This window comes from Macadamia integrifolia, unplaced genomic scaffold (assembly GCF_013358625.1).
Source record: "Macadamia integrifolia cultivar HAES 741 unplaced genomic scaffold, SCU_Mint_v3 scaffold424, whole genome shotgun sequence".
NCBI lineage: Eukaryota > Viridiplantae > Streptophyta > Magnoliopsida > Proteales > Proteaceae > Macadamia > Macadamia integrifolia.
In genome coordinates this window covers 4,461-76,549 of record NW_024870275.1, presented here as the reverse complement: position 1 = coordinate 76,549, position 72,089 = coordinate 4,461, and positions in this window count along the sequence as shown.

Below are 72,089 nucleotides of genomic sequence, written 5' to 3'. Positions count from 1 at the left end.
TTGTACTTCTTCTTTATCACTTCTTTTCTTGAACATTCCCTATGTTTCCACAGAAGGGGAGAACAACTCCTTAAGGAGACAGGTCAGCTCTTATCAACATGAGAATGCCCGACAGTAGATCCAGATTGAGGATCTCATATAGAGATTGGCGAGTTTGGGATTAGCACCTATTAGCTCTCTGACCTTCCATGAGGATGACACCAAGTATGGTTCAAACGAGGATTTTTACTCCCAGGGATTTTCCTGCAGTTCCTATAAACACAAACATATGCATATCTTTTCTTTTTCTTTTTCCCTCCCCATGTTTGTTTGTTATTATTATTTTTTATTTTTCTTTTGCCAAACTTAGTACTTTATGAATGTAAACCTATCTTTAGCCACAAATAAAATCTCCTTTTTTTATGGTTTTGAAATTTTTTTTTTAGGCATAATCAATTTCACAACTTAAGTCTTCATTAGAATAATCGGGATAACACGAAAGTCCAAATATCTCTTCATTTTACTACTAGGTGAATTATATGAAAATAACTTTCCTACCATAAATAGGATAGGTAGGTAAAAATATAGGGGGACATTGCTTAGGAGGGGTAAAAGTTCACCAACTCCTTCGGGTCTTCTCCTTTCAATCCACACTGTCAGCTGATGTACGTAGGCAAGTACAAGGACGTGTGAGTCAATCCCATCAACCTCACGTAGTTGAATCTAGGGGTCTTCATTAGAAAATCCTCCTATAGCTTCCTTGGGCATCTCCATACAATATCCTTTGCCTTGTGGGTACTCTTTCCAATCAATAATGAGCTTGAATTTCGGGGCTTTCCTCCTTTCTTGGTAACAAAGAGCTTCGAGTTGACATCCATTTAATGGCCTGATCAGCTCCAGTTTCTCAAGTAGCCAAAGTTCGAAAATAGCGGGACTTCCATAATAATGATCAAGTCCAAATCTATGGCTATGGCTCATGTCATAAAGCCCTTTGAATGTCTCTACAAGGACTGCAGGAATGATATCTCCTCCTTTCTTCAGTTGCTTTACCACCACTATTAGAACAAGTGGTGCACCACGTCTAGGAGTTCGGAGAACATAGCGAGCTATCATGCATAGTAGATAAGCATCCTGTGATCTTTGCTAATGGATTCCCCCCAGTGGTAGGTACTGAATGAAGATCCTGGCCACCTTCAGAATGCCAATCTTCCTTTATCTAATGAATTGCTTCATTTCCTCCTTTTCCCATCCGAAAAAGTCCTGAATCTCCTCTGAGTGGTCTTTCTTCAAAGATGGTTGAATCAACTTGCTCTTAGGTGGAGATAGCATATAAACTCAGAATTCTTCAAGAGTTGGACAAACCTCAACCAACCCAAACCAAAATGCATAAAGATTAGCGTCCCAGTGCTGAGGCACCGGTCGAAGCAGATTGTGATGTAGTTCTATGCACCCAATCCAACTGAGCATTGATATACTCATAGATTCTAGCAGTCCCGGTGTCACTATGTTTATGTCTACAGTCCATCTCCTCAATGTCTCATCTAAAGAGTCCATGATTTTTCCTGAAACCATCATAACCAAAAAAAAGATGTGATGATTTGCCAAAGTATCACTCATTAACTGTTGACACAACCAAACCTTTACCTCTGTAGCATCAAACTCTTTTTTGTTAATTCACCAATTTTTTTTTTTTTGAGTAATGAAGGGTGGGGAATGAGCTAGCCTTGATACACTGGTGTCGGGTGGCGACGTTTGGAGGATGAAATTCTAGATAAGAATTTGGAGGATTATAGGTGAATGACAAATACCTAATGGTCTTGTATGCCAAAATGGTGATTCTTGGGGGACACAAGCTATATGATCTTTTTAGATACCTTGATTATTAATCTAGGAACCCCTTGAGATTGTTAAGACCGCACTTGCACATGTCAAGTTGCCTACGTATCCCTTGAGAGGAACCAGGTCTAGCATAGTTCAAGCCATTTGCCCTATCAGACATAATATTTCTTGAGTTGATCCATGTTGACCAATTCGGGTATTTCTTCGTTGTTGTAATCTATGAGCTTTATAGCCTCGCCTAGAAGAATTTCTTTGACAGTGAATGGGCCATTCCAATGGGGCCTGAATTTCTCTCTTGGATCATAAATTGAGGCTCTTTATTCTCGAAGAACAAGTTCACCCTGTGACGAGGCTTCACATTCTTGTTGAAGGCCCTTGCCATTCTCAGTTGATATTTCTTTAGGTTATCCATGGCCTTCATACGTCTTTCATCAAGAAATTTGAGCTCGCCATGTCTGGCCTTCACCAATTCTCCTTTAGGTAACTAACTATCAAGAAGCACCCTTAGGGATGGTACTAGGATTTCCATTGGTAGAACCGCCTCAACCCTATACACCAAAGAAAAAGGAGTTGCCCCTGTTAAGGATCGTACAGAAGTTTGATATGCCCACAAAGCAAGTGGTAACTTATTCTCCCAATCCTTATGTGTTTCGACCATTTTCTATAGGATCACCTTAATGTTCTTGTTAGCTGCTTCGACTATCCCATTTGTCTATGGCCTATAAGTGGTAGAGCGACGTCTTTTGATACCGAAATTCATGTAAATTTTGTCAATTTTACCCCTAAAATGGGATCCTTGACCCAATATCAACTCTTAAGGCACTCCATATCGAGAAATGATGTTTTCTTGGATGAATTTTGCTACCTTAGCAGATGTGATGATTGCATATGACTGAGTTTCTACCCACTTGGTGAAATAATCAATGGCTACCAAGATGAATTCGTGACCATTGGATGCTTTGGGGTTGACCTTCCCAATGATATCAATGCCCCAAGTAGAGAACAGCCAAGGAGAACTGATTGAGTGTAATTCCTTTGGCGGGATGTGTATGATATTGGCAAATATCTGACATTTATGGTATTTCTTGATAAGGCTCACACAGTCTACTTCCACTGTGTTCATCCCAGCCTGAGAATCTTCTTAGCTAGCATTTTGGTATTCATATAGGGTCCGCAAAGGCCTTGATGAATTTCCTCTATGATTGTCGCAGCTTGCTCTTCATCCACGCACAACAACTGTATTCCATCATAGGACCTCTTGTATAACAAGTCCCCTTGAAGAATAAACTAGGTGACATATCTTCTTAGAAATTTCTTTTCTCTTTCTGTGGCTTCAATCGAAAATTTCCTTTCTCTGATGAAGTCCACAATATGAGCAAACCAAGACCGACCATCTATGGTAAGAGAGTTCACCAAATTTTGATAAATGGGTCTGCTTCTTTGTTTCACTAAGAATGGTCAGACTCTAGCCAAAGGGTTACATTCTACCATGGAAGCTAAGGTTGTAAGGGCATCAGCAAACTAGTTGTTATCTCTTTGAAAGTACTCGAATGAGATCTTCTCAAAGTGTCCAATCACTTCTTCCAGATGCTCTTGATACGGCTTCAACTTCTCATCTCTAGTCTTTCACTTTCCTTGCATTTGACAAATGATAATGGACGAATCTCTGTACACTTTGATCCTTTTCACCCCAATATTCAAGGTTGTTTCCAGTCCCAATGCACAAGCTTCATATTCAGCAATATTGTTGGTACAGGGGTAATCGAGGTAGAATGATGAAGGCAAGTAAAGGCCATCAGGTGTGATGAGTAATATTCCCACACCACACCCCTTTTGATTAGTTGCTCCATCAAAGAACAACTTTCATTCATTAGCTATGTCTTCTTCTTTTATTGATTTGATCTCTTCATTTGGAAAGTCATTATCTATAGCTCTTCCATCTTTCGTGGGGTGGGCAGCCAAATGATTGGCTATAGGTTGTCCCTTGATAGAATTCTGAGCAACATAGGTGATGTCAAACTCTGATAACAATAGTAACCATCGAGCCATCCTTCCTATTAGAGATGGTCTCTCAAAGAGGTACTTGATTGGATCCATCCTTGAGATCAGACGTAAAAGATAAGCTACCATGTAGTGTCATAACCTTTTCATTGCCCAAATCAGTGCAGCACATGTTCTTTCCAAAGATGTGTACCATGTCTCATACTCCAAGAACTTCTTACTAAGGTAGTATATGGCATGTTCTACCCCCTTTTCTATCTCCTTTTGTGCTAGCAACGAGCCCATGGAATATTCTCCCACTGATAAGTACAACAGAAGTGGCTCTCCTTCCACTGGTGGTGTCAATACTAGTGGGTTCATGACGTATCCTTTGATAATATCAAAAGCTTGTTGGCATTGGTTATTCCATTCCGTGGGCTAATCCTTCTTCAGCAGCTTGAAAATTGGTTCATAGATCATAGTCAGTTGTGCTATAAACCTGCTAATATACTGGATGTGACCCAGAAATCCTCTGATCAACCTCTTAGTCCGAGGTGTGGGCATTTCTTGAATTGCCTTGATCTTGATAGGGTCAACTTCGATGCCTCTTTCACTTACTAAGATGCCCAAAAATTTTCTCATTGTTGCCCCATATACACACTTTTAAGGATTTAACTTTAGTTGATATTTCTTGATTCTTTTAAAGAATCGTCTTAGTACGGGAATATGCCTCTACCGATCTCTTGACTTCACTATCATGTCATCCACATAGACTTCCACATATTTGTTCATCATGTCATGCAATATGGCTATAGCTACACTTTGATAAGTTGTCCTAGCATTCTTTAATCCAAAAGGCATCATCTTATAACAATAGGTTTCCCATAGAGTGGTGAAGGTTGTCTTCTCACGATCCTCTGGGTGCATGCTCACTTGATTGTATCCCGAGAATCCATCCATAAATGATAATAAGGCATGCCCTGCTGTGTTGTCTACTAATACATCAATGTGAGGTAATGGGAAGTCATCTTTAGGGCTTACCTTGTTAAGATCTTAGAAGTCTATGCATATTCGTACCTTGCCATCTTTCTTTGGCACTGGTACTATGTTGGCCAACCATTAGGGGTATTTTACTACTTGTAGAAACCCCGTATTCCACTACTTTACCACTTCTTCTCTAATCTTTTCACTTGATTCTGACCACATTCTTCTGAGCTTCTGTTTCACCAGCTTTGCATAGGGTAGGTTGGCAATCAATGTTGCACAATATTGGGGTCTATACCAGGGATATCCTCATGAGACCAAGCAAAGACTTTGACAAACTCCTTCAGAAGACTAATCATATATTTTTCTTCTTCATCATCTAGGATGGTACCAAATTTACCTCTCAAAGCCATTGGTCGGTTCCTAGATTAATAACCCAAGTATCCTCATGGATGGGTTGGACTTTCTTTGGTTTGCATTGTTTCAGAAAAAGGAGGCAAGCCATACTCGGAATCTGAAATTTCATTCATGAAAGAAGGGGTAACAGACTCAACATACATGGACTCTGGACTTTCCTCGAGAGGGAAGGCCGACTCATAATCATAAATAGAAGACTCATAATCATAGCCTTGAGACACCTTAATGATACTTCCCTAGTCCCATTCCAGGAAAGTATTGCATGTTCTTCATCATTTGACTCACTGGCGTGCTCCAGATTGCTTCATAGTCAGATTTTTCTTCTAGTGCTTCCTTGGCGATGGTTGCACAAGTCACTTCTAACTCAAAACTACTAAGCCGGACTTCATGGTCTTGTTCCTCTCCCTTTTCAACATTGGCTAAGGTGTTGACCACCTCAGTATCTCTAGTTATTGTAATCACTTCCCCTCATGAATGAACTTCATTTTTTATGGAGGCTAGAAGCTACAGCCCTTGCATGATGCAGCCAAGGTCTTCTTAGGAGCATGTTGAAAGATGTTAGTATGTCAATGACTTGGAAATCAATGTCAAACTTCACTGGGCCAATTATCACGGCGAGGGTGAGGATTCCATGGACTTCTCTTTTGGTATTATCATATGCCCGTATTGTCTGGTTTGATGGCCTCATCTCTTCCATATTGATGCCAATGCTCTTGGCTGATCTTAAAGGTAGAATATTCAAAGCAGACCCATTGTCAATGAGGACTTAAGGCATGATTTTGTCAATACATTCAACTGTGATGTGCAAAGCCCTATTGTGCCTGGCTCCTTTGGGGAGTTCAGATTCTGAAAACATCAATGGCTGCACCGTATAGATTGCCCCTATTATTTATGTTAGATGTGTTGGATCTATCTCGATTGACACTTGCACATTAGTGAGGGACTTTAAGACTACTTCACGGTGTGAAGGGGAGGCCATCAATAATCCCCAAATTAAGATATTGGCCTGGGCCTTCTTAAGCTGAGCCAAGACTGGATTCTCCAGTTCTTTCTTCAAACCACTTGTTCCTGCCTCATTAGTCCTTGACTGCTCTACGGCTAGGGCCTTACCCTTGTAGTCTCTTTCTCTTTGAGTCTCCATTACACTGACAGGTTTCTTTACAATAATCTCTGTGGGTTAGCAATCTTCATCGTCGCTATTTGTTATGGTAATTATCCCTACCATAGGATCATCTTCTTCTTCGGACTCTCCTTCCCTGCTTGGGGTGGGAAGTTGAGGTCCTCCGCAAATATCCAGAGCCTTGGACTTTCTTGATTGCATTAGAAAGGTGTGTAACTGCTATGTCTATCATTTCTACAAGTGTGTCATGTCCCCTTGCTTTTTTAAGGTTTCTCAATTGCTCGGTGTAGTAGTGTTCATTGATGGCCACTTCACCTAATATTTGGTCAATTTCATCGGCCTCGAGTTTTAGCTCAACCAAACAACTATAGACAATACTCATGTGTTCTACTATAGGATTTGCTTCACCCTCAGAAGTGATCTCATACCCTTCACTATCTTTTGAATCTGATGCCGGCTCATCTCCTTCCACGTGGATCGTGAGTGCTAATTGGATTGCATCAGTAGGGTCAATCATCAGGTCATCTTTGTCGATTGCATACACAGAATACCCTCCAGGATCTCTAGGTGAATAATATCCAGACTCATTACTGTCCCAAGGTCCCTGGTAATCACTGTCATCCCAGTCCTGGTACTTATCATCACTTCGAGAATTAGAGTCATTAACATCATCCTCATCCTCACTTTCATCCTCATCGTCATCGTCATCATCCTCTTCTTCACTGATGTCCCCCTCACTTGGTTCTTCATCAGATTCCTCATGACGCTTGAATTCTCCTACATCCAAACGTTCGTAGTATTTAGAGCATATGGATCGAAAGATTTCCTTACGGCCAAACTTGACCTCATTGGCTTGAAGTCGGATCATACCAGAGTCATCATCTTCTGTATCACTCCTGATGTGGATTAAGGAGGTGTGTTCTTTGATTTGTTCCCCTATTGCCAATGCCATTACTACTCTGAGGAGGTCACCCATGACTCCTTCGATTGTCTTTGGATTGTCCTCCTAAGGTAAGGTTGTCTAAGTTAGAGAAGTGGGATAAACATCTTGATTTTATCCTAAGACATTCACTGAACCTATTGATGAGGTTATTTTTGGAGAATCCGGTCACGCAAGCATGTCTTTCCAATTGTATCTGCCTATCCATTCTTCTCTCGAGTTATCCACTGAACCTTGGGAATGGGATTGGTATGAAGGTGGTGAGGAATATGAGGTGGGGTGATATGAAGGTGATGTACTATTAGAGATAGGGTATTGTGATGAAGATAGGGGTGCTAAGATGAGGAAGTTTTTCCTTGATAGTATGGTGAAGGTTGGTAATATGGAGGAGGTTGGTGGTATGGCAAATGTTGATGGTGTGGTAAAGGTTGGTAGTATGGCGGAGGTTGAAGGTATGGTATAGTGGATCCCCTTGTTGATGATGAAGGAGGGATAGCAGATATCTGATCTTTTAGGTCTTCTTCTGAGGATTCTTCTCCTTTGGGAGTCTTCAGGGCTTTAGTTCTTTGACTCATGGCTTTCCTGTAAGCGCAGGCATTCATGTGATTCTTTCGAACTCCGGGTATGATGAATTGAGTGGGATCACTATTTGTCACTTCTTCGTCTAGGTTGTTCACATAATTATAGAACATGGGATGAGAAAAGTGCTTATTTGACTGATACATGTAAACGACCCTCCGAAAGGAGTCGTATTCCTTTTGACAAGCATCTTTAACGAAACCACTGATGTGCCCTACTAATTCTGGAGGAAGGGACAATCTTTGCACAAACAAGAACTTATTTCTCCACTCAATATGCCTCTCCTCATGGTACTTCTTAAAATCTCTAATAAAATGGTTGGATCAAAGAATCAAGGATCCCAATTTTTCCATTCATCCATCGTTGCCAGCATGTTGACGGTTACATGATCTTGGAGTGGATTGGTATTGACATTAGGAGATTGCTTGACCTTGAATTCAATAGTCTAGTTGTCTACCAAATCATGGATTGCATGTTGCAAACCTAAGATCTTTCAGTGTTGTGCCCCCTCTGAGTGTGGTAAGCACAATATTCATGGTCCCTATGCCAAGCTAGGGGAGGATTATTGATTACTCTTGGAGCCACTATCCCTAGCAATCCTTGTTTCTTTAATTTCTCATACACTGCTGTCATAGGCATTCCCAAATCAGTGAACTGCCTCCTTAGGCAGGGAGCCTTCTGAATAAGAGCATCTGATTGTATCACAAATGGTTGTGAAGAGGTGACGGGTGAGACTGACCGTTGGACTGTGCCTACCATATTGGTTTCAGGACCCTTTCTACGTCCAACCGTGGTGTTCTTTCCTACATCTTGGGAGGATCCTTGATATTGGGCATCTCTTAGGATTCAGTTTTCCACATGTGTGCTGATGGCTATCAAGGCATCAAAAGTTTACAAATATTGGTAGTAAAGAACATCATAATAAGGCTTAGACAAGTTTTCAATCAACATTTCTACTTGCTCTGCTTCTGAAGGCCGATCTTCCATCTTGGCGGCCTTATCCCTAAACCTCATTAAGAAGGTGGTGAATCCTTCTCTGGGCTGCTGTCTCAACGTCTCAAGCTCCCGACGATTCACATCTACTTCGGTATTATATGAATACTGCTTGGTGAAGGCTTTCACCACCGCTGTCCAATTCTGGGTTTGGAATGACTCCACCTATGTGAGCCACCTTAGTGCTGGTCCTGATAGGGTTAACATGAAGGTTTGCCCCATTTGGTTGTTAATAAGCTACCATGATTTGGTGATGCTGAGAAAGGCTTTGAGATGAGCCTTGGAGTCTCCTGACCCATCAAATCTGTCGGTCTACCATTTGAACTTCTCAGGAATCCTTGCCCCGAAATAGAAACTCATTTCATCAGAATCCGCCATTTGACTTTCCATACTCTTTCATGTTTGAAGCATATTTTCCAACTTTTACAACTATTCTCTAATTCTTCTTTCTCTCTTCGTCTTCAGAGGTTCTATTCGGATATGTGCCACAAATTCCTCTTCCTCATCTTCAATCACTACTTTTGGTGGAGGAACTCAAGAATAGGTTCCTCGTTGACCATTCGGACGGGTAAGTGAAACTCCTCTTTGATTGGTTGGCTTGACTTGCACTGGCTCTCCTAAGTCAACTCAGGAAGAAGTCCCTTGATGACCTATAGTTCCATTCTGATCCAACTCTCCTATAGCTTATGCTGGGTCAGCCCTAGGAGAGTTTCAGAGCATGTGCAATATCTGAGCTACACCTCTCTCGACCTCAGCCATCTTTGTCTACAAGGTCTCTACGGGGTGGACCCATGCTTGTTTGGCTGATTCAGGGTTATGTGGATCCATGTGAATTGGGTTATAATCACTTGGTAGTAGCCAATCTCAGAGAGACAATGGAGGTGATACTGGGCTTAAGTGAGTTAACCGATTACCCTGACATGTCCAAATGGACTACGGGGAATACTTGAGGTGTGGAATTGTGCCACAACCAAAAGTGGATTATTTTAGGATTCTTGTATTCCCAGTCCTTTATTCATTCATCCACTCAATTATCAACTAATGATCCATCCAAAGTTAGTCCACTTATGATAGGGAGTGGGTAGGGGTCGATGCCCCTAGTCCACTCAATGTCATAAGCAGGAGATTCACACAAATGGCTTGACTAGAATATTCTTATTAAGACATTCTCTGTCGATAAAGTCATGCTTTTATTAATCTTACCCCACTAGGTGACCTTCCTCCTGGTTTCCTCGGGTCGTTTAGATAATTTGGCATTTTGTGGGACTTTGATGGGCATCAACCCGGAGTCACACATACCAAATTATCCATATTTCATTTCTAAGGAGGAAGGACACCTTTTACCCGAAACCCACTTAGGAGAGCATTTCTTTATGACTAGAATGTATTATAGGAAGATTCCTTTTCAAGGCCTCAAACAAATTCTATAGATCAGCTTGTGTCATTCCTATCGTTCTCCATCTATTTCCTATATGATGTGAGTATGCAGTGGATGCATTAGGACCGACAAGGCTTCCTTAATAGGATCTATATATGCAAGGTACGTGATCCTTTTGATATACCCAGAGGTATGAGATCAAGGGGGTGATTTCCTTTTTCATTATTCGTGACTACACATGAGGTTAAGCAACTGGCCACAGGGTGGGGGAACCATGAGTGATTATGTGCAAAAGTGTAATACAGGAATATCTCTATTCGATCTCAGAATGTCATAAAGTGCATAAACCTCCCCAAGGGTGCTGGTACAAATATGAATATTCACGCCATTTAACAATACCCCATACACTTGTATAGGAAGCGGCTACTATTTGCTCTCAGAGTACCCTCCATGACATGCACTGACATCCCCGAGGGTGCAGGCATGATAGGGAGTCCCTCACCAAATGATTTCACTTCGAGCATAATGCATGATGCGGTTAGCGAGTACAATTACAAACATGGGGTTAGCCAAACATGTTTTCAAATAGATGTAGTGAAAAATGTTCTTGCATTTAATGGTAGCATCTAGTGTTGGAATATTGACAGTTCCCCAGTGGAGTAGCCACCGTGAGGGTAGGAGCCATAGGATTCTCTTCTTCCCCTTTGCAAGGGGGGAGAAAAAAGTGAAGTCTTCATGTATTCGACCGTCTCTCCTCTCTTTCTCTTTCTTGGGGAGAGGTGTGTCATGTGTGCTTTCTTACGGGCCTTGCACCATCGTATTTCCGCTTGGAGATATGTGGAGGCTTATTTCGCAAGAGTGTAAAGGTCGTCTTTGAGATGGGGATTTGATGATGGTCCAATACGGGGGATTGGGATCATACAACAAGTTTGGAGTCACCACTTAGGATTATGGGCCTAGGACCCGAGGATGGGCCTGATTCCTGAAGAAAGGGCCCAAAAGTTAGTATTGTCCAAAGATTTAGGGTACATATCAGGTTGTAGAATTGGGAAGGTGTTAGGCACCCAATCTACTAGGTTCAACCGGTCTTCTTACTAGATGCTTAAGAACGAAAATTTCCATAATTATTCCTATTTCACATGCATGGCTAGGTTATCACACATATATACATTAACTAAATTTAAATGATTATGTACACTAAAACAAGGCTAATATAATGTCTACATTATGCTAATTTGGGTGAGAAATTATACCTGAGCTTAACCATAGTTTCGGGGTCCCAAGTTTACTTCCCATGGGCATCGATATTTTGTACTGACCCTCTTCGTTTCTTCATGCAGTCCAAATCTCCAGGGCCGAGGCTAGGGCTACCGCAGCGGAGAGGTAAGCCCAAATAAGGGAGGCTAGGGCACGGGACGCGCAGCAGTAGCAGAGGCCAAAGAGGAAAGAGAAGAAGAAGGGGCCCTCCTCCTCCGAGGCTACCCCCCTGAAGAAAAGATCCAGAGGCGAGGGACCAAGCACCGAGGCAGTCCAGGCCCTTACTGCTCCAGGCCATAATATGCCTGCCCGAGACCCCTCCCCCGTTGTGCACTTCAGAAGCCCGAGGGTAGGGAACGTGAGGGCCGAAGTTGGATTTATCCCTCAATGGTCGGTCAAAGAAGACGACACCTTGTCAGTCGATCGTGTTGCTCGTGAGCTGGTAATGAAGGGCAGTCTTCCCTGAGATGCCACCGAAGCTCAACGACAAGGGATGGTAGCCATGATAACTATTGCCTGCATCTTCATATCCGGGGTAAGCTTTGGTCCTCCAACCTTAGTTTTTTTTTATCGCAACCTTCTGACCATCGATGTCTTATGTAGGCCCAAAACCACATGGGTCAGCTGGCGATTCGGGCCGAAGCTATGGGCTGAGACCTCGAGGCTACCGAAAGAGAGAAGTCGGTCCTGGAGAAGGAGCGTTCGGTTCTCCTCGAGAAGGTGGAGCATCTGGAAGCGGACCTCCTACTTATGCGCCAGGAATGCGATCGGAAGCTTACGGAGCTGAAGGCGCAGATGAAGGCAAGGGTTCAGGAGGCTGAGGCCCGAGGGGCCGAGAAGTATAGATCCTCTGAGGACTTTCAGGAAGAGATCAAGCATGCCATCGCCCCTGGGTTCACAATGGGTGCTATCGAGGTCCGAGACTGGGTCCTCGAGCGTTACCCAGGGGTCTCTTTCGAGGATAGCAGGCTCATCTTCGAAGAGGAGTGTATTGAGGCGGCCCCATCAGCCACCGAGGTTGTCGATGCCGACGATGGAGGCTGCAGTGAGGAAGGTGAGGTTCAGCCACAACGTGAGGTGACTTCGACTCCTGGTCACGATGGCTCCGATCGGGAGACCCACCATGTCGAGGATGAGGCCGTGAATCCGATGGACGCCCCTTGAAACCACCCTAGGTCTTAGGTCAGCCTTTAAGCTCTCCCTTTTTTTTTTTTTTTAATTTTAGCCTTCGGGCCTCTTCATGTATTCCCGGCCTTTGGGTCTTTTTATGTAATCTCGGCCTCGGGTCTTTTTATGTAATCTCGACCTTCGGGTCTTTTTAATGTAAACTCGGCCTTCGGGTCTTTTTAATGAATGTATTTCCCTTTCTTCGTATACCTCGACTTTCGCTTTTTCGTGTTCTTTCGGGTAAGGTGATCTTTAGCCCGTAGGTAGGTGCAAGAAGGCCGAAACCCATTGTTGGCCGCTAAGGATTTGCACACCTCTACTTTAGCACGAGGCTCAGTCCCGCTCCCTCAGCTCATCCGAGAGGTTTCCCGAGTTCGAGGGCTATGGAATTTTAAGGGATCTTGAACAAGTGGGGTTTTCATCAAGTGTTGTGTTCCCCCTTAGCTTCAGCCGAAGGGTCTTTTAAATTTGGTATTGATCCGAACATCCAGCCAAGGACAAATCCTTCGGTCGTCGTCACTCCCTACTCAATTGAGGACCTTCGGTCAGGTCCCCTCAGCCATTGACCTGAGCCCCGAACCGAGGTGAGGACTCTCGGTCAGGTCCACTCGGCCTTGGCCTGAACTACCAACTGAGGTGAGGATCTTTGGTCAGCTCGGCTCGACCTTTGCCTGAGCCCCCAACCGAGGTAAGGACCTTCGATCAGTTCGGCTCAGCTTTGCCCTGAACTACCAACCGAGGTGAGGACCTTTGATCAGCCCGGCTCAGCCTTTGCCTGAGCCCCGAACCGAGGTGAGGACTCTCGGTCAGGTCTGCTCGGCCCTGGCCTGAACTACTAACCGAGGTGAGGACCTTCGGTCAGTTTGGCTCGGTCTTTCCTGAGCTCCCAACAGAGGTGAGGACCTTTGGTTGTATCCGTTTGGCAGAGTTAAGGTCACCAAACAGGAGAGTTCCTCTCAATTGCCATAAACCAACTTTCGTATTTTTCATGAATAAGATCCTCCGGGTATTTTTTATGAATAAGATCCTCCGGAGTTTAGGATGAGGAATAACAACTTGAAAGTGCATAGGAGCAAAAATTGAAAATTACAAAAACAAGTGTGCTCTACTTCACTACTGATAGAATTTTCTTAAGTTCTCAGATTTCCACGATCGGGGTACCCTTTCTCCCCCCGTAGTCTCCAGGTGATAGGACCCTGGTCGTATTACCCTTGAGATTCTGTAGGGACCTTCCCAATTTGGAGCTAGCTTTCCTTAATGTCTCGAGTCTGATACTTCAGCCCTTTTGAGGATGAGGTGACCCATTCTGAACTCTTTCTTTCGAACTTTGGTGTTGTAGTGCCTCACAACCCTCTGTTGGTAAGCGGCCATCCTTTCTTGCGAGGTGTCCCTGACTTCGGCCAAGAGGTCTAAATTCACTCAGAGTCCTCCATCATTTTCCTCTTCATTGTAGTACTGAATCTGGTGGGTTACGGCCCCTATCTCCACTAGAAGTATAGCTTCAATGCCGTAAGTTAAAATGAAGGGTGTTTCTCCGGTGGCCGATCTCTCAGTTGTGCGGTAGGCCCAAAGGATGTGGTGCAACTCGTCTGCCCATAGCCCTTTGGCATCATCTAGTCTCTTCTTTATTCCTTGAAGTAGGGTACAATTGGTCACCTCTATCAGCCCGTTGGTCGGTGGATAACCAATAAAGGTTTTCCTGTGGTCAATGTCGAGGGCATCACAGAACAAGTCGAAGGTCGAGTTGGCAAACTAAGTTCCATTATCCGTTACCACAACTCGAGGGATTCCAAATCGATAGACTACCGCCCTCTGGAAGAAGTCCCTTACGTTCTTTTCGGTTATCGTCACCAGTGCTTCGGTTTCTGTCCATTTCGTGAAGTAGTCTACTGCAACCACAACAAACTTTCTTTATCTTGTGGCCAGGGGGAATAGGCCCAGGATGTCGATTCTCCAAATGGAGAATGGTATTGGGCTCGATAGAGATGAGAGCTCGGTAAAGTGCTGCCTAGGAACGGGGGCGAACATATGACACTTGACGCACTTCTTGACTAATGATTCCACGTCCTTCCTCATTATCGGCCAGTACAGGCCCTGCCTCAGCACTTTATGTGCCAAGGCCTAGGCTCCCAGGTGATGGCCGGATATCCCTTCATGCACCTCTCGGCACGGTAAACCCTATTTTGTAAAGCATCCCATCCTTCAGAAGGAAGCGCGCTAACCTCATTCGTAGCTTCCTCGCCTCATCCTTATTTTCATGGAGTGTTCCTTCTTTCAAGTATTCGGTTATGGCATCCATTCAGCTGTGGCTGTATTCATCTACGGGTAATACCTCTTGGGGTCTTTCGGTACTTGGCTATGGTAGCACTTCGAAATACACCGATCGTCCGAGGTCAGTGAAGTCGGAAGTGGCCGCACTGTCTTCAAGTACCCAACCATCCTTTGTTCCTTGGCTTCATAGTCTCCATTCACTCGTCGTACCACGAGCTGTGAATCACTATGCACCACCAGCTCTTGTACCATCAAAGCCCGAGCCAGATTAATTTCGGCTATTAACACTTCGTATTCTGCTTCATTGTTGGAGGCATCGAAGTCAAACCGTAGGGCGTACTCTATCTTGAAACCTTTGGGGATGACCAATATGATTCCTGCGCTGTTGGAAGCACCATCCACGTACAATGTCCAAGCCTTTTCTCCTCGGTCCTCGATAAACTCCTGGGGATCATCAGGGAGCGTCATCTCGGCGATGAAGTCTGTGAGGGCCTATGCTTTTATTGCGGTTCTCGGTTTGTACTGGATGTCAAATTCTCCCAACTATATGGCCCAGTTTACAAGGCGACCAGACATATCTGGCCGCTGCAGTATCTTCTTCAGGGGCTGGTCTGTGAGTACGCATACCATATGTGATTGAAAATAGGGCCTCAACTTTCTTGTCGCTATTACCAGGGCATATGCCACTTTCTCCATCTTTCTATATCTTGTTTCGGCATCTAGCAGGGTTCGGCTGACGTAGTATATTGGCCGTTGTTGCCTTCCTCTTTCCTTCGTCAGTACTACGCTTACCGCCACTGCTGATACAATAAGGTACAGCTGCAAAGTATCCCCGGTGTTTGGCTTTGTCAGCAGTGGGGGTGCGGCCAGGTACTCCTTCAGTTGTTCAAAGGACTTTTCACACTCCTCCGTCCATTCAAACTTTTTGGTCCCCTTCAAGGATTTGAAGAAGGGGAGGCACCTGTCAGCCGATCGAGACAAGAATTGCCCTAGGGCGGTGACTCGACCTGTTAGCTCCTGGACTTACTTCACATTCTGGGGTGACCTCATATCCCGAATGGCTTGTATTTTCACCGGGTTGGCTTCAATTCCCCTTTCCAAGACAATGAAGCCGAGGAACTTTCCCGAGGCTACTCCGAATGCACACTTTGCCGGGTTTAGCTTCATGCCATACCGCCTCAGCACCTGGAATGCCTTTTCTAAGTCTTGAATGTGTCGTTCTGCCTTTAGGATTTTTACGAGCATATCATCCACGTACACATCCATGGTTTTGTCGATCATCCCCTTGAAGATTTTATTCACCAACCTTTGATAGGTGGCCCCCGCGTTTTTTAGCCCGAAGGGTATGACTTCATAACAGTACAATCCTCCCTCGGTCACGAAGGATGTTTTTGGGACATCAACCTCTAACATCTTGATCTGATTGTACCCCGAGTATGCATCTATGAAGCACAGTGCCTCGTATCCTGCCGTGGCATCAATGAGGAGGTCTATTTTCGGTAGGGGGTATGTGTCCTCCGGGCAGGCCTTGTTCAGGTCGATGAAGTCGATGCAGATCCTCCACTTTCCATTTGCCTTCAGGACTATCACCACATTGGATATCCACTCTGGGTATTAGATCTCATGGATGAGATGGGCCTTCAGCATCTTCTCTACTTCTTCGTCTATTTTCTGCTGCCTTTCAGGGGCGAAAGTCCTCTTCCTCTGCTGCACCAGCTTCTTCATCGGGTTGACATATAGATGATGCTCTATTACCTCTCGATCTATTCCAGGCATGTCTGGAGCCGACCAGGCGAAGAAGTCAGAGTTGTTTTAGAGGAATGAGATGAGTTTTTCTCGTTGTTGCCTTGGAATTGTAGCCTCGATCTAGAATTGCCAGGCGTTGTCCCCCTCTTCGGCCTCAACTTGCACCAGATCCTCAGTCGGCTCCCCCCGATGATAACTGGCATCATCGCGCAGATCTTCTATTGGGAGTGCCTCGCCCATCTTATCTCTTCTCCACAGGGTAGTGGCGTAGCACCTTCTGGATGCCTCCTGATCGCCTTGACATTCCCCGACACCGTTCTTGGTTGGGAATTTCATCTTGAGATGGGGTGTGGAGACGACAACCTTTAGTAGGTTCAAACCAACCCTCCCTAGGATGGCGTTGTACGCCGAGGTAATGCCCACTACCAGGAAGTTGATCATGACTGTTACTTGGCGATCTCCGGTGTTGGCTCTTACTGGCAACTCAATCGATCCTTCCACTTTTACTGGGACGCCGGAGAATCCCTGCAATGGGTGTTCAACTTTCTTCATCTTTCCCTCGTCCAGGCCCATCTTCTGGAAAGCCTCAAGGAATAGGATATCAGCTGAACTACCGTTATCCACTAAGATCCTCTTTACTCTGCAATCCGCTATGGTCATGGTGACTACTAGGGCATCGTCGTGCGAAGTGTTGTTTCGACACTACGGAATTTGCCCGACCCAGCTAATGCCGAACAGATGGCGGCAGATGCTCAGCTTCGTCGTCCTTTTCTCAAGGCACCAGAGGCCTCTCTCCCTCCCTCTTTTCATCAACTACTTCTTCCTTCAGGCCTGTAAGGGGCTTTCGGGCTGGTACTACTTTTGCCCTAGGAAGGACCTTCGACTAGTGAGTCATTACCCAATGTCGATCCACGGGTGGAAGGAGAAATTCTTCTTCAGCACCGTCTGGGATATCCCCGACCTGAGGTCTTCCGAGGGGGTGCCCTTCGGCACTGTCTGGGATATCCCCATCCTGAGGTCGGTGAACTCCACCCCTGCCATTTTCGGGGTAGGCACGGAGTCGATGGCGATGGCGAGGCAGAAAGAAACCTGCCCTCCAGTCGAGTCCAATAGCCTTAAGTCCGACGCCATCCTGTTCAGATTCGGGCTTAGCCCGGGTGAGTTAGGCCAGCCCAAGTTTACTTCCCTCAGGCATCGGTATTTTGCACTGACCCTCTTCGTTTCTTCATGCAGTGTAAATCTCCAGGGTCGAGGCTAGGGCTGCCGCAGTAGAGGGGCGAGCCCAAATAAGGGAGGCCAGGGCACGGGACGCACAGCAGTAGCAGAGGCCGAAGAGGAAAGAGAAGAAGAAGGGGCCCTCCTCCTCCTCCGAGGCTACCCCCTGAAGAAAAGATCCAGAGGTGAGGGACCAAGCACCGAGGTAGTCCAGGCCCTTGCTGCTCCGAGCCATAACATGCCTGCCCGAGACTCCTCCCCCGTTGCAGACTTTAGAAGCCCGAGGGTAGGGAACGTGAGGGCCAAGGTTGGATTTATTCCTCAGTGGTCGGTCAAAGAAGATGACACCTTGTCAGTCGGGAGTGTTGCTTGTGAGCTGGTAATGAAGGGCAGTCTTCCCTGAGATGCCGCCAAAGCTCAATGACAAGGGACGACGGCCATGATAACTAGCGCCTGCATCTTCATGGCCGGGGTAAGCTTCGGTCCTCTATCCTTAGTTTTTTTTTTTATCGCAACCTTCTGACCATCGGTGTCTTATGTAGGCCCAAAACCAAATGGGTCAACTGGCGATTCAGGCCGAAGCTATGGGCCAAGACCTCGAGGTTACCGAACGAGAGAAGTCGGTCCTGGCGAATGAGTGTTCGGTTCTCCTCGAGAAGGTGGAGCATCTGGAAGCGGACCTCCTCCTTACGTGCCAGGAATGCGATAGAAAGCTTGCGGAGCTAAAGGAGCAGATGAAGGCAAGGGTTCAGGAGGCCGAGGCCCGAGGGGAGTAAACTTGGGCTCGCCTAACTCACCCAGGCTAAGCCTGAATCTGAACAGGATGGTGTCGGACTTAAGGCTGTTGGAATCGACTGGAGAGCAGGTTTCTTACCACCTTGCCATCGTCATCTACTCTGCATCTGCCTCGAAAAGGGTAGGGGCGGAGTTCACCGACCTCAGGTAGGGGATATCCCAGATGGTGCCGAAGGGCACCCCCTCGGATGACCTCGTGAAGAAGAATTTCTCCTTCCACCCGTGGATCGACGTCGGGTAACCACTTAGCAGTCGAAGGTCCTTTCGAGGGCAGAAGTAGTATCAGCCCGAAAGCCCCTTACAGGCCTAAAGGAAGAAGTAGTTAATGAAGAGAGGGAGGGAGAGAGGCCTCTGGTGCCTTGAGAAAAGGACGACGAAGCTGAGCATCTGCCACCATCCGTTTGGCGTCAGCTGGGTCGGGCAAATCCCATAGTGCCAAAACACTCGGGCGAAAAAAGGATGGAGGGGAAGTCGAAGGGTGGCCTTAAATGCCTCCTTGTACAAGCATAGCCCCTCGGAGTTTCGATAGCTGGCTCGATCAGACAATCTGGGCAACCGGAGATCGAAAGCATCCGAGATACCGAAGGAGGCCCTCAGTTCCTCCAGTTCCAGCTCGTCCATGGTGGAAACAATGTGGAGAGCCTCCACCTCTAAGGGGTCCTGGGTCTGGGCTCGGGAATCGAGCATCCTCTCCCTAAATCCTACAACGTTTGAGCCACCATCGGACCCAGACGGCGAGGCCGCAGATGATGAGTCACGGGCAGAGGGAAAATCGATGGAGTCCAAGGACATCCCTCGTACCTCCCCGAGACTCCGACGCCTACAGCTAGACCTTATCCTCTCGGAGGATGACAGACTGTAGCCCGACAAACAAGACATTGAACTTACTTTCGAAGTGTTGCTAAACTAAAAGAAAGTTGAGACCGAGGGTAAGCTCTCCGAAAGGAACACCGAGACCGAAGGAAGGCTCTCCGAGGGAAAAAGAAAAGTGCCCCACAAATGGACCCCCACACTATATAAATGGAAGAAAAATGATACGACTGCCCGAGCATTAATGGCACCGTCACGTCACCAATTACCAACCCTCAAGGTTTGTGCCCGAATCGATCTGACCAAAGGCCCTTACCTCGGTTGGGAGTTCAGGCTAAGGCCGAACGGACCTGACCGAAGTTCCTTATCTCGGTTGGGAGCTCAGGCCAATGCCGAATGGAGCTGACCGAAGGTCCTTACCTCGGTTGGGAGTTCAGGTCAAGGCCGAACGAACCTGACCGAAGGTCCCTGCCTCGGTTAGGAGTTCAGGCCAAGGTCGAACAGACCTGATCGAAGGTCCTTTCCTCGGTTGGGGGCTCAGGCCAAGGCCGAATGGACCTGACCGAAGGCCCTTACCTTGGCTAGGAGTTCAGGCCAAGGCCGAACGAACCTGACCGAAGGTCCCTACCTCGGTTGGGAGTTCAGGCCAAGGCCTAATGGACCTGACCGAAGGTCCTTACCTCTGTTGGGAGTTCAGGCCAATGCCGAACGAACTTAACCGAAGGTCCTTACCTCGATTGGAGTTTAGGCCAAGGCCAAACGGACCTAACCGAAGGTTCTTAGCTCGCTTGGGGGTTCAGGTCAAGGCCGAAAGGACCTGACCGAAGGTCCACCTCGGTTGGGGGCTCAGGCAAGGCCAAATAGAACTGACCGAAGGTCCTCATCTCGGTTGGGGGCTCGGGCAAGGCCGAGCTAAACTGATCGAAGGTCTTCACTTTGGCTGATCGAAGGTCTCGGTCGCAAGCAGAACTAAAGCCGAAGCCGAAGGAATAAGGCCGAAGGGACCCAAAAAAAAAAAAAAAAGGAAAAGGAAAAGATAAAAGATGACGAAAAATTTGATTACTCCCACAGGAAGAGTCTCCTGGCGGGAGTAAAGGGGCTCCTGATACGGCCAAATTGATTACCCAGTAGGGTAAGGACACGCGTCGCCCACCTGGACACATGTCACCCACTTGATAGAGGCTGTAAGGACTTTACCACGTCAACCGCGTGAAGAGAATGTTCCCCACGAAGGGGGTAGGACATATCCGAGTAGGACTCTAAAAGGAAAGGAGGTGGAACCGAGGAGGACTCCTCCAAGGAAAAGGGAAACCCTAAACCCTAAGAGCTATATCAGAGGGCCCGAGAGGAAGGGAGGTAAGCATCAAAACCCACACCATTACCCCTGTAAAAAAAATTGTGCGGTCAATCTCTAACTTGAGCGTCGGAGGACTAACCCCGAACAAAGCTCCGGGCCTTTGGCGGCTGTGCTTTTGCAGGATCAGCTCATATGGATTTTTGGCAGCAACAGATTCCTGATACGGCCAAATTGATTGCCCAGTAGGGTAAGGACACGTGTCGCCCACCTGGACACGTGTCACCCACTTGATAGAGGCTGCAAGGACTTTACCACGTCAACCGCGTGAAGAGAATATTCCCCACGAAGGGGGTATCTGAGTAGGACTCTAAAAGGAAAGGAGGTGGATCCGAGGAGGACTCCTCCAAGGAAAAGGAAAACCCTAAACCCTAAGAGCTATATAAGAGGGCTCGAGAGGAAGGGAGGTAAGCATCAAAACCCACACCATTACCCCTATAAAAAAACTATGTGGCCGATCTCTAACTTGAGCGTCGGAGGACTAACCTCGGACAAAGCTCCAAGCCTCTGCCGTCTGTGCTTGTGCAAGATCAGCTCATACGGATTTTCGGTAGCAACGAAGCCGAGGAACTTTCCTGAGGCTACTCCGAATGCACACTTTATCGGGTTCAGCTTCATGTCGTACCGCCTCAGCACCTGGAACGCCTTTTCTAAGTCATTAATGTGTTATTCCACCTCCAAGCTTTTTATGAGCATATCACCCACGTACACCTCCATGGTTTTGCCGATCATCCCCTTGAAGATTTTATTCTTCGACCTTTGATAGGTGGCCCCCGCATTTTTTAGCCTGAAGGGTATGACTTCATAACAGTACAGTCCTCCCTCGGTCACGATGGATGTTTTCGGGACATCAACCTCTAACATCTTGATCTGATTGTACCCCGAGTATGCATCTATGAAGCTCAGTGCCTTGTATCCTGCCGTGGCATCAATGAGGAGGTCTATTTTTGGCAAGGGTATGCATCCTTTAGGCAGGCCTTGTTCAGGTCGGTGAAGTCGATGTAGATCCTCCACTTTCCATTTGCCTTCGGAACCATCACCACGTTGGATATCCACTCTGGGTATTGGATCTCACGGATGAACTGGGCCTTTAGCATCTTCTCTACTTCTTCATCTATTTTCTTCTGTTGCACTGACTTCTTCGTCGGGTTAACATTCAGATGATGCTCTATTACCTCTTGATCTATTCCAGGCATGTCTAAAGCCGATTAGGCAAAGACGTAAGAGTTGTTTCAGAGGAATGAGATAAGTTTTTCTCCTTGCTACCTTGGCATTGTAGCCCCGATCTAGAATTACCGGGTGTTGTCCCCCTCTTCGGCCTCAACTTGCACCAGATCCTCAGCCGGTTCCCCCCGTTGATAACTGGCGTCATCATGCAGATCTTCTATCGGGAGTGCCTCGCCCGCATTTTCTCTTCCCCACAGGGTAGTGGCGTAGCACCTCCTGGATGCCTCCTGATCGCCTTGACATTCCCCGACACCATTCTTGGTTGGGAATTTCATTTTGAGATGGGGTGTGGAGACGACAACCTTTAGTAGGTTCAAACCAACCCTCCCTAGGATGGTCTTGTGGGCCGAGGTAATGCCCACTACCAGGAAGTTGATCATGACTGTTACTTGGCGATCTCCGGTGCCGGCTCTTACTGGAAACTCAATCTATCCTTCCACTTTTACTAGGACGTCAGAGAATCCCTACAACGGGTGTTTGACTTTCTTCAGCTTTCCCTCGTCTAGGCCCATCTTCTAGAAAGCCTCAAGGAACAGGATATCAGTTGAACTGCCGTTATCCACTAAGATCCTCTTTACTCTGCAATCTGCTATGGTCATGGTGACTACCAGGGCATCGTCGTGCAGAGTGTGGACCCCTTCCAGATCGTCGTTTGAGAAGGAAATAACCATCCCCGTCCTGGCCTTCTTGTTCGACCATTCAGCCACATGTACGCTTCTCGCATAGGCTTTTGCTTTCCTGGCTGAGACTGAGCTTTCTCCAGCGGCTAGGCCTCCACAGATGGTCGCTATAACTCTAGTTGGGCTCTTATTCTCATCCCGGAGGCAATGGTCAGCTTCCTCGGGTGTCCGGTCCCTTCGCCATTCCTGATTACCTCTACGGGCAGGCCCCCTTCTTTCATAGCGGCCTCTACCATCTCTCCGACGATTGTCCCTGAGGTTATTACCGTCTTGGGCATCCTCCTTTTCGCTGTCCACGAATCGGCCTAGATATCCTCTTCGGATCATTCCTTCTATTCCCCCTTGAGGTGCCAACCATCTTCGGTGTCGTGGCCGTGGTCCCTGTGGAAGTGGCAATATCTGTCCATATTGCATCTCTCAGGGTGCCGTCCCATCTTCCCTAGCCACTTCATGGCTCTGGCATCCGGGGAGTCCTTTATCTGCATCAGTACATCCGTTCATCTCCGGTTCAGGGGTGCGTATTTTTTGAACGTCCTTGGTGGACTGGGTGCCCGACCGCGCTCAGAATTTCATCTTTTGCCTTCTTCGGAGGGTTTGTCGTCGCCCCTTGAGATCCTTTTCCTTCCTGTCTTCCTTTCAGCTTCTTCATCGGCTTGAAGAGTTTCTTCCATCAGGATGTACTTATCACACCGAGCTCTCAGCTCGGCCAGGTTCTTTGGTGTATGCTTCGCCAAAGACCTTTTCAGCTCCTTATCCTTGATGCCTCCCAGCAGGGTTGTGAACTCTTCTTTCGGGTCCAGACCTCTGATCGTGATCTTCTCTTATTGGAAGCGCTTCATGTAGTTCCACAGTGATTCTCCTTCATGTTGCTTGACGTTGGTCAATTTCAACGTAGTCTTCTAAAGGGGTTGGCTACTGGAGAATGCCTTCACGAAGAAGTAACTTAGATCGCTGAAGCTGTGGATCGACTTCGTCGACAGATGGTTGTACCATAGCCTTGCCGCTCCTCTGAACGTCAATGGCAGGGCACGACACATAATGTTTTCTGAGACTCGATGGAACTGCATAGCGACCTTGAAGCCTTCCAGATGATCGATGGGGTCCCCAGACCCGTCGTAAGTGTCATACTTTGGCAAGCGAAAGCCGATCAGGAGTGGGTCCCTCATGATCTCATCAGCTAGAGCCGTGTCATTAGTGAGGTCTGGCTCGTGAGCCCCTGTCTGATTTTCTGCCACCTTCTTGATCTCATCTTTTAGGTCTAGGATCATCTGCTTTAACCCCGAGTCCTCGTGTCTTTGTTCATCTCTATGGCATGGTTCCCCATGTCGATCTCCGGTAGCACGCCACATCCTTCCCCTGGGTGCGGGACTTTCCCTCATTGCTCGGTTTCAAAAATTATGACTGGACCTTATCGATCCTGTACTGCTCCGGTCCTCATCTTGAGCTCTCTCGGGCTGGATATAGGGGCCTCGCGATGCTCCACCGGTCTTCTGAGAGACAGATTTGGAGACCTCCTTCATTGCCTCGGCCATTCGGTCATATTTGTCCTGGAGGGCTTTGAACTGCTCCCTTGTCACATATTCCTACGCTCCAAGAGGGGGCGGAGGATTACTATCTCCGCGCACCGAATATCCAGCCGAACGCTGGTACCTCACGGAACCTTCCCGATCATCGTTCCCCCTTTCTCGTCCAATTTCCATCGAGGGAGGGAGCCCTCCTGAAGGTTCCTCCTCCCCCATGTTCATGTTCAATGCTGCTATCATCTTCTTACAATTGTAGGTTCTCCCCACCATTACTGTCAGTTCCCATAGACGGCGCCAATCTGTTGCTATAAAAAATCTGTATGAGCTGATCCTGCACAAGCACAGACGGCAGAGGCCCAGAGCTTTGTTCAGGGTTAGTCCTCCGACGCTCAAGTTAGAGATCGGTCGCACAGTTTTTTTATTGGAGTAATGGTGTGGGTTTTGATGCTTACCTCCTTCCTTCCTCTCAGGCCCTCTTACATAGCTCTTAGGGTTTAGGGTTTCCACTTTCCTTGGAGGAGTCCTCCTCGGGTCCACCTCCTTTCCTTTTAGAGTCCTACTCGGATACGTCCTATCCCCTTCATGGGGAATATTCTCTTCATGCGGTTGACGTGGTAGAGTCCTTGCAGCCTCTATTAGGTGGGTGACATGTGTCCAAGTGGGTGATGCGTGTCCATACCCTACTGGGCAATCAATTTGGCCGTATCACAACCTATTTGAGCTAAAGGCTCATATATAAGCAAAAAAAAATAAGAGCAATTCTCATAGCGTTCTTTGTGGAATCAATGTCTTAGTATTAATACATTTTCCCCTTGACTCTCATAGCATTCTTTGTAGAAATGTTAAGGTCATAAACTGAGTAATGCAGGTGAAGAAGAACTGGAACAAAGAATAATAACTACACAAAAGTATGAACTAACAAGGAAGAACTCAGCCTTGTTAACTAGCTCTCTATAGTTGGAGAGTAACCCTAATTTAGGGGAATATATAGTAATCTGTTTCCCTTTTTATTTTTGTTCTTGTTTTTCAGTTTTTATTTTTGTATGCCACCAAGGGCTGATTCATGATGCTTCTGGCCCAAGCTGGACTTAGTACCAAGCCTTGTGTACAATAAACAAAGACTTCTTAATCATTTTTGAGGCAGATGATGATTGAATGGAAACAATAACTTTCACCATCCCTACTAATGTGAAATTGGAATATCTGCACCATAATAAAGAGATTCCTAGTTTATTTATCAGGATTGAGAAAGATGCATGTAATTTCACTTTCAACTGCCTTATAAAAGAAGGAGAATCTCATATTGGAGTTTCAAATACGTTTTTCATGAAATACAGTAACCCCAAGGGTATAATAGGTAGGCAGATCAATATGGATAGTGTTAGGATGGATGTTTTAGATCTAATAGAAACAGAAAAGAATGGGCGTTTAGGAAATTTCCCAATTTGTGCTATGGATATCCTAGGGGTTTTGAGGAAAAATTGGATGATATGCATTTTGGACATAGATATGCATGGAAAAGCTTCAACAACTTCAAAATAGAGTGGCATTAGTAACAAAACTGAGCATCAACCATCTACACAACAATCAACTACAATCCCTTTCACATACTGCACTCTTAATTAAAAATATGTCTTGACTCTCCCAAATTAAATTAGAATCACAAACTCTAAGGTTCATAAGATAGACAATTAAACAAACTTAGAAGAAACCAAAATTAAGCCAAAAAAGAAAGTTTTGGCTCTCAAAAATAGATTCCCAGACAAGTTATGAGAGTAGGACTGTAAATCACTCTCCTCAATAAGAGCTAACACAAATCTATACAAGAATAAATATACTTAACTTAGAACTACTCCAAGCAACAGTTGTATTGACTAGAACTTTTTATTTTTTTTTATAGAAATCAGCAATGGAAATTTTGTGAGAAAAGAATTAAAAAAAATAAAAAATACAGGCCAAACAAGCTAAAGATCAAATACTATGCAACCTACCAAGGAGAATTTCAATTTCCCACTAAGCTAGGATGATATCAGACTGCAACCACAACTGTACCATCAAATATTGACACCATTTATTGAATGCGGCTACCTTAGTCATGCACCTATCAACTGTATAATACAAACAGACATCAATAGATTTAAGCATACCTTCTTGCATCCAAACAAATCCTGGCAAAACCAAGCAGCAAGTCACTATCATGCTTCATGCTAATTAAAAATGAATATGAAAAACAATAGTAAAATAGAAAAATTAAGAAACATAGGTACTTGCTGTAATAAGGCCATGAGATCTCCACTAACACAGTGTTCCAATACCAACCATAAGTTGGCGGAAGTCTCATACCTAAGAGTTGCAAGAAATACTTAAACTGAAGAATTTAGCTGAAATTTCAACCAGAAAACATAGCAGTGCAAACTATAAAACCACAAATCAATCTGATGGCATATCCTAACCATCTTAAAATTGGATAAGAGGAAATCTATTAATGGATGCGCTACAAATAACTAGTATAAGCTAGATCCACAGAGAAAGACACCGAGGGAGGGCAAAAAGAAAAAAAAAAAAAAAAAAAAAAAAAAACGGCTTGTGATCTTGTCACCTAGATCTAAGCCTAGAACTATAACTTTAAAATTACAACTTCAATTGCTTAAACAATAAAAATAAAAAAACTGAATCAAATACAAAAGTGCTTGCATTAATTGAATAAAAATAACTTACAAAAGTGTTTAAAGTATAAACCTAGAACTAGAGCTAGAGAAAGAGAAAACTAGCGAAAGAGATAGAGCAACTAAAAAAAAAAAAACCTAGAAGAAGAATGAAATATCTTCCCTCCTCTTACATGAGTTATTTTTATAGGGAATGGGGAGGTAGGGCAACAAATTTCTCTTTCCTAAAAGGGAGAAACCCACAATTGATAGTGAGATCTTTTGAAACCAAAAGTGCTAAGGTGGAGGAGAGAGAAGAGAGAAATAAACTTGGAGAAATTTCCTATAATTTTTTTTTGCTTATTTTCTTTCCTTTTTTTCTTTTAATTTATTTCTCTTCTTTTTCTCCCTCCAAGGGACAATTTTCCTTCTTGCTTTGTGTGATTTGGACAATCTTTTGGTAATGATATGGAGGACAGAGAAGATTTGGCCAAGATTTATTTCTCCATTTTTTTTAAGTGAGTGAAAAGTAGGAAATCTTTGACAAAATTCTCCAAAAAAAAGACAACCATGAGATTCGAACTTGAGACCTTCTGGTGAGCAAGGGAATTTTGCACACCATAGCTCACCAACTACACTAGGTAGTTGTTGTTGGAGAGATATGACGCCTGATAATGCTTAAAGCCTTTAAAATACAAAACCTGAAAAATAGAGTAAAAACGAAGGTAGCTCCATTCTAAATATATAAAATGCATGTTTTATTACCCTAGATTTCACACATAAATGTGCTCATCATCTTTCTCACCGAATTGTTCCCTCTCTGCTCTCTCTTCAAGGCTAATGATTGTTGGTCCTAGTAAGCGAGTTTTTTTTTTTTCTCGATTAGTGCTGGAATGAACTATCTTTTGGATTCTCCTGGCTCAAGGGAAGATGGTTTGATTGCGGTAATATTTAGATAGAGTCCCGACTAGGAATGGTTACTTTAGGATTTTGAGTGCAGTATCGATTCAGTAGAGCTTCCACTAGGGATGGGCTATTTTTGAATTTTGGATAAGGTAGCACTCCAACAAAGCTTCAGCTAGGGATAGGTTATGGGAGGGCTAGGCTGAGGTGGCACTCCGACAGAGCTTCCACCGGGGATAGGCTAATTCTAAAGATTGAGGAACTTCAAAGGCCCGAAGAAAACTTTTAAGATTCGAAGGACACTTCGAATCTTATGAAGATCTCTCCGAAGACTTGAAGAACGTCAAAAGGGGGTGAGAGACTAAGGGGAAACTTTTTCTACACTAAAAATCTTACTCAAAGAAGGCAGAGGATTAAAGAATTTTGAACACTCAAAGAACACTTCGAAGATCCGAAGATCTTATGAAGATGTCTCCGAAGACTTAAAAAACCTCGAGGGGGGAGGGGAGGAGAGAGGGTAGAGCTTCTCTACAATGGATGCTCCTAGGAGGCTTGAGTGTGTAAAACCGAAGGAAGGGGGGTATTTATAGATTTTTTGAACCAATGGGGAGGAAAGAGGAATTTCCTTGGCCAATAGGGTTAAAAAGTGGTTTTTCTAAACCAATGGGGTGAAAACATGAGTTTTTGGACCAATAGGGTGAAAGGTAAATTTCTTTGGTCAATGGGGGAAAAGTAATTCTTTTTGGGTCAATAAGGTAAAAAGATACCTTTTTAGGCCAATGGGCGGTTTCAATGTAGGGTACACTAGCAGGATAGTGTAGAGTGCATAAGAAGGTGAAGAGAAAATCTCTTCACCAATCATGTCATTGGAACGTATATTTCGGCCATTAACGGTTGCACACGAGGTTGGGTGGGGGTGCACAAGGCATGTATGGTTGCACGGGGCAGGCAGGGGTGCACGCGAGGCAGGCGAGGGCATGAGAAGCAGGTGGGGTGAACGCGAGGCAAGCAAGGAGCATAGGGTAGGCGGGGTGCTCATGAGGCAGGAAAGGCGCACGGGGCATGTAGGGCTCACACACAGCACTGGTGGGGGCACATAGGGCTGGCAGGGGCAGGGGCATGGGGCACTGGGCATTAGTAGGGGAGCACGGCACTGGTAGGGGCACGGGGGCACGTAGGGCTGGCAAGGGAGTGGGGTGCTAGCAGGAGCGTGTGGGGTTGGTAGGGGCATGGGAGGCTAGCAGGGGTGCAGGAGGATGGCAGGGGTGCACGAGGCTAGCAGGGGTGTATGGGGCTGGTAGGGGTGCATGGGGTAGGTAGGGTGCATGCGAGGTAGGCCAGGGCCGTACGGGGCAGGCAGGGTGCATGTGAGGTAGGCTAGGGGCATGCAGGTAGGCAGGTTGCTTGTAAGGCAAGCAAGGATGCGCACAAATTAGTTATAGTTTTCCAGTAGTGATTGCGAGAGATCCGACAGTCCGATTTTGACGTACCATATCTTTGGAATCGTAATTCTGAATACTATGCATCCACACGGTCACCTATGACCGAATTCCTTCGTATATGAAATATCATAATTAGACCCGTCTTTTCTCTCACATGGGATTTTTGGGTTTTTTTGGGTGGGCATAAAATGTTTCTAGGTTGGATTACCTGAATCAATTATCATCTCTATCGATCGGAAGTAAGAAGTTGCATCCAAGATCCGTAACTCATCATAGCCGTAGGAGGGTGACAAAATTAGGTGTCTACAAGACCATGGTATAATAATGAAGATAATAAATCTGGGTATTATTCACCCAAAGATCCTGGAGGATATTCTATGTATGCAACCGGCAAAGATGACATGATGGTTGACCACACAGATGCTATCCAATCAGCACTCATGATCCACATGGAAGGGGATGAGCCGGTATCAGATTTAGAAGATAGTGAAGGATATGAGATCATTATTGAAGGCAAAGTAAACCCTATAGTAGAGCGCATGAGCAGCGTCTATGGGCGCTTGGTTGAGATAAAACTTGAAGTTGATGAAATGGACCAAATGTTAGGTGAAGTGGTCATCAGTGAGCACTACTACACCGAGAAAATGAGAAACCTTGAAAAAGTAGGAGGACATGAAACACTTGTAGAAATGATAGATATAGGGGTCAAACACCTTTCCAATGCAATCAAGAAATTGTGAGCTAGGGCTCTTGATATCTGTGGAGGACTTCGACTTCCCACCTCGAGCAAGGAAGGAGAATCTAAAGAAGAGGATGATCCTATGGTAGGGATAATTACCATAATAGATAGTGATGATGAGGATTGCTACCCTACACAGATTATTGTGAAGAAACTTGTTAGTGTAATGGAGACTCGAAGCGAAAAAGATTACAAGGGCAAGGCCCTAGCACTAGAACAATCAAGGACTAATGAAGCTAGAACAAGTGGCTTGAAGAATGAATCAGAGAATCTAGTCTTGGCTCAGTTCAAGAAGGCCTATGCCAATATCTCAATTTGGGGATTATTGATGGCCTCCCCTTCACACCGTGAAGTAGTCTTGAAGTCCCTCACCAATGTGCAAGTACCGATCGAGATAGATCTAATACATCTTGGACAAATAGTAGGAACAACTTATGCGGTGTAGTCATTGATGTTCTCAGACTCTGAACTCCCCAAAGGAACCAAGCACAAAAGGGCTCTACACATCACAGTAGAATGCCTTGACAAGGTCGTTCACAAGGTTCTCATTGACAACGGGTCTACTTTGAATGTTCTACCCTTGAGGTAGGCCAAGAGTATTGGTTTCAATATGGAAGAGATGAGGCCATCAAATCAAACAATACGGGCGTATGACAACACCAAAAGGGAAATCCTTGGAATCCTCACCATCACCGTAATAATTGGCCTAGTGAAGTTTGATATTGATTTCCAAGTCATTAACATAATAGCACTTTTAACATGCACTTGGAAAGGCCATGGTTACATCATGCAAAGGCTGTGTCCTTCAGTCTCCATTAGAAGATGAAATTCATTCATGAAGGGAAAGTGATTACAATAGCGATCTCGAAGTGGTTAAAACTTTAGCCAACATTGAAAATGGAGAAGGACAAGACAATGAAGTCCAACTTAACCAGTCTAGGGTATACTCCTCAAACCCCTGGACCAAGAAGTAACAATGTCGGCAAGGGGCAAAAGATACTAAAATTGACCAGGAAAATATCCACCTCTTACTACCCCACTCTCAATGGGTGTTTTGTAAGGGAAGGAGAAGATTTCCCCTTTTGTGGGAACATTGAGCCATGGTTTGATGAAACTACTGTAAAGATGTAACCAGGATTCGAAGTGTTCTTTAAGATGAGTTCGACTAGATAACTCATGAGGTAGAACAATAGTAAACCAAGGAAAGCGATTAGGACAGCTACGTCATTGGAATAACGGAAGTGTAGACACCCAATTTTGTCACCCTCCCCCTGGCTATGATGACTTATGGATCTTGAACGCAACCTTTCGCTTCTGATCAACAGAGATGATAGCTGACTGAGGTAACTATTCCCAGGAGCATTCCACACTCACCCAAAATTCTCAGAAAACCCGTGCGAGAGAAAAGAAGGGCCCAATTATGACATTTCATATATGAAGGAATCGGATCAAAGTAACCGCACAAATGTATAGTACTTGGAATTATGATTCCAATGATATATGGTACATCAAAATCGGACCATCGGATCTCCCACTATCCCCTTTCCATGTCCACAACATACGTGTGGGAAAGTGTAATTTTTTGAGGATGATTGTGGGAGATCTGCTGTCTGATTTTGATGTGCCATATATCAGGAGGAATCCCCTACCTACCCCAAACACTCTAAAATTCATCCCCTACCTACCCAGATAACCTGGAAACACTTTAGGACCCGAAACCCTGGAAATCCCTGCACAGGAGAGAAGAGGGTCCAATTTTGACTTTTTCTATACAGAGAAATCTAGTCAAGATGATTGTATGGATTGATAGCGCTCAAAAATATGATTCTAACGATATAATGCACCCAAAATCGGACCAGCAGATCTCCCGTGATTGTCACCAGAACCATGCACCCCAAGCTATGCCCAGCCTACCATGCACCCCAAGCTATGCCCAGCCTGCCACGTTATGTGCCTAGCAGACCCGCGCCCCCGTGGGCATAGACTTGTGCCAACGTGGGCATAAGCCTGGACCCCTGCCTTGCTGCCTATGTGCTAGCCAACAAGCCCACACATGCACGGCTGGCCAACAGGCCGACCCATACATGCAAGCGTTGTTTGCTACCCATGCCTGTGCCCGCCTGTGCCCACCTGTGCCATGCTACCAACCCATTTTTTGGCCACCTATGCCACATTGCCTGCACCCCCTCTATTCCCAACTTGTGCCCATCTATGTGCCCAGCTCACACCCATATGCCACTACCTGTGTGCCATGCGTCGCACACCCATGTCATTGCCCACATTGCTTGCCCTCCCATATTGACCATGCCTTGTGCACTTCGGCCCAGTCTCATGCGCCACTGCCAGTGGCCAGGATTGATATTCCCTTGACCCGATGGGTGAACAAATTCTCTCTTCACCCACTTAAGACCAAAGAACCCTTTTCTTACTAAGGATTCTCTCTACTAAAAAACCCCTTTCTACCCATTGTATAAAAGCCCTCTTCACCCATTTTGGTCCGAGAACCCCTTTTTACCCATTATATAAAAGCCCTCTTCACCCACTTTAGGCAAAATACCCCCTTTCATCCATTGGATAAAGAAGTTTCATCTTTCCCATTAGTCGAAAAAACTAATAAATACCCCCTCCTTTGGATTTGACAAACCAAACAACCCCACCTCACTCCATAGTACTGAAGTTCTGCCCTCTCTCCTCCCCTCCCCCTCTTGAGTTTCTTCAGGTCTTCGAAGCTATCTTCGTCAAGATCTGAAATCTTATTCAGATCTTTGAAGTGTTCTTCGAGACTTTAAAGATCTTCAATCCAAGTTCTTAGTCCAATCCAGTTTTTTCCAAAAGTAGAGTGTTCATCAACCCTCTTTAAGTGTTCTTGAATTTTACCAGAAATAGAAATCCTTCCCCCTTAAGGTTCTTTGGGTCTATGAAGAGATCTTTGTCAAGATCCAGAACTCTGTTCAGATCTTCAAAGTGTTCTTCGAGGCTTTAGGGATCTTCAATCCATTTTGAGGTCAATCCATTTCTTTCCAAAAATAGCAGTTCCTAGTGGAAGCCCTGTCTGAGTGACCCTGGAATCTTTCCAGAAAATAGCCATTCCCAGTAGAAGCTCTGTCGAAGTGCCACCTCAGCCTAGCCCTCCCCTAGCCTATCCCTAGCGGAAGCTCTGCCAGAGTGCCACCTCAGCCTAGCCCTCCCTAGCTTATCCCTAGCAGAAGCTCTGCTGGAGTGCCACCTCAGCCTAGCTCTCCCTACCCTATCCCTAGCGGAAGCTCTGCCAGAGTAACACCTCATCCCAAGCCCAAAAATAGCCTTCCCTAGCTGAAGCTCTGTCCGAATCCTGTCCGAATATCATCATAATCAGTATCTCTCAAGAAAAGAAGTTGGAAGTCAAGACCATCTTCCCCTGAGCCAGAAAAACATGAAAGACAGTCTGAGTTGGTACTAATTAGGGGCCCACACCTCTTGACCCGATACAGGGGTCAAATTCAGGTATAATCTCTCTCCTCATTTAAGCATTATGTAGATATCTAATAGACCTTGTTTTAATGTACATAGTAGTTTAAATTCAGTCAATGTATGTATGTGTGATAACTTAGCCATGCATATGGAATAGTAATAATTGTGGAAAATGTTCATTCATAAACATCTAGTAGGAAGACCGGTTAAACCAGGAAGATTGGGTGCCTAATACCTTCCCAACTCTGTAACGTGACACTTACCCTAAATCTCTAGACCAGACCAATTATTGGGCCCTTTTCTCTAGAATCGGGCCCACCCCTGGGTCCTAGGCCCATAATCCTAGGTGGTGACTCCAAACCCCTTTGTATGATCCTGATCCCCGTATTGGACCATCATCAAGCCCCAATCTAGAATGACAAACTTTACACTCTTGCAAAATAGGCAAGCAAAGCACACACAACACACCCCTCCCTCATTAAAAAGAGAAAGAGAGGAGAGAGGACGGAATTGATGCCCGCCTTTTTCACAAAGGGCGGAGGCATTTCCGGCTGCTACCCTCACAGTACCCAAACCTTACACATGCAAAACCCACGTGCACTCGGCCAAGCTCCGCGTGCACTCGGCCAAGCCCCGCGTGCACACGGCCAAGCCCCGCGTACACCTAACCAAGCTCCGTGCATGCCCAACCAAGCCCCGTGCATACTCGATCGAGTTCTAGCACCCATGTCAAAGTTCCCACACCCATGTCGGGGTTCCCGCACCTATGTCAGAACCCTAGCACCCATATTGGTGTCCTAGCACCCATATCAGAGTTCCCGCACCCATGTTGGGGTTCCTGCACCCATGTCAAAGCCCTAACACCCATATTGGCCAAAGCCCCAGTACGCATGCCGAAGCCCAGCACCTATAACAGAGCCCCAGGACCCCTGCGGACCTCCAGCACATCTGTTGAAACTCCCGCACCCCTGTCAAAACCTCCGACAGTCCAACCAGCGAATGGAATCCCTCTTCTGGTGACCGATTTGGGGAAGGAATTCCCTCTTCGCCCACTTGTGTACCCTACACCGCCCCACTAGTGTAGCCTACACCGCGTTCTCCCATTGGTCCAAAAAGGAATCTTTTTACATGATTGGTCCAAATCTTTCACCCATTACCTATAAAAAATTACCCTCCACCCATTGGTCCAAAATTTCTTATTTTCACTCATTGGTTTAGAAAAATTACTTTTTACTACCATTGGTTAAGGAATTTTCTCTCTCCTCCCTATTGGTCCACAAATTCTATAAATACCCCCACCCTCTAATTTTACACATAGACAAACCCCACAACAACCCATAGTAGAGAAGCTCTACCCTCTCTCCTCCCCTCCCTCTTTGAGGTTTTTCAAGTGTTCGGAGAAATCTTCATAAGTTCTGAAGTGTTCTTCGGATCTTTAAAGTGTTCTTTGGGCCTTCAAGACTTTTCAATCCTTTGCTTTCTTTGAGTGAGATTTTCAGGAAAAGTATCCTCCTAGCCCTCCCATAGCCGATCACGTACTTTGTGTAGATAGATCCTATCAAGGAAGCCTTGTCGGTCCTATTGCATCCACCGCATGCTCACATCATATAGGAAATAGATGGAGAATGCTAGGAATGCCACAAGTTGATTTGTAGAATTTGTTTACGAGCTTGAAAAGCAATTTTTCTATGATATATTCTAGTCTTAAAGAATGCTCTCCTAAGTGGGTTTCGGATAAAAAGGTGTCCTTCCTCCTTAGAAATGAAATATAGATGATTTGGCATATGCGATCCGGGCTGATTTCTGTCAAAGTCCCGTAAAATGCCAAATTATCTAAAAGACCTGAGGAAACTAGGAGGAAGGTCACCTAGTGAGATAAGATCAAGGAAAGCATGACTTTATTGGCAAAGAATGTATTAATAGGAGTATTTCGATCAAGCAATTTGTATGAATCTCCTGTTTATGGCATTAAGTGGACTAGGGGCATCGACATTACCCACTACCTACCATTAAGTAGACTAACTTTGGATGGATCATTGGTTGTTAATCTAGTGAATGTGTGAACAAGGGGTTGGAAATTTAGGAACATTAAAATAAACCATTTTTAGTTTAGGCACAATTCTACACCTCAAGTATTATCCACGGTCCATTTGGACACGTCAGGGTAGTCAGTTGAATCGATTAAGTCCAGTGTCACCTTTGTCGTCTCTCTGAGATTGTCTACTACCAAGTGATTACAACCCAGTTCACATGGATCCCCATGACCTTGAATCACCTGAGCAAGCATGGACCCACCCCGTAGAGACTTTGCAGATAGAAATGGCCGAGATTAAGAGAGGAATAGCTCAGTTACTACATGCATTCCAAAACCCTCCCAAGGCTGAACCAGCACAAGCCACAAGAGAGTTGGATCAGAATGAACCTATGGGTCATAGTGGGAATTCTTCCTGAGTTGACTCAGAAGAACCAGAGCAAGTCAGGCCAACTGGTCCGAGAGGAGCTTCACCTACTCGTCCAAATGGTCAACGAGAGGCCTATTCTAGGGTCCCTCCTCCAAGGGTAGTGATTGAAGATGAGGAAGAGGAGTTCACTGCACACGTTTGAATGGAGCCTCCAGAGACAAAGAAAGAAAGGAAACTTAGAGAGCAATTAGAGAATTCAGAAAATATGATTTGAGCGAAAAAGGCTCAGAAAGTCTAATAGTGGATTCTGATGAAATGAGTTTCTTTTCTGGGTCAAGGATTCCTGAGAAGTTCAAATGGCAGACTGACAGATTCGATGGGTCAGGGGACCCTAAGGCTCATCTCAAAGTCTTCCTTACCATAGCCAAGTCATGGCAACTTACAGACAACCAGATGGGGTAAGCCTTCATGTTAACCCTATTAGGACTAGTACTAAGGTGGCTCACACAATTGGAGTCATCCCAAAACCAGAATTGGACAACAGTGGTGAAAGCCTTCACCAAACAGTACTCATATAACACCAAAGTGGATGTGAAACGTCAGGAGCTTGAGCATTGAGACAATAGCCTAGAGAAGGATTCTACGCCTTCTTAATGAGATTTAGGGATAAGGCCGCCAAGATGGATCGGCCTTCAGAAGTAGAGCAAGTGGAAATGTTGATTGAGAACTTATCAAAGCCTTATTATGATGTCCTCTACTACCAACATCTACATACTTTTAATGCCCTAATAGCCACCGACACACATGTGGAAAATAGAATTCTAAGAGAGGCCTAGTATCAAGGATCCTCCCAAGATGCAGGCAAGAACACTAGAGTTGGACGCAGAAAGGGTTCTGAAACTAATGTGGTAGGCATGGTCCAACAGTCAGTCTCACCTATCACCTCTCATAACCATTTGTGATACAAGAAGATGTACCCTCCCAGAAGGCCCCTCATCTAAGAAGCTAGTTTTTTGATTTGGGAATGCCCATGATAGCAATGTATGAGAAGCTAAAGAAGCAAGGATTGCTAAGGACAGTGGCTCCAAGAGTAATTAGCAATCCTCCTCAAGCTTGGTATAGAGATCATGAGTATTGTGCCTACCATACTTAGAAGGGGCACACCACAGAAAGATGTATAAGTTTTCTACATGTGATCCATGATTTGGTAGACAATGCGGGACTACTGAAGTCAAGGTTAAGAAACCTCCCAATGTCAACATCAATACACTTCCCAATCATGTGAACAATCTAGATGAAAAAGCCATAGAAGGTGATCCAACTCAACTCATTGTATCCAGAGGTTAGAGGAATTACATGAATGCCCATAGGAAAATTATGAGTTAAAGGTCTAGATTCATGAGGACTCCCAAAAGAAGAGAGTCATCATAAGAAGAATCAGAAGATCAGACTCCCACCATTCATCCTTCCTCATCAACAGAAGAATCCACCATCCTATATTTCCAACCTCTACCATACCTCCCACCTTCACCCTATTACCAACCTCCACCATATAATTGACCTTCACTACATTATCAAGAAGAAGGAATTTCCTCATCTTATCACCTCCAATCTTCACATCCTACCTCTCACATTACATCACCTTCATACCATCCTGCTTCGTATCCCTCATCACCCTCATACCAATCCCATTCTCAAGGTTCAGTGTATAACCCAAAAGAAGGATGGATGGACGGGTACCATTGGAAGGATATGCTTGCACTACTAGACTCCCCAAAGATGACCTCATTAATAGGATCAGTGAATGCTTTAGGAAATGGTCAAGAAGGTGATCCCACTTCTCTGATTCAACCCACTATATCCTCAAGAGATTATCCAGAAATGATTGAAGAAGTCACAGATGACCTCCTCGGAGCAATGATAACATTATCATTGGGAGAACAAATTAAAGAGTATGCCTCCCTAATCCATCTAGGGAATGACACAGAGGATGATGACAAACACAAGAGTGAAGATGAGAAGGATGGAGATGTCTTTGATTCTTAAGGCGATGATGAGTACCAAGATTGGGATAACTACCAGGGGCTTTGGCACAATGATGATGATGATGAGTCTGGATACTATTCTCCAAGAAATCCAAGAAGATATTCAGTCTTTTCCATCGGTGAAGATGACCCAATGATTGATTCCACATATGCTATTTAGCCAGCACTCACAATTCACATGGAAGGGGAAGATCCGGCATCAGATTCAGAAGATAGTGAAGGGTATGAGATCACTATTGAAGGTGAAGAAAATCCTATAGTAGAACACATGGCTTATGTGTATAATTGTTTGGTTGATATCAAACTCGAGACTGATGAGATTGATCAAATGTTAGGTGAAGTAGCCATCAGTGAACAGCGGGACATGCCACACTTGAAAAATGTTAAACACAACAGTTGCACGGCTTTCCAATGCAGTCAAGAAAGTATGAGCCAAGGCTTTGGATATTTGTTGAGGACCTCGACCTCCTACCCCAAGCCAGGAAAAAAAATCAGAAGAAGAGGATGATCCAATGGTAGGGGTAATTATCATAACAAATAGTGATGATGAAGTTGCTATCCCACAGAGATCATTATAAAGAAACCTGCCAATGTGATGGAAAATCGAAGTGGAAGAGACTACAAGGGCAAGGCTCTAGCCGTAGAACAGTCAAAGACTAATGAGGCAGGAACCAGTGGCTTGAAGAAAGAACTAGAGAATCCAATCTTGGCTCAGCTGAAGAAGTCTCAGGCTAATATCTTAATTTAGGGATTATTGATGACCTCCCCCACACACCGTGAAACAGTCTTGAAGTCCCTCACCAATGTGCAGGTGCCGATCGAGATAGATCAGATGCATCTCTCACACATAGTTGGGACAACATATGCGGTACAGTCATTGACATTCTCCGACTCTAAACTCCCCAAAGGATCTTAGCACAACAGTGCTCTACACATCATGGTAGAATGTCTTGACAAGGTGGATCCCCAGGTTCTCATTGACAACGGGTCAGCTTTGAGTGTTCTACCCTTGAGATCAGCAAAGAGTATTGGCATCAACCTAAAAGAAATAAGGCCGACTATCCAAACCATACGGGCATATGACAATACCAAGAGGAAAATCCTTGGCATCCTCACCCTTACCGTAAAGATTGGCCCAGTGAAGTTTGATATTGATGTCCAAGTCATTGATATACTAGAATCTTTTAACATGCTCTTGGGAAGGCCTTGGTTGCATCATGCGAAGGTATTGTCCTCTAGACTCCATCAGAAAATGAAGTTTATGTATAAAGGAAAGGTGATTACAGTAGCCGGAGATCCCAAAGAACAAGACCAGGAAGTTCAATGAAGTGGTTTTGAATTAGATGTAACCTGCGCAACCATTGCCAAAGAAGTCCCAAAGGAGAAAATCCTAGCTAATTATGAGGCCGTCTGGAGTCCACCAATGAATCAGATGATGAAGAATATGGAATATTTTCTTGGCATGGGACTAGGAAAATATCATCAAGGAGTCCCAAAGCAGCCTAGTTTGGTAGTAAACAAAGGAAGGAGTGGTCTCGGGTACACTCCTCAGACCACCAAGGGGCAAAAAGTATTAAGGATGGCTAAGAAAGTCTTTGTCTCTTACTACGCTACTCTCAATGGGTACTTCGTAAGGGAAGGAGAAGATTTTCCCTTTTACGAAAATGTTGAACCATGGTTTGATGAAACCGCCACAAAGATGCAACCCATATTTGAAGTATTCTTTCAAGATGAGTTCGATTGGGTAACTCATGAGGTAGAGCAATAGCAAATGCTAGTCAAAGAAAGTGATCAAGATAGTTGCATCACCGGGATAGAAGAAATTGCACTGATTGAGAATGGGTCTTCCTCTAGTAACCCTACAACTTTGATTCGATCAAAAGAGGCACCAAGTCCTCAGGTCCTCCTGAAAAGAGAATGGGAAAAGAAGATAAGACTCGCCTGAAGTTTCAACTTCCCATTGTTTTGAAAAGCTACATTTGCTCCCTCCTATAAGAACCAAGAGCCCAAGAGCTACATGAGCTCAAGTCTTGTCCTTTCAGAGGAAGAAGTGTATATGTGAAGCAAAGAAGAGCACAAAGAATGATATTCTACATGTATTGTGGCTGAATCAACTGCAACGGGAAGGTCCGTGAAGGTGGTCAAAGATGTAACCGAGGCACAGAGATGGCATCCCTCAATAGGATTGAAAAGATGGACTTTATAGAAAGAGGATTAAGCAGTCTCCATAAATCCTCACCCCTCAGAAAGTTCAACTTCCAAGAGCACAAGGTTGATCAGCTAGTATTTGTGAAGAAGCAGGCACCTATCAAGGAGAACCATTGCACCATTAAAGAAATAGCAGCAACTTTCTCAGAAGAAGAAGGAGGCCCGTTGCCACATCTCCTCATCCATCGAGCCATCGAACCGCTCCTGAATTGGACTAGCATTGGAGAATACTTCAATTTTACTCATGCTACTGAGTCATCCAACCTGAAAACCAATGACAAAAGCATCAAGTCAGTCATCGAGTTTGTAGTTAAGTCTGTTGTTTATGATTTCGTGTCGACCTCCCCTCTCAAGGAGAGTCCAGAGTCCTTATATGTCGAGTCTGTCACTCCTTCTTTCATAAATGAAATTTCTGATTCCGAGTATGACTTGCCTCCTTTTTTTATGATGAACTTAATCAATATCAAGAGTTAATAAAACAATGTAAACAAAAGAAAGCCCAACCCATCTGTGAGGATACCTGGGTTATTAATCTAGGAACCGACCAATGCCTTCTAGAGGTAAAAATTGGTACCACCCTAGACAATGAAGAAGCAAAATAGATGATTAGTTAAAGACTTTGCTTGGTTTTATAAGGATATGCCTAGTGTAAACCCTGATATCATGCAACATCGATTGTCGACCTACCCTGGGGTAAAATCAGTAAAGTAGAAGCTCCGAAGGATGCGGCCAGAATGGAGTGAGAAGATCAGTGAAGAAGTTGTGAAGCAGTGGAATGTAAGGTTTCTACACATGGTGAAGTACCCCAATGGTTGGTTAACATTATACCAGTGCCAAAGAAGGATGGAAAAGTACAAATGTGCATTGACTTCTAAGATCTTAACAAGGTAAGCCCTAAGGATGACTTCCCATTACCTCACATTGATGTATTGGTTGACAACACGGTAGGGCATGCCTTATTATCATTTATGGATGGATTCTTGGGATAATACCAAGTGAGCATGCACCCAGAGGATCGTGACAAGATGGCCTTTACCACTCCATGGGGAACCTATTGTTACAAGGTGAAACCTTTTGGACTAAAGAATGCTAGGGCAACTTATCAAAGAGTAGCTATGGTCATATTGCATGACATGATGAATAAAGATGTGAAAGTCTGTGTGAATGACATGATAGTGAAGTCAAAAGATCGGTAGGGGCATATCCCAGCACTAAGGCAATTCTTTGAAAGGATCAAGAAGTATCAACTAAAGTTGGATCCTCAAAAGTGTGTATTCAGGGCAACAGCAGGAAAGTTGTTAGGTTTCTTGGTGAGTGAAAGAGGCATTGAAGTTGACCCTATCAAGATCAAGGAAATTCAAGAGATGCCCACACCTCGGACTGAGAAGTATATATAAGGATTTTTGGGTCACATCCAGTATATTAGTAGATTGATAGCTCAGTTGACTACAATCTGTTAACCAATTTTCAAGTTGCTGAAGGAGGATCAGCCCATAGAATAGAATGACCAATGCCAACAAGCTTTTGACAAGATCAAAGGATACCTCATGAACCCACCAGTATTGACACCACCAGTGGAAGAAGAACCACTTCTATTATACATATCAGTGTGAGAAGATTCCATGGGTTCATTGCTAGAGCAAAAAAAATGGAATAGGGGGTAGAGCATGCCATATACTACCTCAGTTAGAAGTTCCTGGAGTATGAGACGTGGTACACATCTTTGAGAAAAGCTTATGCTACATTGATTTGGGAAACAAAAAGGTTGTGGCACTACATGGTAGCGTATCCAATGCATTTGATCTCAAGAATGGATCCAATCAAATACCTCTTTGAGAAACCAGCCCTAACAGGAAAGATGGCCTATTGGCTACTTTTGATATCAGAGTTTGACATCACCTATGTTACTCAGAAGTATATTAAGGGACAAGTTATAGCCGATCATTTGGCTGCACACCCCACGGAGGATGGAAGGGCCCTTGATGATGCCTTTCCCGATGAAGAGATCACAGCAAGGGAGGAAGAAGGCACAACTAATAAATGGTAGTTGTTCTTTAATGGAGCGGCTAATCAAAAGGGGTGTGGTGTAGGAATATTGCTAGTCACTCCTGACGGCCTTTACTTGCCTTCGTTATTCTGCCTCAACTTCCCCTGTACCAACAGTATTGCTGAATATGAAGCTTTTGTGTTGGGACTAGAAACGACCCTGAATATTGGAGTGAAAAGGATTAAAGTGTACGGAGATTCATCCATTATCATTTTTCAGATGCAAGGAAAGTGGAAGACCAAAGATGAAAAGTTGAAGCTGTATCAAGAACATCTGGAAGAGGTGATCAGACACTTTAAGAAGATCTCGTTCAAATACTTTCAGAGAGATAACAATAGGTTATGATGCCCTCGCAACCTTGGTATCCATGGTAGAATGCAACCTTATGGCTAGGGTCTGACCATTCTTGGTAGAACAAAGTAGGCCCATTTATCATAATTTGGTGAACTCTCTCACTGTGGATGGTCGGTCTTGGTTTGCTCATGTAGTGGATTTCATCAGAGAAAGAAAGTATTCGGTTGAAGCTACAAATAGAGAGAAGAAATTTATAAGGAGATATACCACCCAGTTTATTCTTCAAGAGGACTTGTTATACAAAAGGTTCTATGATGGAATACAGTTGCTATGTGTGGATGAAGAACAAGCTACAACCATCATGGAGGAAATTCATCAAGGCCTCTATAGACCCCATATGAATGCCAAGATGCTAGCTAAGGAGATCCTCAGGCTGGGATACTATTGGAACAGAATGGAAGCAGACTGCGTAGGCTTTGTCAAGAAATACCACAAATGTCAGATATTTGCCAATATCATACATATCCCGCCAATAAAGTTGCATTCACTCAGTTCTCCTTGGCCTTTCTCCACTTGGGGCATTGACATCATTGGGAAGGTCAACTCCAAAGCATCCAATGGCCACAAGTTCATCCTGGTAGCCATTGATTATTTCACCAAGTGGGTAAAAACTCAATCATATGCAATCCTCACATCTGCTAAGGTAGCAAAATTCATCCAAGAAAATATCATTTCCCGATATGGGGTACCTCAAGAGTTGATATCAGATCAGGGATCCCATTTCTGGGGTAAGACTGATAAGGTTTGCACAAAGTTTGGTATCAGAAGTCATTGTTCTACCACTTACAGGCCACAGACCAATGGGACAATAGAAGCAACTAACAAGAATATTAAGGTCATCTTACAGAAAATGGCTGAAACACACAAGGATTGGGCAGATAAGTTGCCACTTACTTTATGGGTATATCGGACTTCTGTATGATCCTCGATAGGGGCAACCCCTTTTTCTTAGGTATATGGGGTTGAGGTAGTGCTACCCGTGGAAATCCTAGTACCATCCCTAAGGGTGCTTCTTGATAATCAATTACCTGAAGGAGAATGGGTGAAGGCCAAACATGACGAGGTCAACTTCTTGATGTAAGGCATATGAAAGCCATGGACAACCTAAAAAAATGTCAACTGAGAATGGCAAGGGCCTTCAATAAGAATGTGAAGCCCCATCACACAGAGGAGGGTGAACTTGTTCTTTGAGAACAAAGAGCCCCAATTCATGACCCAAGTGGAAAATTCAGGCCCAACTGGAGTGGCCCATTCACTATCAAAGAAATTCTACCCGGCAAGGCTGTAAAACTTATAGACCACAATGGTGAAGAAATACCCATACTAATCAATATGGATCAACTCAAGAAATATTATGTCTAAAAGGGTGAATATCCCAAACTACGTCAGACCTGATTCCTCTCAAAGGATATGTAGGCAACTTGACATGTGCAAGTGCAGCCTCAACCATCTCAAGGCAATAAATTGGTTCCTAAATTAATAATCAAGGTATCTTAGAAGATTATCATACTTTGTGTCCCCCAAGAATCACCATTTGGCATACAAGGCCATTAGGTATCTGTCATTGACCTATGGTTCGTCAAATTCTTATCCAGGTTTCTATCCCCCAAAAGTCACCACCCGACACCAGTTTATCAAGGCCAGTTTATTACCCATGCTTAATCGGTCAAAAGAAAAAAGAGAGCTTGATGTAATAGTGGTAAAGATTTGGTTGTGTCAATAGTTAATGAGTAATGCTTTGATAAATCATCACATCTTCTCTTTGCTTTTGATAACTGCAACATAAGTCATGGGTTCCTTGGATGAGACGTTGAGAAAATGGACCTTAGACATAAGCATAGTGCCACTAGGACTGTTAGAATCCATGACTATATCAATGCTCAGCTAGATTGGGTGCATTAAGCTACATCACAATCTGCTCCGATAGATGCCTTAGCATTGGGATGCTGATCTTTATATATTTCAGTTTGGGGTGGTTGAGATCTATCCAACTCTCAAGGAATTCTGAGTTTATATATTATCTCCACCTAAGAGAAAGTTGATTCAACCATCTTTGAAGAAAGATCACTCAGAAGAGATTCAGAACTTTTTCAGATGGGAAAAGGAGGAAATGAAGCAATTCATCAAATATGGAAAGATTGACATTCTGAAGGTGGCTAGGATCTTCATTCAATACCTACCACTGGGGGGAATCCATCAGCAAAGATCGTAAGATGCATACCTTATGTGCATGATAGCTCACTATGTTCTCCGAACTTTGAGACGTGGTGCACCAACTATCCTAATAGAAGTGATCAAGCAATTGAAGAAAGGAAGAGATATCATTCCCACAGTCCTTGCAGAGACATTCAAAGCACTTGATGACATGAGTCATAGCCATAGGTTTGGACTTGATCATTATCATGGAAGTCCCATCATTCTCCAACTATGGCTACTTGATAAGTTGAAGCTAAACACGCGATTAAATGGAGGTCAACTCTGGGCTCTTGGTTACTAAGAAAGGATAGAAGCCCTGGAATTCAAACTCGTTGATGATTGGAAAGAATACCTACAAGGAAGAACTACAAAGGACATTGCATAGAAGTGCCCAGAGAAGTCACAAGAAGACTTTTTGATAAAGACCCCTGGCTACAACTATGTCAGGTTGATGGGATTGACTCACACATCCTTTTATTTGCCTATGTACATCAGCTGATAATATGGGCTCGAGGCAATGGACCTAGAGAAGTTAGTGAACTTTCACCCACCCCAAGAGTTGTCTCCCCACCTTGTTACTTACCTATCTTGTCTATGGTACGAAAGTTGTTCCCCTTCCCATGTAATTCACTTGGTAGTAGAGTGAGGAAATATTTGGATTTTCGTGTTATCTTGATTATTCTAATTATGACTTGAGTTACGGAATTGATTATGCCTACGCATTTCAAACCATAAACAAAAAAAAAGAGAGAGAGAGAATTTTTCTTTGTGCCAAAGATAGGTTTTCATTCATAAGATGCCAAAATAAAATGATAAACAAAAAAAGGGGAGGGAAACAAAGAAAATATACGTATGTTCGTGTTTACAGGAAAACAGGAACAAATCCCTATGGGTCAAAAGTCATCATTTGATCCATGCTCAGCATCATCCTCATGGAATACCATAGAATTGGAGGGTCCCAATCCTAAACTCGCCAACCTCTGTGCCTGGTCCTCAACTTGCCTTCGCAAATAGGCATTCTCCCATCAGTAGGAGCTAACTTGCCTCCTCAAGGCATCGTTCTCCCTCTCCTGGGGGAACATAAAGAATGATAAGGAAAAGAAGTAACCAAAGAGGAAAGCGATTAAGGATAGGAGAGTACCCTCTCAACCAAGACCTTGGACAAACCCTGATGCATCCTCCTGAGTTCTGCATAGAACTCCAGAGACACCTGAAAACAAGCATGTCAGTTAAAAGATTCAAGAATTAGTTAAACAAGTAGTGTTTTGATACTCACACAGTCATATCGAATAGGAAGTCCGATGGTGGCATCTGTATCCACTCTGCACTCCAAGAGCTGAGGAATGCCTGGACGTGTCGCACTGGGATAAGACCAGCCCGAGAAACCACTGAAAGGGTTGATGGCCATCTGAAGAGGCCCCCTCACAACAATGGAAGACTTGACCTGAGATGAGGAGACAACACCTGCTCGTGACCGAGTAGGAGGGGGAGCCACATATCATGCCCTCCACTGAAAGAACATCAATAAAAAAGGAGACAAAGTTGAAATATGGAAAAATGCTTAAGAGAGGAAACGCACCATTGGACCTCTGGGACCAAATGGAGTGCAGACTGTCTCCTCTTCGAGAAAAGCCTCATAATCTATATCCTGATCTAAGAGAGAGTCATCCCATACTCCTTCAGCCTATATCTCTATCTCACTCTCGGGAAGGCACTCCGAGTTAAGTATAGTCGATGGAGGATAACAAGGAGGAGAATGCACTGTAGGATTGGACAACTGAGGAGTGACACATTCCCCTAGCTACCAAGCATGGCCCTAGATATCTCGAAATAATGCATAGCTCTCTATCAATCATTTGGCTCGAGCAAGTTCATTGAGGTTGTAGAATTGGATATCTCGGAATGGTCTCCAATTGACCTGCAAGGTTTAGAAGAAGTGAGTATAGCACAAGGCAAAAGAAAAGCTTGACACTAAATATGGCTTACCTCTATAAGATCATCCAAAAGAGATTGGGGAGTGGTCTCGGGGGGATAGTGCCGGTTCCTTAATACCGAACTATCTCCCCATCTGTTAGCCATGGGGAAGGGCAAACTGTGAGGATCCTCCAACACAGGGGTGAAGATCTCCAGGTGTTCATAACACCGAGGCTAAATTAAGATATCAAAATAAGGATGTGAAATAAAACAAGACAGAAAAGAAAAAAAATAAATGCAAAGTTACCTGGAGAATGTAGCTTGCCCCCTTGAGCCCTCGATCTCCATATACCAGTAGGTCTAGGATCCATAGAAGATATGCTTAGGCAGCCCCGCCCCAATCCCAAGAATTGACCTCATGAATATTCCGGAAGAGGGCTACCATACGGATTTCCACTCCACCCTGAAGGTCATTGAAAAGACACTGTGCTATAGCAAATAGAAGGAAGGAGCGAGTTACCTGTGCAAGGTTACCCGGGTTCACCCTCAGATCCTTCCTCATCCAACGGGTGTTGATCACACCCAAGCGGATATGTGTCTGATCATCCAGAATCTCAATACTAGTCAACTCAATAAACTCTCGCACTGACAAAGTCTCGAGATTAGATAAAGGTCTCCCTTCGAAGGGTATGCTGGTTATGACATAAAAGCACAAGGGCATGATGGTGATCTAGCCAGTAGGAAGGTGGAAAGAATGGGTGCTCGGCCACCACCACTCCACCATAGCCCCCACCAATGCTAAGCTAATTTTCCTGGTCTCCAGCAAGGCCAAGCGACATAGGTAAGTAGAATCTACTTGCCCCTTTGCCCTATGGGGAAGCATCTCATACCATTGCAGAACTGCATTGGGATGGCCATACCTGGCCAATTTAGGGGGCATTCCATCATCGTGTTCCTAAAATAAATGCAAAAAATGAACAAAAAATAAATTAAATGCAAAGATGAACAAAATAAGCAAAAATGAATAATAATGAAAGAAAAAGGGAAAAAGCTATCCCATTTGCCCCACGCCGCATTACATATGTGGTTTCAGGTCCTGGAAAGTGTCCACCCATTGTACCAATCTGCGGGACTGTCATCCCCCTGAGAGGATGTACTGCATCTCTCTCCAATACCCAGCCGGTTCTCTCCTGGAGTCCTCTTTCTTCTATCGGCCATATTTCCCAAAAATTATAAAGAACCCCAAGAAGATTCACAAATTGTTCACCCAAGAAGTTTCATAATTTGTAAAGAACCCCAAGAAGCCTCACAATTTGTAAAATGGCCCAGAAAGATTTCAAATTCTCCAAATGGCCCCCTCCTCAAGAACTATGAAGATATTCAAGGAGAAGATGAAGAACTTTAAGAAAAACTCGAAGATCTTTGAAGAAATTTAAGAAAACCCAAAGAAATGCAAAAAACTTCGAATCTTCTAAGAAACTCAAAAACCCAAGCTCACTTGTTCACGAATCATTTCAAACTCAAGAAACTTGGAAATAGTGAGTGAACAGGAGGGAGTGGACCATTTTATGGTTAAAAAAATCGTCCTCCAAAAAAAAAAATTTGAGATTCTAATTCCAAGGTGCAAATCAAGAGTTCTTACCACAAAAACAAAATTCAAAGTAATTTCTTGTGGTAGGTAAAAAAAAATTTAAATTATATGGGAAGTGAAATCTACTTGGTAGATAAAATCACATGCAAATGGGAAAGATAATCTACTTGATAGATAAAAACACATGAAAGTGGAAGGTAAAATTGGTAGAAGGTGAAATCTATGTCAAAATTTGTGAGATAGATGGAAATTATGACACAAAGTTCAAAGATTCCAAATCAAAAGCCAAAATTCAAAGTTCAAAGATTCCAAATCAAAAGTTAAAATTCAAAGATTCTAAATCAAAGACCAAAATTCAAAGTTCAAGATCCCAAATCAAGAATCAAAAGTTCAAGAGCTGAAAAGCAAAGAATTAAGATTCCAAATCAAAAGTCAAGATTCAAAGTTCAAATCAAGAATCAAAGTTCAAGAATCATGGGCTTAAATCCAAGGGCCCAATCTCATTGACCGGGCCCCAGATGGCCCAATCCCATTGAATCGGCCCTAGGAGGCCCAATCTCTTTGAATCAGCTCCGAGTGATCCGATCTCATAGACCCAGCTTCCTAAATTGGCACATGTAAAGCCCAGCTAAGGAAAATCCAAGAATCAAATGTTTTTGCCTGTTGCAAGATTGGAAGAGCAACAAATTTCTCTCTTGTAACCATTGGTCCCAGATAGTCCAGATTGGATCGAAAGATCTAGCCTAGAGACCCAACTCCCTAAACTGGCGCATGGAAAGCCCAGCTAAGGAAAATCCAATAATCAAAATTTTTTTTCTTGTTGCAAGATTGGAGGAGCAGTGAATTTCTCTCTTATAACCATTGGTCCCAAATAATCCAGATTGGTTCGAAAGACCTAGCCTAGAGACCAAATTTCCCAAACTGGCACATGTAAAGCTCAGTTAAAGAAAATCCAAAATCAAATGTTTTTGCCTGTTGCAAGATTGGAAGAGCAGCAAATTTCTCTCTTGTAATCATTGGTCCTAAATAGTCCAGATTGGTTCGAAAGACCCAGCCTTGAGACCAAATTCCCCAAACTGGCACATGTAAAGCCCAGCTAAGGAAAATCCGTGAATAAAATGTTTTTTCCTGTTGCAAGATTAGAAGAGCAGTGAATTTCTCTCTTGTAACCATTGGTCTCAAATAGTCCAGATTGGTTCAAAAGACCCAGCCTAGAGACCAAATTCCCATGCCGGCACATGGAGCTTCTTTGGAAATGGGCTCAAAACCCAAAGTAGGGTGCCCTTGCTAAAGGAATCTTAAGTAAAAAAAAATAGGAGGGTCACTGATAACCGAGAATTTGAAGTGTGTTTAAAAAAGAACCTACTAGGGGGAAGAGAAGTCATGGAAGGAACTGAATTGGCCACGAATGATGAATGGATGGACAAGAATAAGGCGAAGAATATGAGTCTTCGATATTCATTTGTACTTTGAATTCAAAAGAATATGAAATGCTCACGCTCTGCATGGCAGGCGAGGTAGGATAGAGAAGAGAGTTACCTGGGATGGACATCTCACTTGAAAGAAGCATGAGCATGCATAAGCAGATGAAGCAGATTCATTCCTTGACTCAAAGGCTACAAGCCATCATCTTGAAGTGCGCTCCAAAACATAGGCTGAAACAACAAAAATAAAGCATCGGGTCTTGAAAGAAGACCGCATAGCACAACAAACCACTAAACTATGTGCGTGATTGCTCGCCTATCATGAGCTTGACTTGTGCTCTCAAAGATCAAAGTACTAACATCTTTTGTAGGATTGGAAGAGTGGCGAATTTCTTTCCTACAATCGGCAGACCAGGTAAGTCCTCAACTTCAATGTAATTAAGAGATATTACCTGTTACATTTTCAACTCCATCATTAATGAGCAAGATGATTGCAGTACATGCTCCGTGTGACAAAATGTCATAGTTCTTTTCTTTGCCCTTCGGCTATAGGCACAGGCCTCGCCCAAAGTGGGGCATTCTATAGACACCCAAGTTTGTCACCCTTCCCCAGCTATGATGGCTTATGGATCTTGGACATGACCTTTCACTTCTGATCAATAGAGATGATAACTGACTGAGGTAACTATTCCCAGGAGCATTCCATACTCACCCAAAATACTTAGAAAACCAGTGCGAGAGAAAAGAAGGGTCCAATTATGACATTTCATATATGAAGGAATCAGGTCAAAGTGACCATGCAATGTATAGTACTCAGAATTACAATTCCAACGATATATGGTACGTCAAAATTCGACCATCAGACCTCCCGTAATCACTCCCGAAAGTCACACCTTGAGTGCTCAAACCCCGCCCATGCGAGCACCCATGCCTTGCCTTGAGTACCCAAAACCCACCCATGTAAGCACCCACACCTTGCCTTGGGTGCCCAAACCCTGCCCATACGAGCACCCATGCCTTGCCTTGAGTGCCCAAACCCTGCCCATGTAAGCACCCATGCTTTGCCTTGAGTACCCAAACCCTGCCCATGCAAAACCTGCGTGCACTCGGCCAAGCCCCGTGTGCACCCAACCAAGCCCCGCGTGCACATGGCCAAGCCTCTCGTGCACCTAACCAAGCCTAGCCCATACCCAACCAAGCCCTGTGCATGCCCGACCAAGCCCCGTGCATACCCGACCGAGTTCCAGCACCTATGTCAAAGTTCCCACACCTGTGCCGGAGTTTCTGCACCCATGTCAGAGTCCCAACACCCATTCTGAAGCCCTAGCACCTATGTTGAAGCCCCAGCACCTATGACGGAGCCCCAGTACCCCTACTAGAGCTCCAGCGCCCCTGCTGGACCTCCAGTACCTCTGTTGAACCTCCCGTACCCCTGCCTAAACCTCTGACACTCTTGTCTGTGATTGGAATCCCTCTTCTGGCCACTGGTTTGGAGAAGGAATTCCCTCTTCACCCGCCTTTGTACCCTACATTGCCCCACTAGCATACCCTACACTGTGGCATCTCATTGGTCCAAAAAGGAATCCTTTTACATGATTGGTCCAAAAAAATTATCTTTCACCCCATTGGCTATAGAAAATTACCCTCCACTCCATTGATCCAAAATTTTTTACTTTCACCCTATTGGTTTAGAAAGATTACTTTTTACTACCATTGGTTAAGGAATTTTCTCTCTCCTCCCTATTGGTCCATAAATTCTATAAATACCCCCTCCCTTTGATTTTACACACCAACATACCTCACAACAACCCATAGTAGAGAAGCTCTGCCTTCTCTCCTCCCCTCCCCCTTTGAGGTTTTCCATGTCTTCATAGAGATCTTTATAAGATCCGAAGTGTTCTTCAGATCTTCGAAGTGTTCTTCGAGCCTTCAGGACTCTTCAATCCTTTGCTTTCTTTGAGTGAGATTTTTAGGAAAAGTTTCCTCCTAACCCTCCTATAGCCTGTCCCCAGCGGAATCTCTATCTGAGTGCCACCTCAGCCTAGCCCTCCCATAGCCTATCCCCAGTGGAAGCTCTGTCTGAGTGCCACCTCAGCCAAAACCCAGAAGTAGCCCATCCCTAGCGGAAGCTCTATCTGAATACCACCTCAACCTAGCCCTCCAATAGCCTATCCCCAGCGGAAGCTCTGTCCGAGTGCCACCTCAGCTAAAACCTGGAAGTAGCTCATCCCTAGCAAAAGCTTTGCCAGAATACCACCTCAGCATAAGCTTGGAAATAGCCTTCCCTAGCCAAAGCTCAATCAGAATTCAAATCCGAAAGTAACCGTTCCTAGATGAATTCTGCCTGAATATTATCACAGTCAGCATCTCTTGAGAAAGGAAGTTGGAGGTCAAGACTATCTTCCCTAAGCCAGGAGAATCCACAAGAAAGTTCGTACTAGCATCAACCAGGGGTTCCACCCCTCTTGACCTGAAACAAGGGTCAAACTCAGGTATAATTTCTCAATAGAATTGGCACAATGTGGACTTTATATAGACCTTGTTTTAGTTTACATAGTCATTTAAACTTCTTCAATGTATATATGTGTGATAACTTAGCCATGCATGCGGAATAGGAATAATTGTGGAAAATGTTCGTTCTTAAGCATCTAGTAGGAAGACCGGTTGAACCGAGAAGATTGGGTGCCTAACACCTTCCCAATTCAACAACCTAACATTTACCCTAAATCTCTAGATTAGACCAACATTCGGGCCCTTTTTTCAGGAATCATGCCTGCCCCCAGGTCTTAGGCCCATAATCCTAGGTGGCGACTCTAAACCCCTTTTACATGATCCTAATCCCTGTATTGGACCAACATCAGATCCCTGTCTCGAATGACAAACTTTACACTCTTTAAAATAGGCCTCCACGTATCTCCGAGCAGCAATACGACTGTACGGGGCCCATAGGACATGCACACACAACACACCCCTCCCTTATGAAAGAGAAAGAGAGGAGAGGGGATGGAATAGTGATGCAAGTCCTTCCCCCCCCCCCAAAGGGGAGAAGAGAGATCTCGTCTTCTGGCCGCTACCCTTATAGGAAGTGGCCGTGATTGAAGATGGGTCTTCCTCTAGCAACCCTACAACATTGATCTAGTCAAAGGAAACACCAAGCCCCTAGGTCCTCTTGAAAAGAGAATCGGAAAAGAAGATATGACTCGTCTAGAGTCTACAGCTTCCCACTAAGCTAAAGAGCCACATCTGTTTATTTTTGCAAGAACCACGAGTTTAGGAGCTACATGAGCTCAAGCCCAGGCCCTTCAGAGTAAGGAGCATGTATGCAAAGAAAAAGAGAGCACAAAGAATGATGGTCTACATGTATTGTTCATGAATCAATTGAAACAGAAAGGTCCGTGATGGTGGTCAGAAATGTGACCAAATGCAAGGATAACCTCCATCAATAGGATTGAAAAATTGGACTTTATAAAAAGAGGATTGAGCAGTCTCCACTGCTTCTCACTCCTCAAAAAGTTTGGCTTCAGAGAGCATGAGGTTGATCAGCTCGTATTTGTGAAGAAGAAAGCATCTGTCAAAGAGAACAATGTTAGCACCACTGAAGAAATAGCAGTGACTTTCCTGGAAGAAGAAAAAGGCCCTTTGCCACATCTGCTCATCCATCAAGCCATTGATCCACTCCTGAATTGGACAAGCATTAGAGAGAACTTTGTGTTTACTCATGTTATTGAGTCAACCAGCCTAAATACCACTGATAAAAGCATCAAGTCAGTCATCGAGTCTGTAGTCGAGTCTATTGTTGAATCTTCTGTTTATAATTACATGTCTATCTTCCCTCTTGAGGAAAGTCTAGAGTCCGTGTTTGTCAAGTCTATTACTCCTTTCATAAATGAAATTTTTGATTCCGAGTATGACTTGCCTCCTTTTTCTGATGATGATATTAATAAATATCATGACCTAATAAAACAATGCAAACCAAAGAAAGCCTAGCCCATCTGTGCGAATACCCGGATTATTAACTTGGGAAATGACCAATGCCCTTGAGAGGTAAAAATTGGTACTACCCTAGATGATGAAGAAGCAGAGCAGATGATTAGTCTTTTGAAGGAGTTCACTGAAGTCTTTGCTAGTCTTATGAGGATATGCCTGGTATAGATCCCAACATCGTGCAACATTGATTGCTGACGTACCCTAGGGCAAAGCCAGTGAAATAGAAGCTCAGAAGAATACATCCAGAATGGAGTGAAAAGATTAGAGAAGAAGTCATGAAACAGTGGAATGCAGGTTTTCTACAAGTGGTAAAATATCCCCAATGGTTAGTCAACATAGTACCTATGCCAAAGAAAGATGGCAAGGTATGAATGTGCATAGATTTCCGAGATCTTAACAAGGTGAGCCATAAGGATGACTCCCCACTACCTCACATTGATGTATTGGTTGACAACACAGCGGGGCATGCCTTGTTATCATTTATGGATGGATTCCCAGAGTACAATCAAGTGAGCATGCACCCATAGGATTGTGAAAAGATAGCCTTCACCACTCGATGGAGAACCTATTGTTACAAGGTGGATGCTCTTTGGACTGAAGAATGATGGGGCAACTTATCAAAGGGCAGGTACAGCCATACTGCATGACATGATGAACAAATATGTGGAAGTCTATGTGGATGACATGATAGTGAAGCCAAGGGATCGATAGGGGTATATTCCCGCACTAAGATGATTCTTTCAAAGGATCAAGAAATATCAGCTAAAGTTGAATCCTCAAAAGTGTGTATTCGGGGCAATGATAGGAAAGTTGTTGGGATTCTTGGTAAGTGAAATGGGCATCGAAGTTGACCCCATCAAGATCAAAGCAATCTAAGAAATGGCTACACCTCGCATTGAGAAGCAGATACTAGTGTTTTTGGGTCACATCTAGTATATCAGTAGGTTCATAACTCAACTAACTATGATCTGCAAACCTATCTTCAAGTTGCTAAAGAAGGATCAGCCCACAGAATGGAATGACCAATGCCAACAAGCTTTTGATAAGATAAAAGGATATCTTTCGAACCCACCAATATTGACACCACTGGTGGAAGGGGAGCCACTTCTATTGTACTTATCAGTGGGAGAATATTCCATGGGCTCATTACTAGCACAAAAAGAGACAGAGAAGGGGGTAGAGCATGCCATATACTACCTCAGCAAGAAGTTCTTGGCATATAAGACCCGATGTTTCAAAAGAACTTATGCCACACTGATTTGGACAATAAAAACGTTGTGACACTAAATCATAGCTTATCCAGTATGCTTAATCTCAAGGATGGATCCAATCAAGTACCACTTTGAGAAAGCAGCTCTAACAGGAAGGATGGCTCAATGGCTGCTATTGTTATCAGAGTTCCTATGTTGCTCAGAATTCTATCAAGGGGCAAGCTATAGCCGATCATTTGGCTTCCCACTCCACAGAAGATGGAAGAGCCTTGGATGATGCCTTCTTGGATGAAGAAATCACAACAATAGAAGAAGAAGATGGAAGAGCCTTGGATGATGCCTTCCTGGATGAAGAAATCACAACAATAGAAGAAGAAGATGTAGCTAATGAATGGCAATTATTCTTTAATGGAGTGGCTAATCAAAAGGGATGTGGTGCGGGAATATTGCTTGTCACTAGTCTGCCTCGATTTCCTTATACCAACAATATTGTCAAATATAAAGCTTGTGCCTTGGGGATTGAATCCGCTCTGACCATTGGGGTAAAAAGGATCAAGGTGTATGGTGATTCCTCCATTGTCATCTGTCAAACGCAAGGAAAGTGGAGGACTAGAGATGAGAAACTGAAGCCGTATCAAGATATTCTGGATGAAGTGATTGGCCACTTTGATGAAGATCTTGTTCGAATACTTCCAAAGGGATTACAACTAGTTTGTCGATGCCCTTGCAGCTTGGGCTCCATGGTAGAATACAACCCTATGGCTAGGGTCCCCAAGAAATTCCACAATTTGTAAAAAAGCCCAAAAAGATTTCAAATTCTCCAAATAGCTCCCTCCTTAAGAACTTTGAGGATCTTCCAAGAGGGGATGAAGATCTTCGAAGAACTTCAAGGAAAACTCGAGGATCTTTGAATCTTCAAGGAAGTCCCAAAAACCCGAGCTCACCCACTCACAACTTGTTCTTAACCCAGAAAAATAAGAATGAGAAATGAGTAAGGGGGGACCATTTTATGGTTCAAAAAATTGTTTTCTCAAAAAAAAAAAATTGAGATCCCAATTCCAAGGTGTAACTCAAAGACTCTTACCACAAGATTCAAGATGCAAATCAAATTCAAATGGAAAGTGAAATTCAAAGATTCATGTGAAAGATGAAAACCAAATTCAAGTGGAAAGTGAAATTCAAAGCAAATTCATGTAGAAAAATGAAATTCAAAGCAAATTCATGTGGTAGATAAAATTTACATCACATTCATGTGAAAGGTGAAAGTCAAATTCATACGGAAAGTAAAAAATTCAAGTCAAATTCATATGGAAAGTAAAAAATTCAAGTCAAATTCATGTGGAAAGTAAAAATTCAAGTCAAATTCATGTGGAAAGTAAAAAATTCAAGTCACATTCATGTGGAAAGTAAAAAATTCAAATCAAATTAATAAAAGAGAGAGAGAGAGAGAGAGAGAGAGAGAGAGAAGAAGCAAAAACAAATCAAAGATTCCAATCCAAAGGTTCAAATTCAAGAATCCCAGTCAAAGGACAAATGGCAAAAATCAAGAAAAGAAATAATCTCATTAAACCGACCCTAGGCAGCCCAATCTCATTGAACCGGCCCCAGGCAACCCAATCTCATTAAACTGGCCCCAGGTGCCCCCATTTCATTGAACTGGCCCTAGGCGGCCCAATCTCATTAAACCGGCCCCAGGTGGCCCAATCTCATCGAACCGGCCCCTGGTGGCCCGATCTCATTAAATAGCCCAGGCGGCCCCATTTTATTAAATCGGCCCCAGGAAGCCCAGTCTCATTAAACTGGCCCTAGGTGGCCCAATCTCATTTACTCGGCCCCAGGTGGCACAATCTCATTGAATCAACCCTAGGCAGCCCAATCTCTTTGAATCGGCCCCAAGTGGCCCGATCTCGTTGATCAATTCTAGGCACTGGTAGAAGGAAGCCCAGCCTTAGAAGAACATTTTCAAACACTAACATCTTCTGCAAGGAGGGCTCAAATCTCTGCAAATGATGGCTTGAGAACAATTTCAAGTACTAACATCTTCTGCAGGGAGGGCTTAAATCTTTGTAAACAATGGCTCAAGAACAGCTTCAAGAACTAATATCTTCTACAGGGAGGGCTCAAATCTTTGCAAAATGATGGTTCAACATTTTCTAACAAGATCGAAAGGGTTCAAATTTCTTTCTTGCAATCGGTGGCCTAGGTAAATTCCTAAACTTTAAAGTAGTTAAGAGATGTTACTTATTGTATTTTCAACTCTGTCATTGAAGACCAAGATGATGGTAGCACATGCTCCGGGTGACAAAATGTGGTCATTTTTTTCTTTGCCCTTCGGCTGTTGGCACAGGCCTCGGCCAAAGAGGGGCATTTTGTAGACATCCAATTTTATCACCCTCCTTCGGCTATGATGACTTACGGATCTTGGACACGACCTCTCACTTTCAATCAATAGAGATGACAATTAACTGAGGTAACCCAACCCATAAATATTCTATACTCCCCAAAATTCCCAAAAATCTCATGCGAGAGAAAAGAAGGGTCCAATTATGTCTTCCTATATACGAAGAAACCTGGTCTAAAGCGATCGTACAGATGGATAGTACTTGGTATCATGATTCCAATGATATATGGTACGTCAAAATCGGACCATCGGATCTCCCATAATTATTCCCAGAAGTTATGCCATGAGTGCCCCAACCCCACCCATGCAAGCCCTCACACCATGCCATGAGCACCTAAACCCCACCCATGCAAGCACCCACACCTTGTCATGAGCCCCCAAACCCCACCCATGCATGCCCCCATACCTTGCCTTGAGCATCCAAACCTCGCCCATGCAAGCACCCACACCTTGCCATGAGCACCCAAACCCCTCCCACACATGCACCAACATTGCCCAACATTGTGCGTCCTCGTACACACCATTTGGCCTTGCAAGCCCCATGAACCGCGGTACCCCCGCCAGAGTCCCGGTGCCCCCTATAAAAACTCTGTGTGCACCTGCCCACACCCCTGAGGCCTTAGCACCTCTGTCGAAGCCCCAACACCCCCTACCGACAATCAAAATCCTCATTCCGATGATCAGATTTGTGAAGAGATTCCTTCTTCACCCGCTTGTGTACTCCGTATTTCCCCTCTAGCATACCCTATACCGCGACCTCCCATTTGCCCAAAAATGTATCTTTTCATCTCATTGGCCCAAGAAAGTATCTCTACACCTCATTGGCCAAAGAAATTCACCCCCTCACCCCATTGGTCCAAAAGTTCACTTTGTTACCCCATTGGTTTAGAAAATTCACTTTTTAACCCCATTGGCCAAGGAAATTCCCCTTTCCTCCCTATTGGTCCAAAAAATCTATAAATGGCTCCCTCCCTTTGGTTTTACACACTCAAGCCTCCTAGGGAGCACCCTTTGTAGATAAGCTCTGCCCTCTCTCTTCCCCTCTCCCCTTGAGGTTCTTCAAGCCTTCTATAAAGGAAAATACCTTTCCTCTCTCTCTCTTTTTCCGCTCTATTCTTCCTTCTCACCTCTAGGCTGCCTCACAGGGGGTGAATGGATTGAATGGTCTCTAAAACATGGTCTGATGACTATTGTGGGGATGGTGGAGCCCAATTTCAATTGAGAGATCGAGCTCGAATAGGGGGTTGGATTCCCGTGAAAGGAAGGAACCCCCAAATTTGACTTCATACTTTGGTCTGTTCCAGAGATAGGGGTCCGTGTCAGGTTACGAGTGTGGGAAGGTGTTAGGCACCCACTTCACCGGGAATTTTTGGTCTTTCTACCAAAAGCTTGGATTTTGAATATTCTCCCCCGATAATTTTAATAGTCTAAGCATGCACAGAAGTCCTATTATATGAAATAACGCAAACATATATACATAAACTTGCTTAAAAGAATTCCACCTGAAATACTAAAATTTACATAAAATAATAAAAAATGCAATTATCTTATCTAATGACAGGAAAATCATAATCGTTATTTCATGTGAGGAACACATGCGGTAACACATGAAATGATGAAACGAATTACATTTAATGAACAGAAACTAAAATTAATACATGAAACTATAACAGTAAATCATAATTTTATGCAATAAACATATAAAACAATATATATAGAAATGAGGCAAATGCAATTACAATATAGTATCCACATGATAATGATTGATGAAAATAGTGAATTTTCTGATAATTTTCCTTGACTCAGGGGCAACGATTCAATTTTCTTCTCTCTTTCTTGGGGAAATTAAAAACTTCCAGCACCTAGGTAAAAAAGTTGACAGGGCTTCTTTGCTAGGGTATGACTATGGATTCTGGTGTCCGGGAATCTAAATAGGGCTTTCGTATTATATTTCTAGAACCTGAATCAGCTCTAGAAATTTGGGCAGGGCTTTCGTGCCATATTCCTAGGGTTGGAATCAGCTCTGAAAGTTTGGGCAGGGCTTCCGTATTCCTAGGGTCGGAATCAGCTCTGGAAATTTAGTGCAGAGCTTCCATGCCATATTTCTAGGGTTGGAATCAACTTGGGAATTTTTGGCAGAGCTTCCGCGTCATATTTCTAAGGTTGGAATCAGCTTGGGAATTTTGGGCAGAGCTTTTGCGTCGTATTTCTAGGGTTGGAATCAGCTCGAAAAATTTGGGCAGAGCTTCCACGTCGTATTTCTAGGGTTGGAGTCAGCTCTGCCATATTTCTAGGGTTGGAATCAGCTCTAGAATTTTAGGCAGAGCTTCCGCATTGTATTTCTAGGGTTGCAATCAACTTGGGAATTTTGGACAAAGCTTCCGTGCCATAACAGAAGTGTTGAATTTAAATAAAAAGAACTTGAACAGGGGTTCAGTACTAAGTTGATATGGACAACCTGGGCTTCTAGAAATGAGACAGGACTTTGTCAACTTCAGCTAACTTAGTAAGCTAGGCTCAAGATTCTTACACTCTTTTTCTTTCTTCTCTCTCTCTCTCTCTCTCTCTCTTTTGGAACAATGTTTTCTTCAGAGATTTTTCTCAGGGTTTTTTTGTCGAGTCTTTATAGTGACCCAGGGGTCACTATTTATAGGAGAGGAGGAGGGGCAGGGGCATAAAAATCCTAAGACCGTGTAAAGGGGCTAGAATCTATGTAAGCCCCACAAATCCATGTAAGGGCTTACGCGGTTTTATAAGGCCTTACATAATCCTTGTAAGGCCTTACACGGATGTGTACCTTACACCATTCGTGTAAGGTCTTACATGGACCCCCCTGTGTCACTTTATTATGCCGAAAGAGATGCATGTCACCCAGTCCTTCTTGGAAGTAATCCATGGCACCCTGCTTCGTCTCTAGCCACTCTCATAGATTGGGTGGCTACCCCCTAGACTGTGTGGCAGTAGCCCCTGGTGGAAGTCTTATCGTGGTAATAGCTATAGGTATGTCGGTAAGTTCTAGATCGGGGTTGGTCTGGTCCGGTTTAAGTTTGGATTTTGGTTCAAATTTAAGTTTTTGTTTAAATTTATTGTTTTTTTTAAGTTTTAAGGTTTAGTTTAGTTTTGGATTTGGGTTTAGGGTTTGGGTTTTTGTTTGGATTAGCGTTTTAGCTAGGGTTTAGTTCAAGGTTTAGAGTTTTTGGTTTAGGTTGGTTTGGTTTGGTTTAGGGTTTAGGGTTTGGTCTGGTTTGGGTTGGTTTGATTTGGTTCGATTTGGTTCAGGGTTTAAGGTTTGGTCTGGTATGGGTTGGTTTAATCTGGTTCAGGGTTTAGGGTTTGATTCAGGGTCTAGGGTTTGGTCTAGTTTGGGTTGGTTTGGTTTGGTTTAGGGTTAAGGGTTTAGGGTCTGGTCTGGTTTGGGTTGGTTTAGTTTGGTTCAAGGTTTAGGGTTTAGGGTTTGGTTTGGTTTGGGTTGGTTTTGTTTGGGTTGGTTTGGTTTGGTTCAGGGTTTAGGGTTTGGTTTGGTTTAACTGGTTCAAAGTTCCGGTAGGTATTACGGGACACCTGGGTATCCATTTTTTCCATACAAGGTATTGATGGGACCATATTTTCAAGCACTTTCCAATGATATGGGAATCAAGCACATGCTAGGCTTGATTATCCTATTCTGGCAAAAAGTCTTAGTGACCACTTTCAGTCACCTTCCCCGCATCATTTAAATTTTGACCAATCACAATTTCTGGGATAGTCTGGATTTATGCCAAAAATTTGACTTCTTTCTGAAAGAGAGAAAATATGTCTCCTCATTGCCCATAATTCATCATTGTCGAGGGGGGAAAAATTTGGTGTCTACGCCTTCGGAGAGATCGTCATATGATTCAAAGTGTTCTTCGAATCTTAGAAGTGTTCTTCGGGCCTTTGAAGTTCTTCAATCATCTGCTTTTTTTGAGTGAGCATTCTGTGTAGGAGAAACTTCGTCGTAGTCTCCCCCCCTTTTTGAAGTTCTTTAAGTCTTTGAAGCGATCTTCATAGATTCAAAGTGTTCTTCGAATCTTTGAAGTATTCTTTCGGCCTTTAAAGTTCCTCAATCCGTTGAATTAGCACATTCCTAGCGGAAGCTCTGCCAGAGTGCCACCTCATCCTAGCCCTCCTATAGCCTATTCTTAGGAGAAGCTCTGCTGGAGTGCCACCTCAGCCTAGCCCTCCATTAACCCATTCCTAGCAGAAGCTCTGTTGGAGTGCCACCTTAGCCTAGCCCTCCTATAGCCGATCCCCAACGAAATCTCTTTAGGGGTGCCTCCTCAGCCAAAATCCAAAAGTAGCCCATCCAAGCGGAAGCTCTACTGAATTGACATCTCAGCCTAAGTCCAAAAATAACCGTTCCTAGTCAGAACTCTATCCAAATATTACCACTATCAGCATCTCTCGAAAAAGGAAGTTGGAGGTCAAGACCATCTTCCCCTAAACTGGGAGAATCCACAAGAAAATTTGTGCCAGCACTAATCGGGGGTCCACCCCTCTTGACCCAAAATAGGGATCAAGCTAAGGTATAAATTTCCACACAAATTAGCACAATGTAGGCTTTATATTGACATTGTTTTAGTGTACGTAATTATTTAAATTCAGTCAATGTATATATGTGTGATAACTTAGCCATGCATGTGGAATATGAATAATTGTGGAAAATGTTCATTCTTAAGCATCTAGTAGAAAGGCCGGTTGAACCGGGTAGATTGGGTACCTAACACCTTCCCAACTCTACAACTTGACATGTACACTAAATCTCTGGACCAGACCAACTTTTGGGCCCTTTTCTCAGGAATTGGACCTACTCCTAGGTCCTAGGCCTATAATCTTAGGTGGCAACTCCAAACCCCTTTTGTATGATCCCAATCCCCCGTATTGGACCATCATCAAATACCCATCTCAATGACAAACTTTACACTCCTGCAAAATAGGCCTCCATATATCTCCAAGCAGTGGTATAGCGGTGCGAGCCCTGTGGTTAAGCACACACGACACACCCCTCCCTAAGAAAGAGAAAGAGAGGAGAGAGGGCAAAATGCATAAAAGTCTCTTCTTTCTCCCCACGAAGGAGAAGAGAGGTCTTTTTTCGGCCGCTACTCTCATAGCTACACACGAAGATAAGCAACTGGTCACGGGAGTGGTGGAACCATGAGTGATTGCATTCAAAAGTGTAATGCAAGAATGTCATTATTTGATCTCAGAATGTCATAAAGTGCACGGACCTCCCCGAGGGTTCTAGCACAATTACAACCATCCTCGCCATTTAACATTACACCACACCCTTGTACAGGAAGTGACTACCATTTGCTCTCAGAGTACTCTCCATGACATGCACTGACCTCCCCATAGGTGCGGCAAGACAGGGAGTCCCTCGCCAAATGATTTCACTTCGAGCATGAAGCATGATGCGGTTAGCGAATATAATTTCAAACATGGGGTTAGCCAAATATGTTTTCGAACAAATATGGTGAAAAATGTTCTTGCATTTAGAGATAGCATCTAGTGTCGGAGCTTGACATGTCCCCAGTGGAGTCACCACTATGAGGGTAGCGGCCAGAAAAAGGACCTCTTTTCCCCTTTTATGGGGGAAAAAAAGAAGACTTTATGCATTCGGCCCCCTCTCCTCTCTTTCTCTTTCTTAAGGAGGGGTTGTCCTGTGTGCTTACCCACGAGCCCCGCACCATCGTACCACCGCTTGGAGATACGTTGGGGCCTATTTCGTAGGAGTATAAAGGTCGTCAATGAGACGGGTATTTGATGATGGTCCAATACGCGGGATCCGGATCATACAAAAGGGGTTTGGAGTCGCCACCTAGGATTATCGGCCTAGGACCCAAGGGTGGGCCCGATTCCTAAGAAAAGGTCCTGAAAGTTGGTCTGGTCTAGAGATGTAGGGTACGTGTTAGGTTGTAGAGTTGGGAAGGTGTGAGGCACCCAATCTACTTGGTTCAACCAGTCTTCCTACTAGATGCTTGAGAACAAACATTTTTCACAATTATTCCTATTTTGCATGTATTTCTAAGTTATCACACATATATACATCAACTGAATTTAATTAATTATGTACATTAAGAAAAGGTCAATAAAAAGTCTACAATATACTAATTCAGGTGAGAAATTATACCTGAGCCTGACCCCTGTTTCGGGTCAAGAGTGGTGGACCTCTGATTAGTGCTGGTATAAACTTTCTTATGGATTCTCCCAACTCAGGGGAAGATGGTCTTGACCTCCATCTTCCTTTTTTGAGAGATGCTGACTGTGGTAATATTCGGATAGAGTTCTGGCTAGGAATGGTTACTTTTGGATTTGAAGTTTGACAGAGCTTCGGCTAGGGAAAGTTACTTCTGAGTTTTGGTTGAGGTGGCACTCCGATAGAGTTCTACTAGGGATGAGATACTTTTAGATTTTTTCTGAGGTGGCACTCTGACAGAGCTTTTGCTAGGGATGAGCTACTTCCAGTTTTTGGCTAAGGTGGTATTTCGACAGAGCTTCTGCTGGGATAGTCTATGGGAGGGCTAGGATGAGGTGGCACTTCGACAGAGCTTCCGCTAGGAATAGGCTATGGGAGGGCTAGGATGAGGCCTGAAGAAATTTGAATGATTGAAGAACTTCAAAGGCCCGAAGAACACTTAGAATCTATGAAGGTCACTTTGAAGACTTGAAGAACCTCAAAAGGGGGGGGGGAAACGAAGGTAAAGTTTCTCCTATGAAAAATGCTCACTCACAAAATTTCAAATGATTGAAGAACTTCAAAGGCCTAAAGAACACTTCGAAGATTCAAAGAACAATTCAAATCTTATAATGATTGCTTCGAAGACTTGAAGAACTTTAAAGGGGGAGGGGAGGAGAGGGGGCAGAGGTTCTCTACAATGGATGCTCACTAGGAGGCTTGAGTATGAAAAACCAAAGGGAGGGAGTGTTTATAGATTTTTTGGGCGAATGGGGATTTCCTTGGCCAATTGGATAAGAAGGCAGATTTTCTTGGCCAATAGGATAAGAAAGCAGATTTTCTTGGCCAATGGGGTAAAAAAGTATATTTTTGGGCCAATGGTGTGAATGATGAATTTCTTTGACCAATAGAGAAGAAAGATGCTTTTTTGGCCAAGAGTGAAAAAGATGCTTTTTTTTGCCAATAGAAGGTTACGGTGTAGGGTATGCTAGCGGGGTAGTGCAGAGTACACAAGAAGGTGAAGAGGGAATCTCATCACAAATTCGATCATCAGAGTAAGGATGTCGATCACCGATGGGAAGCATGGGGCTGCATGCAAGATAGGTGGGGGCACATGTATGATAGGTGGGGGCACATGTATGATAGGCAAGGGTGCCTGTATACATGTAGGGGTGCACGGTGACAAGCTAGGGCTCACGATGATAGGCGGGGGAGTGCGATGGCAGGCAGGGGCGCATGATGGCAGGCAGAGGCATGCAATAGTAGGCAGGGACACTCAATGGTAGGAGGGGACACACAATGGCATGCGGGGGCACGCGAGGCTGGTGCACGCGATGCATGTGAGGCTAGGGATGTTGCACGTAGGGCGTGCAAGGCTGGGGCTGGTGCACACGGGGCGCGTGAGGCTAGTGCACATGAGGTGCTAAAGGCTGGTGCAAGCTAGGTGCACGAGGCTGGGGCTGGAGCATACGGGGCATGTAAGGCTAGTGCCTGTGGGGCACACAAGGCTGTGGACTGGTTGCTTGCATGGGCGGGGTTTCGGTGCTCATGGCATAGTCTGGGTGCACACGGTGTATCTTCTAGGAATGATTGCGGGACATCTGGCTATCCGATTTTGATGCACCATATATCATTGGAATCATGATTCTGAGTACTATCCATCCGTATGGTCTCTTTGGAAAGGATTCCTTCATATATGAGAAGTCATAGTTAGACCCTTCTTTCCCTCGCATGGGGATTTCTGGGATTTTTGGGTGAGTATGGAATGTTTTGGGTTGGGTCACCTATGTTAGTGGCTGTACTTGGAACTCGATCCATTCAAACTTAATCAACGTGAGGGATGATTGACTTTATTTTGGGATTATTTAATTATTATAGAACTACTCGTATGTGTAGGATTTTCATATGATTATTTAAATTGCTTAAATGATGATGATGTTCTATAACATGTTATATTGTGATGGAAATGATATGAAATGTATGTTATGAGACAGAATCCGGTGTGGCCGAGGTGATTCCAATACTGTGATTGTCATATGTTTGTTGCATTCATGCATTAATTATGTGCATTAGATTAGATATAGTCACAGAATACACATTGTGGCCGATGGTTTTCCGGTATCATGGACTCCGGGACTGCGTTTGGAAATAGATACGCTTCGTGGCTGATGGGAATCCCTATGTTGCGTAGTCCATACTCAATTGATTTGTATTCTATAATAGATATATAGTAGTGGGTTACACCTCGTGGCCAATGGTATCCAAGTATCGTGTACCCTATGCTTGGAAATGGACCTGCTTTGTGGCCGATGGTGATCCTGATGTCGCGTGGTCCATACTAACTATATCATTATGAAAGGCATGTAGGATATTGCAGTTAGGTGACATTCCCCTTGCCAATAGGGGGTAACGTGTTGGATAACCCAATGGTGGTATGTTCGATGAACCTTTCTGGAATGCCACACCCACGGTACGATGTGATTGTTGTTGGAGGCAGGAATTAGTCTTGCGTGGGCGATGGTGATCCTAGTGTTGTGACTACTAAGAGGGGGTTATCAAGGGTTTGTTGGGTGAACGATGGACGCATTTCAGGATTGGCATGCTCCTAATCATAGCTAGAGCTTGTATCACTGTGTAGTCGATGTGCGATTTCGAGATAAGGATACAGCCTAATGTGCCATAGTAGCATTACCCGACTTATTTGTATTGTTAGGTGGTTTAATAATCAAATGGATTGCATCATTCGCATCATGGACTTTATGTTTAATTTCTATATTCATGCCATCATGGAATATTATATATGTGAACGCTTGTGCTTGGTTGTGCATGAACCCCACCCCTCACTGAGCAAATTAGAAGCTCAACCCACTTATATGCCCCTTTTTAGATGATGATGCTACAGTAGTGCCGCTTGGTGGTGACTCGACCTTAGAGGGGCCTGACTATAGTATAAGTAACTGGTGGATGCTAGAAGCCGAAAAGCATGATCAGGATTGTGCTTGTGACTATTATGCATATGTGGCACCATGAGATGTATGATGTATTTTTTATATTCTAATGCCAACCTGGTGATTTTATATTTTGGGCTTATTATGTATAACTCTCGAATTTTGTAATGGAATAACTTGGTTATGTTTACATAATATCACTAGATGTTCCCCATTCTAATTATGATTCCGCTATTATACTCTAATTCCACTGCAATTGGTTTGGTTCGTGTTGTGAGATTGTTTATGTTAAGATACTGCTATCAAAGATCCTAGTAGGTTTGTAAGATGGGTACACGTTGTACTCACACCACTGGTATTCCTAATGGTAAGTTGGGTTTACTAGAATTGGGGTGTGACAAACTGAGCATGAGGGTGAAGATGAGATAACAGCTGCATCACCTGTATCACATCTCGTACCACCTGTGATGACCACTCAGGATGTGGTTTCCATTATCGGTAATGTGATGCAAGAAGTCCAACAACAACAAAGGGACATGATGACTAAGATAGTCACAGCTTTCTGTGCGAGGGAGCCAGCTATGTATAACACCCTGTTGTGAGGCCTACACCATCTGCTCCTACTCCTACACTACCTATTGCACCAGGACTTTCCACTACTGCACAACTAGCTAATGGTCAGTCATCTCAGACAATACCAGTACTAGTGACACCACCTGAGCAGCATACATCAGACACACAACCAGTTGCATCAGTGTGGGTAGATAACTCCAAGTTAATGGAGAAATTTCAGAAGTACTGGCCTCCTTATTTTAGTGGAGTAACTCAAGATCTATTGGCACTAGCTAAATGAATAGAGGGTATCGAGAAAGCATTTACAATGTTGGGGTGCATAGATGAACAAAAGATTTTATGTGCCAGTTATCAATTTTAGGATGAAGCACATGCTTGGTGGAAGACCACAGGGCCTATATTATTGACCACTCATCCCAACCCAACTTGGGCCCATTTTGTGGAAGTTTTCTTTGGAAACTACTTCCTTGAAAGTGTCAGAGATAGGAAGATGCAGAATTTATGGCTTTGACACAAGGGCCAAAATCTATCCTCGAGTGTCAATGATAGTTTGAGTCTCTGTATTACTTTGCACCCTAGAACACATGAAGACTGACAGAGCCAAGGCCAAAAATTTTGAAAAGTGGTTACGACGGGGGATTGGTGCATTATTAGTGGTACACCGGTTGCAGACTTATGCAGATGTGGTTGAAATGGCTAAGTCTATAGAAGAGAAGCAAAGAGGAAATTATCAAGCTCAATTAGTAGGGAGAGAAAAAACCATCTATTGCCAGAGGTTACACTAGAGTAGTTGAAGTACCTGGTACTACTCTAGTTGCACCACAAATTAATAGACCAGAGTTAGCCAAGCATCACAACTTCCTAGGCCCGTAGTACCAGAACCTTAGCAAATGGGTCATAGAAGAAGTGCTGCTTTACATGTAAACAACCTGGACATAAGGCTAGATTATGTTTACAGATGAAGCAATGCTATATATGTGAACAATTTGGGCATATAGCCAGATTGTGTCCATGGAGGAAGTCGGCAGACTCATATGTGAAACTTTCAACATCAACCACTAGTCCACCAGTTCAGATGCAACTAGGTATTAGAATGTGAGAAGGCGCATTTGCAAATGATGGCAAAAGAGGCCAAGGCTACATCTGAGGTAGTCACAGGTACACTATTTACATTGATGAAATCCTCATATGCATTGTTGTACCTGATATATCTAAGTCATTTAATAACCTCATGTGCACTATTGAAACCTGATACCTTCCATTTGTTGTATCTACATTCCCTACTGTCAAGATGCATCAAAGTTAAAGAATCTGGCAGACAAGTTTATAGTCGGTATCCTACTAGTGGGGATATGGGTTATTGTGTTCCATCCACACACTTGGATGGGACTTGATAACTCAATTGAGCAAGTTGGATATGAAGGAGATGTTAGGCAAGGGTTGTGAAGCATACCTGGACTTCATAATGGCCTAAATATGAAAGCTACACCATGTGTGTAAAATTTTGGGAATAAATATAGAGTGGTGTCAGTATCATGATATATTAATTCTAAATGACACTGTATAAATAATATCCTACAATAATTTCAGACACGATCCCTTACTTCATCGGCTGTCCCTGAGTCGTGAAAAAGGGCAAGGATTAGTTCATATGTAGTTACCGTTAATTAGTAGTGGTATTCACGACGACCTTGGCCGTAATTACCAAAAAGGACAGATGAAGAAGTAAGATGATTCTCTTTGTAAAAAAAGTGAGAATGATAACAGATCCAAGTGAGTAGACCTGAGATCAAGTTGTATGGGTGATTAAAAAAAAAATGTGAGGAAACATTATGGACCATTGAGGATCTAGATTATATGGTCATTAAATATATATCTGAGTATGTAAAGAAAATATATGAAAGTTAAAGTATGATATCTAGAATTGTGAGGATTTAAATTTTAAACTATAGTGGATTGTAGATAATAGGGCATTGGTGGAATAATAAGAATACTTAGCATGCTTGAATGTAGTGTGAGGTCAAATAGTGTGAATAGAGGAATGGAAGTTTGATTTCACAAGAAAAATAAATAATATGCTAAGTATGTGTATATGTGTGGTGAAACAAAGTCAAAAGCCCAAAAATTTTAAAGCCAAGTAAATGATGGGATATTACCTTGGGTATTTGGTGGAAACTATAAAATAAAGATAAAGAGAAAAGAGAAATATATTTTTGTATGATTAATAATTTGACTTGGGGGAAATAATAAGGAAACAAAATCCATAGGTATGGTTCTCATAGAGTGAAGAGAGTGAAACTATGGATCAACTAATATAGATCAGTGTGAAATTCTATGACTTTATGTACCTTGGTCGGATACAATGGAGAAATAGAAATAATAATTGTATGTGTGATGATATAATAGGATAGACATTGGAAAGTGAGAAGAAGAAACATATGTGGATTTCACAATTCTTGAGGAATTAAGGACATGAATGGATAAGGGACCAGTATGGCCAATGCAAGTGTTAATGTGTGTTGCTGAAATTAGTAGTACTACTAAGACATATGGCCATGTTAACAACACTGAATAAAATTTGATTTTGCAACTTAGTGGACGAGAGTGATGTTAAAGTGAATGGGATTGATCTTTGATGATGAACAACCCTACAAATTTCAAGGACAAAATTTTTGTAAGGAGGGGGGAAATTGTAACACCTTAAATGGGAAAACAGCTAACCCCAGTGTTAGGATCTAGCTGGCACAGGAAGTGGACTACCCTGTGATGGATTCACTTGTCTGGTAATAAGAGAGGAAATTTGACAGATCCACTGGCAAGGTTAGGGGTATTAAATGGTTAGAAGATGGGTGAGAAGAGTCCTACATTGAGTAGAATCACAAGTCCAAGAGGTAGGACAACAAATGAGTTAAAATGGGCAAACTGGTGTTTGAGATTTAAAAGTAACTGCAAGCATACGGATCAGTGTAGCTAATGGGTTGAACACAAGGAGAGCAATCACTTTACTTATCATCTTTTAGTAACGTGAAAGTGTAGCAATTAATTGTGGTGATCTACTTCTAACTACCGCCCTAAAACAAATGCTTCTAAAAACATCCTAAGCAACACAACTAGGGAATTTGGAATTAAAATTGCAATAAAAATTGAATGATATAACCATTCACATCTAACCCTAACCATTTTTCATCTAGGAATTTAAATACTCAAACCACGCAATTAAAAAGCAAATAACTGAAAGTAAAAGTGCTGAAATAAAAAGTGCTAAAAAGTAAATAAAAGTGCAAATAAAGGGGACAAAGCCAGAGAGAGGCACTTGTAAGTTTCTCTACTTAGCCCGAGGGATGCACCATAAATAATATGAGCTTCCCTACTTGACCAGAGAATTACTCTTACAATGGCTACTCTACTTAGCTTTAGAGGAAGGGAGGCAAAGTAAATGACTAAAAGTAAAGGCAATAAAAGGATGGTTCTATGGCTAGAGAGGGGAAAAGCCAACTCATAATCTAGCCATGAACCTTGGGGGAAAGGGAAAGAAATAATGTAAAACTGAAAATTTAAAACCTAATTTAAGAATGATGGGTAGCAAGAAGAGGGAATGAGTGGGGGGGTGAGAAAACTTATGTAGAAGCCTACTTACCTGAACTTCAATCCTTGAATTAAACTTGATCGATTTGAAATACTATCAGCCCTAAAAGCCAGATCTAGAATAAACCAAATCTGAAATTTCTAGGCCTGGGGAAAACAAATCTTGAAGAAAAACTTGTACTTGAACAGAGATGCTTCAAAGCTTGGGTCTTGTCATCTAGATCTAAGCTTTGAACTAGTAAATTAAAATTATAACATCTTGAACAACTTGAATTGCATGAATAATAAAAACTTGAATAGCATAAAGAAAGACTTGCATTAATAAAAAAAATTGCAAAAGTGCTTGCATAGAAAAAAAAAAAAAAAAAAAAAAAAAAAAAAAAAAAAAAAACTAAGAAGAATAACTAAAGAGAGAGAGAGCTCAACTAAAATAACTAACAGAAAACTAGAAAAAGAGAGAATGCCCTAGGAGAGAAGAATGATCTCCTCCCCTTGGAAGGTTTGTATTTATAGGGATAGGGGAGAGAGAGATAAAATAGGAAAGAGAGCAATTTTTTATTTCTTGCCTTTTTTCCCTATATTTTTTTCTTCTCTTTTGTGCCTAACCTCTTGGCCGGATTTGTGTGATGAGGTGGAAAATAAGAATTAGGAGAAAAAGGGAGAGAAAATAGGGGAGAAAAGGAAAGAAAAAGATTTGATTGGAGGGTAGGCGAGATAGGAAGATAAAATAGGAAAGATTTTTATTTTTCTCCTTTTTTCTTCCTATTTTTTCTCTTTCTCTTCAAACTTGCGCACAAACCCCCCCCCTTTTGATGATTTTTCGTGCTTTGCATTGACCAATCTCTAATTTAATGGGAAATCTCATCCATGCCCTTGGTGCTTTAAGTAGGTGGAAATAGGAGAGAGAAAATCTTCACAAAATCTCCTAAAGAGAGAATCGCCCAAAGTGGAGGAGAGAGAGTGTTCAATGCCCATATGGGTCCCTCCATCTTGTTGGCATCTAGAATATTCCCCTGGCCTGTATTTCTGTTCAGTTCTGGTCCATTATTCTTTTTCTGGCCCGAAAAGAATAATCATGAGTATGGGTGTCTAAACGAATGTGTACTTTTAATGCAACACGACCATCTTTCTCAGAATTTCATCCTCTTTGCAGCCATAAAAAGAAACAGGACCTCTTTATACGTAAAATTGGAGATATGGTACCTGATAATCCTTAAAGCCTTAAAAATACAAAACCTACAAAAAGAGAGTAAAACCTAAGGTAGCTCCATTCTAAATATTTAAAATGCATGTTTTTATACCCTAGATTTCACACATAAATGTTATCAACAGAATTCTCCCATAGTTAGACTTTGCTAGTCCTCAAGTAAAACAAAAAGAATAAAAAGTAAACAACAAAAAACCTAACTCACTTTTGTAGGAATCACGGTTGCACTTAGCATGTGCAGCAAGCCTTTAAACCACTAGGTCACCCCTAGAGGACGGGTTGTGTCTCATGGGTGTTTTTAGTGAATATACACCAAAAATTCAGAAAAACCAAATCCCAACCTTGGCTAAAGGTAAGGGACACAGTGGTC